Here is a 72,089-nt window from a genome sequence, read left to right as displayed (position 1 = left end):
AAGAAAATGAGTAACCAAGGAAAATTCCTTCGTCCGACCTTGATTCAAATTTTGAGAGGTGGTCTTTATTGTTCTTTATGAAGCATCGACAACCAAAAATATGGAAAAATTTGATGTTTGGTTTTCGGTTGTTAATGACTTCATATGGTGTTTTATGAAGATGTTTATGGATTAGGGAACGATTTTGAGTGTAGCAAGCTGTGGCTATTGCTTCTGCCCAGAAGTATTGTGGCAGATCAGCGAAGATAAGCATTGATCTTGCAGCTTCACATAGAGTTCTGTTCCTTCTTTCGACAACGTCGTTCTGTTGTGGAGTGTATGGGGCTGAGAAGTTATGTTCAATTCCTTTGTCTTTGAGAAATGAATCTAGAGTCTTGTTTTTGAACTCTAAACCATTATCACTTCGGATTCTTCGAACAGGTCGTTTGAGCTTCAGTTCGATTTGTTTGATGAAGTTGATCATCTCTTCAGGTGCTTCTGATTTTAGTCTTAAGAAAAAGACCCAAGTAAAGCGCGAGAAACCATCAACGACAACAAGAATATACTTCTTCCCTTGTATGGTTTGGGTTTTGGCAGGGCCACAAAGGTCTATGTGCAACAATTCTAGTGGTTCGGATACACTAGATTCTGAGATGCTTTTGTGAGTTGATTTGGAAAGTTTTCCTTTTTCACATGCGGCACACAGAGTTTCATTATCAAGCTTCAGAAGTGGCAGTCCTCTAACAAGATCATCGTCGATCAGTTTGTTGATGTACCCAAAGTTTAGATGGGAAAGGCGGCGGTGCCATAACCAACTGATATCTGCTGGGGCTTTTTATAGCAGACATATATCGGGTTTACCATAGATAATATCCATGTCAAGTGGATACATATTTCCGGCACGGTAAGAATCAACAATGATTTCTTTGGTTTTGGCGTCCATGATCAAGCTTCTTTGTTTGGTGAATATGACTTCAAGATTGTTATCACACAGTTGAGAAACACTGATAAGGTTGTGTTTCAGGTCATCGACATAGGCAACTTTCTTTATGGTGAAGTTACCATTTGTTATGTTTCCATAACCCTTGATTTTTGCCGTCATGTTGTTGCCGAAGGTAACGTCTTGATTGGTTTGGGTGGGTTTGAAGTCACGCAGGTAGTTTCGGTTTCCTGTCATATGCTTGGAGCAGCCACTATCAATATACCATGTATCATCATTGGGTTCTCCAGCATTAAATACCTGCAATTAGACAGAAGGTTTAGGTACCCAAATCTGAATGGGTCCTGGTTTGTTAGTTGTTGTTATTTTGGGTGTTTTGCTTAATGAATTTCTTATAGCATTTGACTTCATATTGCTATAAGAGTTTGGTTTATAAGGATGGAATGGTTGAGGTTTGATTTTATTTATCAAATTTTCCCAAAAAGTGATTTGTTTCTGAAAATTCGTTGGTTGATAAAATCTGTGATTTGGTGAATGATATCCTAGATGTGAATTTTTTTTTTGAAAAGTTCTCTTCATATCTGGGATGTGATTGGCGGTTATGAAAGTCTTTTTGAAGATGATGTTTTGAAACTTTCTGATTTGGTTGTTTTTGAAAGTTCCTTGAATTTTTAAAGGTGATCTCTTGAAAGCGGTTTTCAAAAGGTTTTTGAAAAGGTTTTGGTTTTTGTTTGGAAACCTGTTTTTGAGGTATGACGTATGGTTTAACAGGTTTCTTTGGTTTGTTTTCAAAAGCCTTTGGTTTGTTAAGTGGGGTTATGGTTGCTTCATTGGTATGTTTGATTTGGTTTGTTGAAGAACTAGCAGAGTTTGTTTCAGATTTTACAACTCTTTTGATAGACTTTTTGGAAACAGTGAAAGCAGTGTCATCTGGGCTACAGTTGATAACTGTTTCGTCATCTGAATCTTCCTCATTAGCAGATGTGAAAAGATCAGGAAGAGTGGATTCAGAGTTTTCACAAATTGTCATGTTTTCTTGTTTAGCTAGTTCATTTTCAAAGGATTCTCTTCCAATTCCTGGTCCGTAATTCGTATTAATTTTGCCAATTCCTAAGGTGTTTGCTTTGGTGAAAACATCATCACTTAGTTTTCTAGCAATTTTGATAGAATTCATATTCCATATCAATCTTTTGTTTTCAGATTCAAGAAAATTGGTTTGGTTTAAAGAATCAGTCAGTTTTTCATTTAAAGTTTTGTATTTTTCAGTTGATTCTTGAAAGTTTTGTTTCAACTGAAGGATTTCCTTTTCTAAAACATCTTTTGTTTCAGAGGAAATGACTGACTGATTTTTTTGTTCCAAATCCTTTTTCTGAATTAGGGTTTGATTTAATTGTTCCAAGACGTGATTATAATCTTCTGATTTTCTTTCAACGTCTCTTTCCAATTTGTTCTTTATCCTTGTTGATTCTCCAAATTTGAGTTGCAAGGTTTGTAACTCAGATTTGCAGATATCGGAATTGATCATTGTGTCATGATATTTTTTGAGATCAGCTTCTAGACTTTTCTCAATCTTGGTTATATGGGACTCAAAAATTGATTTCGAAAGACCAAGTTCAGAGATCATAGACCATACCTGTTCTATGACGTTTGTAGCTCTTGAAGGTCTATCAACACCAACTACGAAACAGAAGTTTGATTCTGTTGGTTCATTGTCAGCTTCGTCTTCAGAAGTTGGCCAGTATTCCACGTTTGGTTCATGGATTGCCATCAATGCTCTTTGCTTATCTTGATTTTCCTGTTTCTTTAATTCATCGGCTTTTTGAGCGTAGTATGCTGAGTCTTTGACTTTGGTTTTGTTTTTGGCTCGGCATTCTCTGGCATAGTGATTAGTTCCTTTGCAGTTGTGACAAATGATCACTTCTTCATCACTGTCATCCTTTTGACTTTTAATTGGAAGTCTTTCAGGAGCTTGAGTTTGGATTTGTTGGGAAGATTGGGAAGGGTTCTGTTGGAATCCAAAATTTTGGTTGTTTTGAAAGCCATTGTTTTGATTAGTGTAACCTTGATTTTGGAATCCTCTGTTTTGGTTTTGAAAACTGTTGTTTTGGTTATTGTTATGATGACTTGAGTTGGGATTGTTTTGAAATCCCTGGTTTTAAAAACCTTGGTTTGAATTGTTTTGGAAGGAAGGTCTTTGAAAATTTTGTCCAAAATAAGGTCTTGGTTGAAAACCTGAGTTGTTTTGAACAGGTTGAGGTCTTGGTTGAAATCCAGAATTATTTTGTCCAAATGATGGTCGGTTTTGAAAATTTGGTTTAAAATTCGATTGACCGTGATTTGGAATAAATCTCTGGAGGTTTGTGTTTGCTACCAAAGCACACAGTTGTTGGTAGTCTGCTTCATCATTTAAATCAGATTGATCAAAAGAATTGTTCAAAAAGGGTTGGTTTTGAAAAGATGTCTGATTAAAATGATTGAAGTTTTGTTCATTAAAAGGTGTTTGGTTTTGAGAAGATGTGGAAACGAGAGCAAGTGGTCCTCCAAAAGCTGTAGTGGTTGGTGGGTCAATCGAGGATTCATACGATTGAAGTTATCCATACAAATTGTATAAAGTTTTAGTATGAATGGCTGGATTTCCCTGAATGATGAGTTTAACCATCTTCCAGCTTTCGTAAAGATTGTTTAGAAACTTGAGATTTATCTCGTGTTGTGTCTTTTTGATGCCCAAATTGTTCATTTTTACCATGATAAAATTGAACCTATCATGAGCATCATGGATGGTTTCTGATGAAAGCATCTTGAAATTATCGAATTCATTTAAAACAGATGTTCTTTTGTTTCCAATAATTCTTTGATTTCCACAAAAACGATTTTTTAAATTTTCCCAGATTTGATTTGCAGTCAACAGTATTATGTCATCCATTTGACTTAGAATACTGTGGGGAATTCTAGACACAAGTTCCTTTTTGGCTTGGAGTTGTAGTCTTTTTTCGGTTTCAGCAAGAGTGGCTTGATTTGTAACAAGAGTAGTCATGTCTTCTGGAGTAATATATGTTCCTTCTACACAATTCCAGACATCTTCACTTATGGTGTTAAGATGAAGATTCATACGGCCAACCCACGAATTATACTCTTCAGGAATAAGTATGGGTGCCCGTGAACCAGATCCCAAGCTGTTAGCAATAGAAACAGAGTTCATGTTGGAGTAATTAGCAGAAGACATTTTTTTGTTTTGAAAGGATTTTGAACAAGTGATATTAAAATGAAATTTTTAAAGAAAAACTTATGGAAGGTTTATAAACGCTAACCAAAAGTTTTCGACAAAAATTTCAAAGTAAATCACACAAGCTCTGAATTTTTTTGTTTAAGATTTTTTTTTTTTTTAATTTTTAAATTTTTTTTTTTTAAGGATTTTGAACAAGTGATATTAAAATGAAATTTTTAAAGAAAAACTTATGGAAGGTTTATAAACGCTAACCAAAAGTTTTCGACAAAAATTTCAAGGTAAATCACACAAGCTCTGATACCAATTGTTGAAAATATACGATCTGATTACCACGAATAAAGGCTCGGATACCAGTTACTGGGTGACAGATATATATATATATATTTAAGGAGATAAGATGCGGAAAAAAATAAGAAGTGCGGAATAAATATAAACTGGAAAGCTATAAATGACTGAAAGCTATAAATGAAATAAATGACAGTATTTAAATGACGTAAAGCTGTAATAAAATATATAAATATATAAATATATATAAAGTCGGTTCGTCAATAAATTGACTGAACTGGTTTAGAATTGGACTGGATCTTAATAGACTGTGTCTCTATTTGTTCAAAGTTCAATCCGGTAAGTAACAATAAGTTCTTTTTATGTAACAATGAATTGTTTACAAAACGATACAAAATACAAGGGTAATGTTTTTTGTATGTGGGTATGGGGTTTTTTAAGGTGATTTGATGAGGTTGAAGTGGGTATTTGGAGGGTGGTAGAAGGTGTAATAAGGTTGTAGTTTTGGTGGTATAAGGTAACAAAGAGGGTGATGTTGAAAGAGCTTTGGGTGGTTATGAATATAGATTTTCGTAGTAAATCTCTCTGGATAGCCAATTCTCTCTCGCGTCTCTCTGGGGGTTTGTAGTGGTCAAAAAAATCGAGGAAAATTCCTGGATGTAGGTAAGGTCCTGAATAAATTGCGGTGCAAATCTCTCCCGTATTATCTTGTTGAGTTGTGCTCGGTGAATTTTTTCTTAACTTGCAAATTCTGATGTCGAAAATCAGCAAGGTGATGATGGTTGTGGTGATTTGAAAGGGTTTTTTGGAGGAGGTTTAAGGAGGGTATTTGGAGGGTGTTTGGAGAGTATTTTGAGGTTGGCTATGTGTTTATTCTTCTGGAGATGAGAGAGTAATAAGAGATATATTACAAGGAAACACAAAACACACACAAAAACTCATGTAAACATGCATCTATATATATGCAAAGGAATCAAGCAACTCTTGTTTGTTTAAGGAAAAGTAATGAAGTGATTGATTGTAAAGGTTGGAAGCACACATGATGTTTGGTACTTTTGCTTTTGTGAAGATTTCTTTCCAATATATATATATATATATATATATATATATATATATATATATATATATATATATACACACACACGAACACTTGTATATATATATATATATATATATATATATATATATATATATATATCCAATTGTGAATTGAATTTCCATTTTTGACCCTTGAGGTTTTTAAATTCTTGACAATTTTAGTCTTGATTTGTTTTGTCTTCAAACGACCAAATATTGCGTCTATTTTTCCGTCTTTGCGTATTTCGTCTTTTGCATATTTTTCTATTTCATAATTAAGCACGAATCCACGCAACCTGAAATAACTGATAATATTTGTTAGATAATATAAAACCAATTCGTCTTATTTCAGTGATGATCACATATAAAAACATTTTTCAACAGTATAAACACCAAAAACTTTGTGTAAAGGAATGATCTAACAAGAGAGTGAAGTTATGAAGCTTGGATGTGTAAAGACTTACCAAAGATTGACAACACTTAATGAAAACCCTTGAATCCAAGCCAAATTTTCAAGATTTCCTTGAAGGAAGAAAGGAGATGGCTTTAGAGAGAAATGGAGAGAATTTTTGTGTAATGTGTGTGTGTTGTGTGTCTTCGGCCGAAACAAGAAGAGGGGAGAGAGAGAGAGATGAGTTGACATGCATGGGAACATGAGAAGGATGCATGGATACCCTATGTACAATTATGAGGTGGCACCATTAAAAGTCAACTCTTCTCCCCTTTTTTTGTAGTTGGGCCGAGAGAGAGAGAGAAGGGAAGGAAAGGCTTGGGCCTTTTGTGCTAGAGTCCATAATATGGAGCCCAAATTAATGGTTTTTCGGCCCATTGGACCCTTAGGGTAGTTTACGGCCCAAATTGCATAAAAAAAATGAGTTTTACGGCCCATTGGGCTTATTGGATTTGTTATGGCTCAACAAGGCCCATTAAGGTAAACCAATCCATTTTAGGCCCATTATGGCCCAAAAAGTTAAGTTTCATGAAAGTGGGTTGAATTTCAAGCATAACATGAATTAGGGTTTACGAGTTTACAGAAGATAATGTTTACAAGAGTACAGAATTTCCTAGCTAGAATGCTAGTTGTGACATAAAACACGCCATTCGACTAATAAGACGATAATAAAAGAAGTTTAAAAAAAGATATTATTTAAGTTTTCATTTACATTAAAATACATATGTAAATAAAAAAAATCTTAGTCATATCTTTGTATTTTTGTAAGCATCTGGCAGCTATATCATTTTGGTGTATTTTAATCACATTATCTAATATGGATTTTCAAATTATATGATTATATAAATATGAACTAGATATGTTGCCCATGCTCCGCATAGGTCGTGTGCGTCTGATTTGAGTGTCGTTTTTGTTTATAGATTAATAGGCATCGTTGTTGATTCTTTTAGTTGACTTTAGATTATTTTCATACGGATAAACAGTCGGAGACGGATAGATAGAGGGCAGGAAAAAAAAACAAAAAAGTTAAATATGATGACCAATATCGAAAAAATATACAAAAAGAAGAAAATGACAGACACAGAAAGTGCAAGGATGAAAACAGTCAAAAAAACGTGAGTTTCACAAAATATGGCCCAATTTCCAATTGGGCCCAATCTCTTCACATGGGCCTTAGTCCAAGGCCCAATAATGCTCCCCCTAACCCAAAGGTTCGATTTCAGATGGCCCACTAAGGCCCAAAACAACAATGTCCATGGAAGTATCCCAAACGAGGCCCAAAAGACGCAAAGCCCAAATCATTGAGTCGCGGGGCGTACTCAACTGTACGCTAAGTGTATAGGCTGCATGGCTTGTACGCCCAACATACTCACTCATTAAGCCATATTTCCAAAAAGCTCTTAAATCCTTAAGACTAAGGGTCCCAATTACAGATTTGAGTCATATGAAGTATCTTAAACCATAAAGTCGTGAACTTGGTGGCTTTGCATGCCCCAAATGAACCCAATATCGAAATGTCACACATTACTTCCATAAAATGAACTCAACATCATGCATGGGTGGTTTAAAGCTCCAAAGATGGCAACTTTATGACTCTAGGACCAAAAGAACACATAGAGTAGCAACTCTAAGCTTCAAAAATGACAATAATCCACAAGATCTCATCCATGGGACCAAAATGGTCCAAAAACTCAAACAAGGGAGATATAAGCATTAACAAAGCATGTTCTGAGCTTTATACCTCAAATGAATGCCAAATGATGATGATAAACCTGATCTTCAAGCTCAAACTCCAACAACTATCCTTCACCAACTTCTTCTTCTTCCTTCCAATGCACCAAACTACCAAAAATGCACTCCACAAGGTCAAGAACAAACCAAGATGATAAAGGGTTCGATATTAGGGTTTCTGGAAAATAGAGGCTGATAAGGAGGCTAACACATGAGACTTAATGACATTATATAGGGCTTGAACCCTAGAAATTAGGGTTTTGAGTCTGGCCACGTACGTTGCGCGTACAATCAACCAATTAGAATTTTGATTTCTGTGCCCGCATTACTACGCTGAAACTTCGAAAAATCATAGCTTCATCTTACGAAGTCAAATTTGGACGTTCTCTATATGTGCGCTCTCAGTTTAACGACTACTACGAATTTCGTTTAGATCACTTAGGTTAAAAAGTAATTTATCAAAAATCCACTTTTTACGATACATTGCCAGTTTAATCGTGAAACATCGAAGAAGCATAACTTCTTTATACAAAGTCGGATTTCAACGTTCTTTATATGTACGAAATCCTTATCACATATACTATGACTTTGGTTAAGATTATTTATCCTAAACAATCTTCTATTAAAAAATAATTTTTAACGCTTATTATCTTTAAATTGACTAGCCTGAATTTGCAGGTGTTATAGATAGATAGAAGAAAATCTTGAGCATGTGGTGCATGTAAACACTGGAAAACTGCTTTCTGCCTAGCTATCATGTCGAAATATACTTCCATATCTTGGACAATTTTACTAAAAATGGCACTCGCCAGTGTGTTCTGGGATTTAAGGGGCAGTGTCCTTAGTAGTAAAGCTGCTAAGGTCAATCTACAGAAGTTTGTTACAAAGAGAAGCCAAGGCACAAGCAGGGAGGCTGTCACCTCGCCAATGGCCTTCAAGAATTTCTCTACGAATACATTTTTGCACCACCTGAAAGAATTTTTCCGACAATTGTTGCAATCCCGTGAAGATTTCACGACGTAATAGTCGACGGTGGTGTCTACAAGCACCAGAGCCGTCCCAAGTCGATTTGAGGCCCGAAGCGAAATCGGCGCTTTAAAATTAAGAAATTTATTTTCAAATAACTAATATATATATATATATATATATATATATATATATATATATATATATATACCTTGATAAACATTTAGCTTCAAATGCTGAATTTTAAGAGGTACAAGTCTTAATGTGATTTGTACAATACATTTATGCATAGAAAATTGATTCTATTGGTCAACCATTGAAAAAGTCTAAGGAAAATTTCAAAGTTCCTTAATTACGGATCGATATGAAGAATCATTCAACAGTTTACAAAATTGTGTTGCCTTCTTCTCTTATCCCCGATCTTTGGGCCTATATATATGCATAGTAATCTTATCTTATAAACTTATAAATAACAAGACACTGGTGTCGTACCAAAACAAATTTACCTCCCTTTCACACTTCTACTACCTCAAACGATTGCGAAATCTTCCAACAACTACCTTTGTCGTCGCTACCGCACCACCAACCAGTCGAAACCCTCCAGAAATACTACCTTTGTCGCCGCTACCGCACCACCAACCAGTCGAAACCCTCCAAAAATGTGACCATAAATTAATCTTGATCGATAATCACCAAATTTCATAGCAATTCTTTGCATTCATCCTTGCTCCGACATCACTGTCTCACGCTCTCCCTAGGGATCAAAAAGGTAAAAATGGATAAAAAAAATATAGTCGATTGTTTCTTCTTCTGTTGGTTAGTTTCATTTTTTTTCAAAAACATACTGCTTACGCCTTTAATCATATGCTACTCTGTATGTGTATGTGTATGCGCCTGTTCTTGAGGAGAAAAAGTAATGCTTAATAGTTGCCCACCAACTGTTCGATGAAATTCCTCTAATACATACACATAATTACATTGTCTTTTAACCGGGTAATGGAAGATCAATATTCGTTGAATCTACAGAACCTTTGTCAAGAAGTGGATGAAAAATACATCGAGATCTCCATTTATGCGGAAAAGGTAAGCCATCCAGATTCAAATCAAATTTAGTCACTAATACCGGATATAAAATCTCTTTTGATTACCAGGTATCATAATTATTTCTCAGATAATATTGGGTATAAAACCTCTTTTGATTGTTGGTTAATACTAAATGCTAACATATCTTTTATCTTTATACAGTGAATGGTGTCATTCTTATAAAAGTTAGTGATTATTTTTCTTCAAATCAGGAAATATCCTCCAGGTGTTTTGGTAAATGGTAATGATTTTTTTCTTGTAGTTAATTGGTATTGATGTTTTAACATATTTGGTTTCAAGATGGAAGTGGATATGTGATTTGGGTTCAGTAAGTTATTACAATTTTTACAATTTTTTTCTTTAGGAAGCTGATCTGGGATTTTCTTTTCCCGTGGTATCATTTCTCTCTTCACAAAGTTATTATATGCTACAATGTTTGTATCAGAACGTAATTTGTTCTTTTTCAGTTCTAGAAATGCAAAAATTTTCGTTATATGGGTTGGAATACAAGGTATCTTCCAAATCAAGAAACATCTAATGTTCTTGGAGTCTAACTTGAAAAAGTTGTAAAGTAGTTTATGTTTATAGGTTGCAGAATTGGATCAGAAGAATTTTGAGGCCACTCGGGCACATACAATGCAAAAAGTCATTCTGGAGAAAGAGCTTGCTGAAATTCAGAAGGTTCTATCGGTAATGCAGGTTGGTGTTTCCTTTATTAAGATTCTTTGTTACCTGATGAATCTATCAATATTTATTTGCAGATTTGTAAAATAGTTATATTGAAGATCCGTGTGATAACGAGCCTTCATCCAAGTTAAAGGTTTAATTTTTGGTTAATTGAGAAAGGTATTGAGCATTGGTTTTGTTGGGGTTTACCCAATACTCCATTTTTGTTGGATAGTCTTTGTTTTTTCAAAAGTACATAAAATAGAGGAGCAGATGTTGAGTGAAAAAACAGATTTAAAGAGATGGAAATTGCACTATGTTTTAGGATTTGGATTAAAGTTCTTCAAGTGGTTAAATGGTAACTGTCCAGATTTATCTTTCAACTTTATTTAAAGAAATTTCCTAATTTATCTCTCATTTTTGTACTAATTTAGATATTCAAGTGATAGAAATAAGGAGTAGTTGCAGTGATTGTTTTGTCATGGATGATTTTGGTTCATACTCAACCTATAAAATGGTTACCGTGAGTAAGTTTATCTTTGTTTTTCATTTATATTTAATTAGATGTTTGGCTTCAAACATTTGTATTTATTTTAATATTGGTTGCCCAATTGTGGAAGCATATGTGACTTCTTGTGTCCAGAAAATTCGGTTGATGTTAAAAGGAAATAAAACGAAACTTGGCACACTGGAGTCCCTCATTAGATTTGGCTGTTGTATTCTTGAAAAAACAAAATTCTTTTGACTATTGATAAAATGATAAAATGAGTGTAAATGTTGTTAATTTATTGTGCAATGGTTTTTTTTAGATTTGTATATAAAAAGAACACCAAGGTTGATTCAGATTTTGTAATCCTTTTGTTTAACTGAAAAATGGATGATGTTTTGGAGCAGCAGTTAGAAAAAGGAAAAGAACAATGTTTACATTGAATAAATTCTGGTGTTACAGAGAGTTATTTACTATGGTAAAATCACCGATGACTACTTTTTTGTATCTTGAGATATCACTATACCATATTACAATTTTTCTCTCTATATATTCAAAATTTAATTATGTTGATTTTCTTTTATTATATTATTTTGATATCTATCTACGCATTTATGATTAACAAAATTTATGATCTGATTTTAGTTAGATGTTTTGATTTGATTATTTGTTTTCCATAACTAATAGTAACGATTAAAACAATTATATAGGAAAACTTATTTTAAAATAAATGATAATATAAATGCATTTAAAATGGTTTGTTAGTTGATCTATGGGTTTAAAAATATTAATAGACAACATCAATAAATACCATGAAACAATTGATAAATAAGTGCATTCAAAATGGTCAATTAGTTTGTGTATGGGTTTAAAATACTAATGGACAAAGTTAATAAGCATCTAATATGTTTCAACTTATAAAAATATGCAATCACGGAGTATATTCGATCATTCCCTCAAACTACCCCTGGAATTCCTGAATTCCCTACCCTAACAAATTTCATGGCATCATCAATGCAAAAGTGCTTAAGAACTTATTGAATCAAACACTACACACGCTCAATCCGAAAAGAACAACATATTAGACCCAAAACAGTTCATCAAAAAAAATTAATCTCCATCTGAAAACAATTATATATATAATGAATTATACTCCTTCGCTGCATCGTGAGGTTCCAATCGGTTCTGATGTTGATTCCAAAGTTTAAACGATTGTTGTAACCGGTTTTGGTACTAAGCATTTTTAATTACATCTCCAAACACTTAGACAATGTGTATGTGTATGTGATGATGGTTCTCAGTAAAATAGGGGTGGAAGAGGTGGGTCATGGTGCAAACCACGAAAAGAAAGTTGGATGACAAAAAAGAAAACTAATATTCGGTTCTAACACTCCTCGGTACAACCCATAAACAGAATACTCGAACCTAAAGGGAACAAACCACAAAAAGAAAACTAATCTTTGGTTTTTGACACGTCTCATTACCTACGACTACGACTGAAACATGGATGTCCGATAAACTATTTGTACAAAAGGACTAATCTCCTCTAGAAACTAATTTATGAGAAAAGTATTTGCACCCGTCGCTTGGCGTAGGCAACGACTAGTATATATATATATATATATATATATATATATATATATATATATATATATATATATATATATATATATAGAGAGAGAGAGAGAGAGAGAGCTAGCTTCATTTGTTTAAACTAATTATTGTGTTATTGTATGCATGATTGTGGACCAATCAAAATTTAATAGAAAAAACAATAATTAAATAAATCAATAAGGGTAACTAGGTAATTTGATAAATAACTTCCGCAAATACTCCCTATAATTTTGCTAGTTACGTTGATTTTAACCTAATCCCCCCTTTTATATACGGCCTACGACTGAACCTATCAATCTTCAACACCGGCGTAGGATCAATCTTCATCACCGGTTGAAGATCAATCTTCGGGATTGAATCACTACTCGATGAAGATCTGGGAACAGAGCAAGAGAAGGTGGTTTACATGCACGGCGTCGAAGAGAAGCGCACAAATTTCCTTCGATGGAGAATCCAGTTCCTGGAAAAGAGCATCAGAAAGCTCGATTTCAGCCCCGATGGGATCTCCACCATTGTTCAAATTATCGATCTCAAAATTTCCCCCTCCCCCTTCAAGAAATAACTCCGTCAAGTTCTTCAGTTGCTCCAGGACAATTACCCAGAATTCGTCGCCAAACAGGTACCTACCTCTCCATTAATAATCTGTCAGTTCAATTTCTTAAATTGTCTGGGACATGATGACATGTTCTGATCGTTGTCTACTATTATGTTGAGTCTGCAGGGAGGACGTTCAAAGATGGGGCTTTTAGGGCTCCAAACGGTGGGGAGAGTTCATCCGCCAGAAGGCTCCTACTGTGGAGAATTTGTTGCCTTGTAGCTTGGAGGATCTTTATAAAGGCGCTAAGAAGAAGATGAAGATCTCTAGGACTATAGCCAATTCTGCAGGGTACGTCTTTTCTGGTATTTTGCAATTTCTTTATCTAAAATTCTATACATCAATTGTGCAAATGAGTATTAACATACTATTGATTCTAGTCTATCGAGTAATGAGTATTAACATACTATTGATTCTAGTTTGCCATTGGCAGCTTTTAGGTTGCTCTAGATTGTATTGTGGTCGACCCTTGTGCAGCTTTCTTGGTGTTTATTGTTACAGGGCTATTATGTGTTGGAATCAAAGAGGTATCCCTTCATTTTCTTCCAAAGATCTTTTTTTTCTTCATTAAGTTGTGTTGGAACTATTGTTAAACATGTTTGTTTTATGAAATTTGAATGTTACAGAGCACTTTCGTGCAATCAGTGGTCACGACTGCAAACATTTGTGCTATGATCTTTATTATTCTAGCGGGTGGATATCCAGGGTTCAAAAGTGGATGGATTGGGTATAGACTTCCTGTTGGGTTTGTTTCATATCTTTATCATCTTCATGGTGTCGATCAATTTTTCCTCATGATCTGTTGGAATCACAAATTCCAATTCTGTTGGAATCACAAATTCCAAATAGTGATAAGTTCTATTGGAATGGAATCACGAATTCTAATTCTGTTGGAATCACAAAAGTTGATGCTTGAAGAACGGACCACAAAATTGGAAGTGATTCTAAGCAACATTGTTCTTTTAGAATGTATTATTGTCGTTGTTAGATTTTGATGTTTTCTTTCCCGTTTTGAAAGTTTTTTTAGTTTTATTCTTTAAAAATAAATGTAATTCTTAACAATTGTTACCCGTATTCTATAAGAAATAATGTATTTTTTGTTTTTATTCTTCAATCGATTGTTCAAGAATTTGTTATTCTACAAGAAGTTTTTAAAGTCACGATCAAGAAATACGTTCAAGAATATTTTTATTATTTATGGTTCAATAATATTTTTATTTTTGAATATACCCATAAACATATTCTGTCAGAATGTCTGAATTAAAAGAATTATAATTTGTAAAATCGGATTTTTAAAATTAATAGAATCTATGATCCCTTAAAAAATGCAATTTTCCTTTATTAAATCTATATTAATTGACTAAAATACCCTTGCAATTAATTAAGATGATATTTTTCAATTATATTTAATTCAGTAATATATATTAATCACTTTCTTAAAATAAGTAAATTTGATTGGCCCACATTTATGCATATAATAACACAATAATTACTTTGAATAGAATAACCTAGGCCTATATATATATATATATATATATATATATATATATATATATATATATATATATATATATGTATAGTAGATGTGTACCCGTGCAAAGCGGCGGCGATAAATAACTCTTTTTGAGAATAGTTTTCTTACGTGGGAAATATTTATTAAAATTTATTATTAGTTATTATGTAAAAACAATTACCACTTTTAAATAAAATGATTATGTTTAAACCTTATATTTATATTGCAGGTTTATATATTTAATGTAGTTAATTAATACAAGTGTCTTTTTTGTAAACAACATAGAGAATAGTGTATGGTGTTGGTTGAGGGATGTTGTGTTGATATGGCTAACTCCTCTGTATATACGTGATAGCCTAAAAATGTAGGTGAAGTTTCATAGCTAATCAGTTTTCAGTTTAACAAATTTAAATTAATTTATATATATATATATGAATTTAATACTTTAAAATTATCATTTTGCTCCAAATTAATTTTCTTAATAACTTTCCTTAATTCAAGTCTGCAAATTTTTGGCAAGTATTAATGATATTTACGCAAAATTGATTTGTACAAAAAACTTTATAACTTATATCTCTTAAAATTCAAGATATGACTAATATGCTTTATAATATAGTATAAGATATATATATATATATATATATATATATATATATATATAGTTTAAAATGTATGAGTTAACAACTAACCAGTAAAACTATTAGGTTCTGCATTTAAAAATAACAATAACAGAATAATATCAAAAACCAAACATCTAAAACATTTTGGAAAACCGTAGGTTTGGTTTTGCATTTAAAAAGACTAACTTTTTAGGTTTGGTTTGATCTTTGATTATATAAAACCCAAAAAACATAACTGAACATGATTATCCAAACGACATCCTTATATATATACAAATTTAAATGATGAAATATATTATAAATTAAAATTAGTAATATATCTTAAAATGTTCCATGAGAATTGATAATTATGATGATGAAAATATTTTTAAATCTTGTATATAAACACTAATACATGGGAGCTGAAATTAATAGAATTATTAAATACTACTATAATAAAGTTTATCAAGTAAATAATAAAGAAAATATATGTATTTAAAGATTTTCGTAGAATTAACTAGAATCATAAAGACTTTGATTTTTTTGTTTTATTTTGTTTTTTTTTTTTTTTTTTTTTTTTTTTTTTGATATTTTGAAGCAAGTGCCTAATAAAAGATTGAAAGAAAGAAACAAAGCTTATATAGAAATTCCACATATTAAAACTTTTGTATATTAGTTTGAAAAGAAGATATAACGAGATTCGAACCTGCTAATGGTAAAGTAAAAAGACTTCCTAGCCGGCCATCCAACTCAACGTAAGACATTTTTTAAAAATTTTTAAACGCGTTTAAAATATATACAAGTGAAAATTAATTTTAGGGCCCCAATCCTTACTGAGGCCTGTGCCATCGTCCAACTTGTCCAGTCTATTGGGCCAGGCCTGGCAAGCACAGACAAAGGCTTGTGCATGATCGTTGTTGCAGCCTTATGAAGCGATGAGGAAATCCTAGGCGGAGGTCGTCGCCTCTTCTTCTATGATCCGATTGCCTCGTCTCTTCTTCTTTGACCTTGACCTGATTATGGAGAGACCAGCGATTTTCAATTGAATGAAAGATTTGCTTTTGAATGATTAATTATAAGGGCTATCGACACAGCTTGTTGTCCGTTTGCCTTCCGTCGATATGTATTGAATTTTTTATATAATTAATACAATGACATAATTGTCCTGTTACCTTAACAATCTATGGTTGTATCAAAAAATATATCACCTCTGTTTACGTAAACCTCAACTACTTTTCAGTGTTTGTTTACTTCCATATTACATATTGCAACCAAAACAATACCTAAACTAACTAAACTTATTTTAGAAAGATAAGAAACTAGAAAGTGCCATCCACAAATTAATAAATACTAAATTTATTTAAAAGCTAAACTTGAAAGAAAAAAATAATAATTAAAGAGCTGTAAGTTTAAGATTTACAAGTAGAGTTTACATTTTTTACGTTACAATCTTTATAACAAGTGATGGTAACTAAAATTAATCAATTCAATCTTACTTGTTGGTGCCATTAAAATTCGACCACATGTATTATCGAAGTAGCTTTTTAGCAAAAAAGGCCACATGGGGAATTTTTGACGTTGACGTTGACCATGACTTTCCTACAAAATCATGTGTAAAACCCATTACTCTCCTTTCATAAAAAGAAGAAGGTTGCTTCAACTTTGAGCATCAGACATTCACACTTCAAGAATCTCAGTTATTTTTATTCTTCAAATCCATCGATTGGTGACTTCATGTTTTTGTGATTCCATTGTAGGGAAGTAAGCAGCCGGAGAGATGAACATCGCAACTACAAACTCAGGGCCTGGAGTAAACAACCACCACCACCAACAGAACCAAATCGTCATTCCGATTGTTCCTCCACCAGTGCCACCACCAATGCCGCCACCACCGAATCTACCTCGATCAGATCTTCTTGAAGGTAGGACAAGTATAAGTAGAACACACGCCATTTAGCGAAAATTTACAAAACGCTACTCTATCTCTCCAATGTGAGAAATTCAAATAAAGTAAAGTAAAATCTGTCAGTTTCTCGGAATTTGGTATGGACTTTGGGTGGTCGTGGTCGTTTTCATTGATCGATTTGAATTTTGTGGTTTTGTTTTGTTTTCCCACGCATTTGATTATAATATTCAACTACTCTCGTGCTTCAATTCCGTTGCTTCATATCTTCTTCACTACCTTCAGTACCCTAATGATTGGGTAGATGTAATTCTAACCTGCTTTTTGAAAACGCTTAATTTGAAGGAAGTAGAGAAGACTACATCAAGATTGGTGTTCCACTTTATGAAGCATCAATCATAGGCAATTGGAAAGCTGCAAAACCCATCCTTGACAAACAACCAGAATTGATACGTTTTGCTATAACTGAAAATTACGAAACACCCCTTCACATTGCAGCATCAGCAGAAAGCACCAAAGCCGTGGAAGAGTTTGTGGAAAATTTAGTGAATTTGATGGAAAAGAATGATTTGGAACTACAAAATAAAAGTTACAATACTGCCCTTGGTTTAGCAGCTGCAGCAGGAAACGTGAAAATAGCAATGATAATGGTGAAAAAGAACAGAGCAGTGATGGAAATCCCTGGTAGTAATAGAACAATGCCACTCTATGTGGCTGCTTTATTTGCAAAACCTGATATGGTGAGATATCTCTATCATAATTCTAATGAAATGTCGGGTGATTATTGGAGTCATGAGATTCAGGGTTGGCTTCTACAAAAATGTGTTGAATCTGATATCTTTGGTAAGTAGTTTTTACAAAATTCTTGTTATTGTGTTATACATTCATACTATCATGGTTACTCATTTTGGCTAAATGCAAGAATTAGCAATGTACTTTCATCTACTTGTGTATTATAGCATCCTGCTTTTATTTCAATCTATTACAAATTTACAACTTTGGACTATAATATCTTTCTTATTTTGGCATTATACTTTTAAAAATCTACCAAATTATAGCGTTGTACTTTCAAATTATTTTTTCTCTTATGAGGACATTATACTTAAAGAAGCTATCCGATTTTTTTTTTGTGGGTGACACTGCTATCCGATTATAGAAATGAAATTGTTTCGTATTTGGGTGACACTGCTATAATTGGATAGATTTTTCAAAATACAATTTTGGAACAGGATAAAGTGAAAGTAGAATGCTATGGTAAAGAAATCATTGAAAGTACGTTGTTATTTCTTGCATTTACCATTCTCTTTGTTTCTTACAATTTTAGGGTCATAGGTATAATGTTCCACAACTAGAAAAAGATTTTTTGGTAACATTGTGATTTTCCTTCGAAAGCTTCATGTTTTATCTTTACGATTGATGATTGATTATTCCTTTATTATGCATATACCAATAAAATTTCTCTCATTAAATGAAAAAAAATCTTTTGTAGATGTTGCCACAAAAATAGTGAATGATCGCCCCGAACTCTATGCCAAAAAGGGACTACTCACAAATGTACTCTTTCTTTTGGCTCAAAAGACACGTGCATTTAAACAGAGAAAACCACATATTTTGGTGAGAATCATCAAGTCAAGTAAGTATGCTCGCTAGTCATATGCCATTTGTTTTAATGACACTAACAATACCAAAAACAAGAATAATAACCCTTTCTTTGTTATTATATCAAATAATAGAATGACATACTTTTAATATCCCTCTAATGCTTTAATATCATTGATTTAAGAAGTTCATGCATGTTCTTTAACTGACAGAAGGATATTAGAGCATGTTTTTTTTCAAGGATAATTACTTTTCTCGTTCCTTTTCGGATTTATTTTATATATAATTCATATACAAAATATGGTTTCGAAAATGATAACATTATTATAATGATAATCTATATCTTTTAAATAAATGGATTTAAGAAGTATGCATCTAAATATGCTTTTAGTGACTTTCTATCTCTTTGACCAATTTGCATTTTTGCTCATTTTTTTTTTAATTCTTTTTCCTTTTAACCCGTTACAAATAAATTATAACCGAAACCGACTAATTCCTACAAAGGATATTCTTGGTTGTTGCTTTCAGTTTTTGCAGTCTTTCATGTGAAGGTAAGGTTTACAGAAAAGGAAAGTGAAGCCCTGCAATTATTAAGAATACTTTGGAAAAAAATTGCAATAATGCCCAAGAGCGAGATTGATGACATAATCCGTGGGCCACCTATGGAAGTTAAAAAGCAGGGAGGTATAATGAGAAGCTACCCTTCCCGGGTACTTTTTACTGCTGCAAAAATGGGCAACATAAGATTTATAATTGAGCTCATTCAGTCATATCCCGACCTAATTTGGAAGGTTGATGACAAAGGGCAAACTATATTTCACATTGCTATCAAACGTCGTTTTTTTTCACATGTCATTTTATGTTTTTTCTATTTTATTAAATTCCATATAATATTTTAATATAATAATTATAATAAAAATAGCAATAAATAGATTTCAATTATATCAATGAATTTACCTTTTAATTTCAAATTTCACAAAATTAAAGCTCATAAGTTTCTTTTATTTATTTAAATTATTTGTTTAAATTTAAAAGATAAAAAACATTTACATTATAATAATTCATTATTTTTCTTATTTTCTTATAAATTCAAAGTTCTTAAATATTTTGACCTTTATATTTAACTTTTTTTTAATTAATTCATGTAATACATGGGTCTCACAACTAGTAGGTATATAACAAAACTATTTGAATTTAATTATTATAAGTTTGAGGTTTACGGCCAACAAAATATAGATAGAAAATATAGTTGTATGCCGGCCACGACTAGATAAAATTTGGTAAACATTTCTTAATCTCTTTAATCGGTAAACATTTGCCAAAAAATACCTTTGAAATCCTTAAAAACCAAGAATCTATACGTTGTGGATATTAACTTGCATGTAAAGCCCCTTTGGTGACACACCAAGACAAAGAATCTCTAACCTTTAAGCAACCTTTCACCCAAGCAATTCTAAAATGCCAAAACTTCAAACTCATATGCCTTTTTATCTGCCCTCATCTCATATTTCAACATTATACTACGCACATGACACACTATCACATTCCCTCAAAGGCTCAAACACACACAACACCTAAACACACAGACTAGCCTCGACCCTTTAATGGCGGTGACACATGCAGATCTTGCACCAAGTCGTCGAGGGACTGATATCGGGAGTAAAACTGGTGTAGTGTTGATGGTCGTCTCCATACTGCTTGGCTTGCTTTGCTTCGTTCTTTGTCTTATTGCTGAGGCGACACGCTCGCAGGTTTTCCATCTCTTCTTTTGATCGTGCTATTTGATTCTAGTTTGTTTGTTATAAGTAAAAAATATATATCATTCTATTCAGATAGATATTTTAGCTTGTCAATATGATGATTATCTTATAAAATAGATTAAAAATTGTGTTCATCGATTTTAATTGTGAAACAGGATATATTGTTTTTAAAATAAACTAACCATTTCCTCTAAGTTGACAAAATGACACATTGGTCCATTTAACTAAAATAAATTTATAATTTGCTACATATGAAATTCCGAACATAAAGTGACACATTTTCCCACTTCAAGATTACTAACTACATAATTGAGTTTATTAGATTTTCAATTTATAATATTTTAGAGTATGTTTTGTATATATGGTGATAATGAAGAAAATCCATAAAAAGACCAAAATATATTATAAACTCGTCTGTCAATTCATAAAAAGATCATTACAACACAAGGGTTTAACCACAAGGGTTCTGGCATATTGGCCTACTGGGAAGGCACGTGGAAGATGATGGATAACCTATTACTCCATGTTCAAATCCTGACACAATCATTTTTCTTATGGTTATGGAGGTTTGTTCACGATGACTCTACATCATGAGGCATACTCTCATGTTCGCACGGAGATTAGTTGAGGTACATGTAAGCTGAAAAGTCAGAACCAAAAAAATATCAAATATAAATGAAATTTAGGCATGTTTATTTTCTTTCTTCGTCTATTTCATTGACTTTCTCTGTTAACTTATTATTATACATCAAGTCAAAAAGAAACATCATATGTAACATACCCGATTAAGCAGTATTCCAATTTAGCTTATCAAATAAAAAAATAATCATGTTAGTTATTATGAATTTTTGATAAAAGTTATCATTTGCTCATTTTTACACAGGTAATACGAGAGGCAAGTGGAAGTGGTGGAGGGGAAGCGCATAAGAGCGATTGTAGATATAGTGGCAATGGCGAAACACCACTAATTTGTGCGGCGGGTGCATTTGTAGCCCTTGTGATCGCTATGGTGGTGCAACATACACATTTGTTGTTATCTGTTAGTAAATCGGACCCTGATCCTAGTTTACTTTTGACTTGGGATCCTCTCTCGAATGATCATCTCAACACTCTCACTTGGCAAGCTGCATTTTTCTTCGTTACCACTTGGTACATCTGAAAAAACCTTGTTAAAGTATATTCGTTTATTTGTTTCACATAAATTGTAATACTTGAACACATGTAGTTTATAGAAAACTATGGAACAATAACTACGTATGTTGTTTACTTCAATTTGCGCTATAGTTTAAACTTGTGTATTTTTATAGGGACATACAATGCTAACTATGAAAATGTTTATTCTCTTAAATTACAGGATTTGCTTTTCGGTGGGAGAAATTTTATTGTTGATTGGCTTAAGTGTCGAATCAGGGCACTTGAAAGGGTGGTCAACCCCAAGGTCTAGTTGCTTCACTGCACGAGAAGGCTTGTTCTCTTCGGCTGGGGTGTTTGGGATCACAACAGTCTTTCTTGCATCTGGGTTGTCTATGACGGCTTTACGAGCACAATGGTTATTACAAGATCAAGAAAATGTTCGTCAAGAGGTCATGCAATCGTCAATCCTTTATGCATCCCCGCCAAGACCATCAGAGGATCGAATCATGGTTATTGGTGGTGAAGCACCAATTGTTAGACATGATCTATACCGTGAGCCGGGGCTAATTGAATATTTAAGGGCTTTTGATAAAATTCTTTAACTTATTTTTCATGATTGGATAGACAATAAACTTGTTCATTAGTATATACTTTTTGTGCCGGTATGCCATTTCGGCTTTCATTATAAGTTATGACATTGTACATTTTGAGCTTACTCGGAATTTAAAGTGATAAAATGTCACACCCCCGAACCAGACGGCGGAAACGTCTGAGGGCTCGCGTGACTTAAATTGAAATATCATCACAATGAATATATATGAAACATAACACATGCATCACCAACCATTACATAGTACAACTGGCATTGTTTACATCAAGTACAAGGTTTACATTACATGATTTCATAATATAAAGTGTTTGGTGATTAGCAACTACAAAAGAAACTTTCACACACTGGATGCCTCCTTGTCTAACGATTACCTGAGAATACAAGTTATTTTGAAAATGATCAACATATATAATGTTGGTGAGTTCATAAGTGTGTTTGATGTGAAACAGTTTATGTCATTTAAAAAAAAAACCCAGAAAATCCGATGTTTTCTGTATTAAAACTTTTCTTGAAAATGTGGTGATGATCCTGTAAGTATGTGCGTGAGTGATTTCAATACGTGAATAAATGAGAAGTTTTGCATTATAGTTTTTGAAAGTACAAATGAGTAAGATTGGTTTCCCCGGAAAACCCGATGTTTTCCGATAAAAAGTTATGATTGTTTTGCTTTATTGAATCGTTACATCGAATGAATATGATTTCCCTTGATTAATGATGTCGGATTTCTACGTGAGTCGTTATAACCATGCATGATAATGACTAGTTCGTCTGTCTTGGTATTCTAATGAACACCGAAATTTGATCTTAAGACTTTGTCACCCTAGACTGGCCGAGTCTAACTGTAGCGAACAGCTTAGGTGTGGGGGAGTCACCCCCGTATAGATCTATACACAAACTCTCGCTCTCCCTCCAGGAGACTTTGATTACAACTACAGACTACGACCGACACTTATTGGTGTCACCCGTTATTACTCACTCAATCCACAGGAATTTGATTAACCTTGATTAATGATCTAATTTTATTTTACTTGAAGAGAAGGTAAGCCTAACAGACGAGGAGAAGAGGACTACTAGGCCCTACTAATTTCGTATGTTATTTAAGGCTGTCGAGTATACGAAAAGCGCGTTGGCCCATTTCGCATATGATTTATTTGGACCTTACTAGTAATGCTAATGGGCTACTGAGGCCCAATAGCATGTAAAAACCATTGAGGGTCCCTTAAGCATGTAATTGGGTCACAGGAGGCCCAATAACATGTATTATTTATGTTGGGCCCAAAAGCCATGTTAATGAGTCACGAAGGCCCATTAAGCATGATTAGAATCTCTCAAGCCCAACCATTTGAACGTTTACTTGTTTTTCATAGAATTAATGTTGTGAGTTGTTTAATCGATATGTCGTATAAATCACGAATTTGTTTTATAACGATTTATAGATTTATAAAATAGTTATTTTTCTATTTACAACCCATAAGTTATAAAGTTTTGTATATTTTGACCCAATTATTATTATTATCAACATAATTGACCAAAAACATTAGTTTGACCTATTCAGCCCCTTATTTTGTAAAGTTGGCAATTTTTGCCCTTTTTATAAAAATGACATTTTAGGTCTTTGAACCATTTTTCTTGACATCTTTGACCCAAACACTTATTTAAATAATGTTTTAAGCCCAAAAGTAAATTTTAGAAAGTTTCAACCCTTTAGTTAAAAGATTTGCGTTTTAGTCCACCTTTTTCGCAATTTTTACACTTTTTACCCAAAATCCAAAATCTTTGCATTTTCAATTCTTTTTAACAAATAAGATCATTTTAAACCCCAGAAATAGATTTATTTACTTTTCTACCCACTGTTTTGAGAAATTTATCATTTTAGCCCCTTAAATCCATATTTTCGCAACTTTGGGCCTATGGGCCGAAAAGCCCAAAATTTAGCCCAATAAGCCACAAATTTCATTTTTAGTCCTTTGAAAAACATAATGTTCATAGAAATTTCCATTTTAACTGTTTTGGCATTTTGAACCTTGTAAAAACCGTGAATGACAACTTTTTCCCAAACTTTTGTTTATTTGACAAAAATAGTCCAATAATGAGTTTTATGGTGTAGTGTGTTATTTTAAAGCTTGTATATTAGTTTATCTTGACATGTTAAGTGAAATATGACCTAGATCACATATTTTTCCTTCTTGAACTATAGATCTAGAAATATCTTTCATGTTTAGCACATATATATCACAAAAACACAAGAAATCACACATATCATACAAATACACATAGATCTTCACATTTTACTTGCATTCTCCCCCATAAAACATATGAAAACCGAAAATAGAGGGGTATGAACTCACCTTAGGTTTGTTGCTTCGGTTTTGAAGAAAGAAAATGGAAGAGTTTGGTCCTAGCAACTTCCTTGAGTAGATCTTGAACTCAAGGAGATTTCTAAGAGTATAAACACCAAAAACTTTGTGTAAAGGAATGATCTAACAAGAGAGTGAAGTTATGAAGCTTGGATGTGTAAAGACTTACCAAAGATTGACAACACTTAATGAAAACCCTTGAATCCAAGCCAAATTTTTGAGATTTCCTTGAAGGAAGAAAGGAGATGGCTTTAGAGAGAAATGGAGAGAATTTTTGTGTAATGTGTGTGTGTTGTGTGTCTTCGTCCGAAACAAGAAGAGGGGAGAGAGAGAGAGATGAGTTGACATGCATGGGAACATGAGAAGGATGCATGGATACCCTATGTACAATTATGAGGTGGCACCATTAAAAGTCAACTCTTCTCCCCTTTTTTTGTAGTTGGGCCGAGAGAGAGAGAAGGGAAGGAAAGGCTTGGGCCTTTTGTGCTAGAGTCCATAATATGGAGCCCAAATTAATGGTTTTTCGGCCCATTGGACCCTTAGGGTAGTTTACGGCCCAAATTGCATAAAAAAATGAGTTTTACGGCCCATTGGGCTTATTGGATTTGTTATGGCTCAACAAGGCCCATTAAGGTAAACCAATCCATTTTAGGCCCATTATGGCCCAAAAAGTTAAGTTTCATGAAAGTGGGTTGAATTTCAAGCATAACATGAATTAGGGTTTACGAGTTTACAGAAGATAATGTTTACAAGAGTACAGAATTTCCTAGCTAGAATTCTAGTTGTGATATCATCCCCCCGTTAGAGGGAATTTCGTCCCGAAATTCTTTTTGAAGCTAGATTTGAGAATGCGAGAATAAGTGAGGGTACTTTTGCTTCATCTGGTCTTCGCGTTCCCAAGTGAATTCCGGTCCATGCTTTGCGTTCCACCGAACCTTCACAATTGGAATGCGACTTTGCTTAGTACGCTTCATCACCCTGTCCATGATCTCGACGGGTTCCTCGATGAACAGGAGATTCTCGTTGATTTCGATTTCTTCTAACGGAATGACGAGAGTTTCGTTGGATAAGCACTTCTTCAAATTGGAAACATGAAACACGGGGTGTACACTGTTGAGTTCGGCAGGTAGTTGCAGTCTATAGGCCATCAGACCGATTCGGGCAAGAATCTCGAAGGGTCCAATGTATTGTGGGTTTAGTTTTCCCCGTTTCCCAAAACGGATCACTCCTTTCCAGGGGGAGACCTTTAACAACACTCGATCCCCGACTTGAAATTCCAAGGGCTTTCGCCGCTTATCGGCGTAGCTCTTCTGTCGGTCGCGTGATGCTTGAAGTCGAGCTTTGATTTGAACTATTTTCTCTGTCGCTTCGCGTATGATTTCTGGTCCTGTTAATGCATTGCTTGGTGTCTGCCCTCTTGCCAGCTGAGTGTCGCCTACCTCTATCCAACACAACGGTGATCTACATTTACGACCATATAATGCTTCGAAAGGAGCAACTTTGATGCTTGTATGATAATTGTTGTTGTATGAAAACTCAATTAAAGGTAAGTGTCACACCCCCAAACCAAGAATGGCGGAAACGTCCGGGGGTGGAGGACTTCATGTATAGTATCACAACAACGAGTATAATAGTGCTCAAAGTAAATACAACCATCATAAATATAATTGAAAAGGTTACACCATAGTATATGTTTACATGTTTCAAAATCAATTACATTATGATGACAAAATGAACTGTTTGACGATTTAACGTCCCATCCTCAAAATGTTGTTGGTTTTCTGTTTCACTGATTTCCTGAGAATACAAGTAGTTTTGAAAAGTGTCAACAATTAAGTTGGTGAGTTCATAAGAGTTTTGTTTGAGGAAAAAGTCGTTGTCCTTGTAAAAGTGATAGAGTATGATTCCAAAAAAATCCAATATTTTCTTTGTTAGGTGTAAAATGAATGCTCCTATGTTATGCGATAATGTACCCTAGAAGGACCCATAGATTCCTTCTATGATCACCCAGCGTATATAAGTTATATAACATTTAAGTTAAATAAACCGTCGAATATAATGGGTCTGCCCTAGGTCCACAACCAAACAAGGAACAGGAAGTAAGGCGGGCCCACCAATTCTAAGTCGATTGCGACTAGATTCTTATATAACTCTAGCATATACACTTAGCAATTATAGCTGAAGTCTAACAGTTCTAGATGAAATGTAGTTTTAATAGGAATATGTTTCCAAAGAAAATCCAATATTTTCCTTATAAAAGTCATGTAGTCCTAAATCCCAGGACCGAGAATATATGTGTGTTTTGTACTTATAATGTTCATAATAGTAATGTGGTTCCAAAGAAAATCCAATATTTTCCTTATAAAAGTCATGTAGTCCTAAATCCCAAGACCGAGAATATATATGTGTGTTTTTCCATACTTAAAGTAATTTATGCAAGTTTTAAATCGACATAAACTCGTTTAATTTAGAAGTAAAACCCCTTTTCAAAGTAGAATTTTCTCTGTAAACTTGAAAGATTGTTAACTCCCTATGTAAGTCGCTATAACCATACTATGACGAGAAATAACATGCACAACGTTTTTCAGACGTTAAGATACTATGACTCTTGTCACCCGCAGACCTGCTGGTCCGGCTGTAGCTAGCAGCGAGGTGTGGGGTGTCACTCCCAATATAGATCTATACACAATTATCACGCTCTCCCTACAACAGACTCTGGTTATAACTTACAGGAATTAGAATCTCGTACTCGAACGTACGGGGAGAGAATTGCCTCACAACCTAAGTTAACTAGTTTACACATAGTTTGATATTAAAACCTCTTCCATGGAAGAAGTAAAATCACCTTTTATGAATAAATTAGTGATATGAAATCCTTAAACTATTACTATTATAGTTATCATGTAGTATATGAAAAACCCATTTGTCTTGAGAGTAAAACATTTTTCATGTAGTAAAATCCATAAACTATGCTTGATGTAGTTTATTATATGTGTTCGAAATGAATGAGTAAACCTTATCATGAATGACTAAATTTCAGTTTATGATGATAAACTAACAAGAAAATACATTTGATATTTAGAACTTATTGTTATGCACTTTGCTCAACATACTACAAAGTGTTATGAAAGTTGTAAGTTGTGAACTAGTTTTTGACCTTTCTACACTGTTTTAGAAAATTCATAGAAAAATCATACGAAGTCGAAAACTAAATCCGTAAATTCTGAGAGTTCACAAAATTTGTCTAGTTTAATCAAAATTTTTATTATGAGTTTTAGAAGTCTTTAACTTGTGTTAAAATGTTCGTATTCACAGACTGGTCCGAATTCGTTTCTGAAATGATAGACAGTTTTGTAAAAATCACCATAAATCGTAGAAAAATCATATGGAGATGTGCAAGTAGTCATTTTAAAGGTATGAACCTGAACTATTTTCATATTCAACAGTTTTGAAAGATATTAAGTTTAAGATAGTCAAAACCGTCCGTGAATAAGACTCAACTTTTCTGATGAAGGCTGTTATTTGAGTTTAGTTGTGTTCTTGGTGTTTTAACTTGTATTCCCCCCCCCTAAAACTTGATGAAACATAAAAATGTAGGGGTATGAACTCAAATTGAGTGATTTCAGTAGATGGATGATGAAGAAAAGAAGTGTTCAACTCAAGAACACTTTAGAATATGCTTGAAGATTCGAAGATCTAACAACAAATATTACGATATTTGTGTAAGGAACTCATGAATTGAGTGAAGAAATGTAAGGAAATAAAGTGCAGGATGAAGGTACTTACCAAAAGTGAAGGAAGAACTCAAGAACAGCCCTTGAATCTCGAGTTTGAGAGAGAGAGGGAAAGTGAGAGAAGTATGTTTGTTCTTCTTTGAGAAAGAGTGAATAATGAGGGGAGTGAAGTGAAGATTTCCAGCCCTTTGATCTGATTATGGGCTGGTGAAATAGTGTGAAAGGACAACTAATAGACTAAGCATGGAGGAATAGTGACTGAGTATGGCCTTGGAGTGGGTGTGTGGGATTGCTTGTGTCATAATCTAAGGATAAAGTCAACACTCCACCCATAAATCTTACCTACTAGATTTTATTCTTAGGCAAGGAGTTTCCCCAAAATATAATTAAAATATGAATATTTAGGGTTTATTATGTTAAAATACGAGTTTGGGTGAAAATCCCGCGTTAAAATCATGAAAAACGGGCTCAAAACGCGAAAACCGGGTAGAAATTGCTAAAATCCGAAATTCAGGGTCGGAGGTTCGGTCCTAGCCATGGGAACCGAGAGTAGGGTTCGGCTGAGCAGCTTCGCATCTCGGACCGAAGGTAGTCTTCTCGGACCGAAGGTAGCCTCTCGGACCGAAGGTTAAGTTCGGTTCCTTAGCAGGTTCGGTTCAGGAGGTGGTTTCGGTTCTCAGGAGGTTTCGGTTCCTTAAGGGAGGTTCGGCTCCTTAAAGCTGTTTTTCGCGTAAACTTCCGTTTTCGAGCGGTTTTCGACTAAATTACAGGTCGGGATGCCCCGAGTGATTATAAGAAGTTGAGAGAGATTTGGGAAAGATTTGACATACTTGGAGAGATTTGGGAGAGATTTGACATACTTTGAGAGATTTCTCATACAGAGAGAGATTTGGGAGACATTTCACACACTTGGAGAGATTTCTCATATAGAGAGAGATTTGGGAGAGATTTCACATACTTGGAGAGATTTCACATACTTGGAGAGATTTCACATACTTGGAGAGATTTCTCATACAGAGAGAGATTTGGGAGAGATTCCACATACTTGGAGAGATTTCTCATACAGAGAGAGATTTGGGAGAGATTTCACATACTTGGAGAGATTTCTCATACAGAGAGAGATTTGGGAGAGATTTCACATACTTGGAGAGATTTCTCATACAGAGAGAGATTTGGGAGAGATTTCATATATTTGGAGAGATTTCTCATACAGAGAGAGATTTGGGAGAGATTTCACACACTTGGAGAGATTTGGGAGAGATTTTAAATAGAGAGAGATAGAGTGAAAGAGATTGAGAGAGACTTCATTTGCGACCTTTTTAAGTGTTTGGCTTCGTAACGCAAGGTTCTTACACTCTGTTAACCCTTGTTATGAATGTTATACGCTCCCGTGGGGTATGGAATAATGTTTTATCGAGTAGATTCATCACTTACCCTGATTAGGGTTTAGAATTTCCGAACACGCGAAAACTCTAAGTGATACTTTGTATTAAGATTGCGAGTAGTAAAATAAGAATCATAATGGAAACCCTAATATACAAGGGTTAGATGAGTTGACCGGTTTGACTTGTTGACTTTGGTTGACTTTGACTTGGCCAAAAATTGACGGTTGTCATAGTAAGTGGGTATCCCACCTTAAAATGTCCCCAGACAGCCAGCCCTCGACCTTCCAAAGTCTATCACACATGCTCGAAGCATATCCTCAAGCGTTTGAATGGTTCGCTCACTTTGACCATCCGTCTGTGGGTGGTAAGCAGTGCTCATGTCGAGTTGTGTCCCCATAGCCTTCTGTAGCGATTGCCAAAAGCGTGAAGTGAACCTACTATCTCGATCTGAGATGATAGATATTGGTACTCCATGGAGTCTCACAATTTCCTTGATGTAGATTCTTGTTAGTCGCTCCATCTTGTATGTCTCCTTTATTGGCAGGAAATGAGCGGATTTTGTCAACCTGTCGACTATCACCCATATGGTATCCAATCCATCTGTTGTCTTGGGTAATTTGGTCACAAAGTCCATAGTAATCCTTTCCCATTTCCACTCGGGTATTACCGGCTGTTGTAATAATCCCGAGGGCTTTTGATACTCTACCTTCACTTTAGCACAAGTGAGTCATTTGCTAACGTAAGTGGCAATCTCTGCCTTCATGTTAGGCCACCAATAACATTGCTTGACATCCAGGTACATTTTATCTGACCCTGGATGGATGGAGTATCGTGTCTTATGAGCTTCATTCATGACTACTTCTCTGAATCCTCCAAGTTTAGGGACCCAAATTCGGTTCATGAAATAATATGTTCCATCCTCCTTGACTTCGAAGTTCTTTTCCATTCCACGTAACGCTTCGCTCGTTCTGTTTTCTGTCTTCATGGCGTCGAACTGGGCTGCTTTGATTTGTGAGGACAGATGGGATTGGATGGTTATTGAAAGAGTCTTCACACGACGATTAGAGTATTCTTTCCGACTCAAGGCATCAGCTACCACATTAGCCTTGCATGGGTGGTACTTGATTTCGCACTCATAATCGTTTAGCAGCTCAACCCATCTTCCCTGCCTCATGTTTAACTCTTTTTGATTTAAAATTTGTTGGAGACTCTTGTGGTCGGTGAAAATGGTGCACTTGGTACCATAAAGGTAGTGCCTCCAAATTTTCAAGGCGAAGACCATAGCTCCCAATTCGAGATCATGGGTGGTATAATTCACCTCATGTGTCTTTAGTTGTCGGGATGCATAAGCTATCACCTTACCACGCTGCATGAGTACACAGCCTAAACCCTGATTCGAAGCATCGCAGTAAACTACGAAGTCCTCTGTTCCCTCTGGTAGTGATAGTACTGGGGCACTACAGAGAGCTCGCTTCAGATTTCGGAAGGCAACCTCCTGCTTTTCTGTCCATTCAAATGGCACGCCCTTTTGTGTAAGCATGGTAAGTGGCTTGGCTGTTTTGGAGAAGTTCTTAATGAATCTCCTGTAATAGCCTGCGAGACCTAAAAATTGACGAATTTATGTGGGTGTCGCTGGGACTGCCCATCCTTCAATGGCTTTGATCTTAGAAGGGTCCACATGTATCCCTTCTTGGCTGACAACATGACCTAAAAAGTTTACGCTTCGGAGCCAGAATTCACATTTAGAGAGTTTTGCATATAACTTTTTAGTTCGTAGGGTTTCCAAGATTTGTCGGAGGTGTTGGCCATGCTCCTCTTCGCTTCGAGAATAGATTAGAATATCGTCGATGAAAACGATGACAAAGTTGTCAAGGAATGGTCGGCAGACTCGATTCATCAGGTCCATGAATGCGGCAGGGTCATTCGTTAGGCCGAAGGGCATTACAACGAATTCATAATGTCCATAGCGGGTTCAGAAAGCGGTTTTGGGAATATCCTCTTCCCGTACCTTGAGCTGGTGGTAGTCGGACCTTAGATCTATCTTAGAGAAGTAATTTGCTCCCTGGAGTTGGTCGAACAGGTCGTCGATTCGTGGAAGTGGGTAGCGATTCTTGATAGTGAGCTTATTCAGCTCTCTATAATCGATACACATCCTAAAGGATCCGTCCTTCATCTTAACAAAAAGGACCGGAGCTCCCCAGGGTGAGAAGCTAGGTCGGATGAATCCTTTACTCAAGAGCTCGCTGAGTTGGCTTGACAGTTCTTGCATCTCCGCAGGAGCCAACCTATAGGGTGATTTGGCCATTGGCGTAGCTCCCGGTACCAGGTCAATTCGGAACTCCACTTGTCTTTCTGGGGGTATCCCCGGAAGATCTTCGGGAAAGACGTCCGGGAAGTCGCAAGCCACTGGGATGTCTCGAATATTGACCTCTTCCTTGGACTTATCCACTATGTGTGCCAGAAACGCCAAGTCCTTCTTTTGTAGACACTTTTGTGCCTTAATGCACGAGATAAGACGAAGGTTCGTACTGGGTTTGTCTCCGTATATTATTAGGGTTTCGTGATTAGGGGGATGAAGGCGAACAGCCTTCTCGCGACACAAAATTTCGGTATGATGGGGGCTCAACCAGTCCATGCTGATAATCACATCAAAACTCCTAATAGTTGCAGGCATCAAGTTTATTTGAAAGGTATGCTGATTTAAAGTTAGGGTACATTCTACATAGATTTCCCCGACTGATTCTGTTTTCCCATTAGCCATTTCCACCGTAAAGGTTTCATTAAGCTTTTGGGGTTGTTGTTTTAGCAAGTGTTTGAATTTGTTACTCATAAAGCTTCGCTCTGCTCCGGTATCAAACAGGATGCATGCATATGAGTGGTTAAGGAGAAACGTACCAGTGACGACAGCGGGATCCTGAACTGCTTCTCCTTGCCCCATAGTCAGCACTCTTCCTGCTGCTCCCGTCGCCTGGGTGTTCGCATTGGGACAATTTTGTCTGAAATGTCCAGTTTTCCCGCACCCATAACAGGTATAACTGGCTCCATCCTTGTTGTTGTTGTTGTTGTTGTTGTGCATCTGGTTTTGTGGAAACTGGGTCCTACAATATTTTGTTGTATGGCCCTTCCGGTTGCATCTTGTGTACATCATCTCTCTGCATTCCCCGTGGTGATGGTAGTTACATTTGTTACACTTGGGAAGATTCCCTGTGTACTGCTTCGGAGTATTCGACGTGGATGAGGTTGGAGCATGTGGTGCTGGGGTAGCTTGGGTTGCTGCGTGGACAGTCACTGTCTGTTGCTTCTTGGATGATTCTGAGTTCTGTTTACCTCTTCTCTTGTTACTCTTTCCTTTCTTATTCTCTTCTTCCTTCTTAACATCCGCTTCCACGATCTTAACACTCTTCTTGTTGCCATGATCATACAGTTTCTTGGCCAATCTTTTGGCGCTATCAAACGCCTCAGGGTTTGCCGCAATGACATTCCCTTGGATAGGTGCAGTCAATCCCCAGATGAACCTCTCAATCTTTTTCCCTTCTGAGGTGATCATACCCGGACACAGAAGGGATAGCTTGCTAAACCTGGATATGTATGCTTCGATGTTGGAGTTCTGAACTGTCAAGTTCCACAATTCTTGTTCCATCTTTGTATCTCGCCCCTAGGGTAGTACTCTGCCAACATCATTTCCTTCAGTTCTTCCCAGGGCATCGCGTTTGCCACTGGAAGGGTCATGGCTTCAATGTGACCATTCCACCATGAAAGATCTTGATCAACAAAGGTACATGCTGCGAACTTGACCTTGCACCCATCTGGTCACCCGCAAATTTCAAAGACGGATTCGATTTTCTCAATCCACCTCTTTAGGGCTATGACGCCTCCCGTTCCATTAAAGGTTCGTGGCTTGGCGTTGGTGAAGTCTTTGTAAGAGCATGTTTTGGTAGGTCCTTGATTTATTCCGTTGTTTGAACTTCCAGCTCCCTGCCCGTTTCCTCCGCCATTGTTCCCCTGGTGGATTTGCGCCATGGCTGTTGTGACCGCAGCAGATACAACGGCTTGAAACGCAGCTGAGTTGACTTCCGGTGGCGTCGGTGGTTGGTTATTTCCGCAGTTTGGTCTCTGAGGCATCTTGCCGTTACGGAACAGAAAGATGTTGAGTATGTATTGTTTTTAAGTTGGGAATTTCGTGGATTGATTTGCGTATCTAAGTGTTTCCATAAATTTACACTAAGCAATAAGGATATAAAACACATAATATTTTCCATTAATATTATCCGTACTTTGATACATGAAAATTTGCTCGAAAGAGCATACATAAAGTTCGGCAGCATAATGACTCTATGAGTAGTGTAATCACTTAAACATGGAGCCGGTAGTACATAACATGGATCATATAACATAATACTGACGAAAGATACGGCTTGTTCCTCTTAAGGTGAGGCCTATATAGCAAGTAGTAGAGCAAGTCCTAACAGTAGAGATGACGATGACACTCAATCGTCGAGTTGACGTATAAGGAGTTCAGCCAGTTCATCCGCCTCTTGAGTGATTACCTCTACCCTTTTCTCGGCTCGTACATCCCTTGCTTCGGCCGTGAAAAGTTGAAGCTTGATGCTGATAATTGCTTCCTCGAGAGAGCGTAGGTAGTCTGTATCACCCTTCTGAACCATGCGGGGATCTGACGGGGCTTTCGATAGGTGGGGTTCACTACGTGCCTCCTCTACGTCCTTCTCTTCATCTAATTCCTGGGCAGATTCGTCATATTCGTAATCCGTTACCACATATTCTTCCTGTTCCACTTCGGGTCCTACGTCGTGTGCTGCCCCTTGTCCTTCCTCGGGGTCGTCCTCAATCATTCCGTGGGCCACTAAGACCTGGTGAAACTGAATGCCCTGATGCTCCTCTTCCATGGTGACTGTTAGGGGGTATATAAATAAACTATTATTACTCCTAAGATTTGTTATTTATATATAAAAAGTTAGGTTGATGCGCTCTTCTTGTTTAACAATAGGGTATGCCTTACGTTTACTGACCATCGCGATCGTCCCAGGGCATGTGTTAGTTGTATTACGAAGAAATGTAGTTGATCAGGCTACATTCATTCCTAATACAACTGTGAACAGCCCTGGTTTAACCAGGATATCAGGTTCTCCCTAATCATCTTATTTGATTTGTTATTATGTTCATTTTTCTAAGTCGCACAAATAAGAGTGTTTATTAGCACATTTTATTTGTTTTGTTCAGAGTTATTTAGTCCCTTGCTGGGTTTATAGTTGCATATCAATGTGTGGTTAGATATGCCAGTTCACTATAAAATAGAGCTCTGATACCAACCTGTCACACCCCCGAACCAGACGGCGGAAACGTCTGAGGGCTCGCGTGACTTAAATTGAAATATCATCACAATGAATATATATGAAACATAACACATGCATCACAAACCATTACATAGTACAACTGGCATTGTTTACATCAAGTACAAGGTTTACATTACATGATTTCATAATATGAAGTGTTTGGTGATTAGCAACTACAAAAGAAACTTTCACACACTGGATGCCTCCTTGTCTAACGATTACCTGAGAATACAAGTTATTTTGAAAACGGTCAACATATATAATGTTGGTGAGTTCATAAGTGTGTTTGATGTGAAACAGTTTATGTCATTTAAAAAAAAAAACCCAGAAAATCCGATGTTTTCTGTATTAAAACTTTTCTTGAAAATGTGGTGATGATCCTGTAAGTATGTGCGTGAGTGATTTCAATACGTGAATAAATGAGAAGTTTTGCATTATAGTTTTTGAAAGTACAAATGAGTAAGATTGGTTTCCCCGGAAAACCCGATGTTTTCCGATAAAAAGTTATGATTGTTTTGCTTTATTGAATCGTTACATCGAATGAATATGATTTCCCTTGATTAATGATGTCGGATTTCTACGTGAGTCGTTATAACCATGCATGATAATGACTAGTTCGTCTGTCTTGGTATTCTAATGAACACCGAAATTTGATCTTAAGACTTTGTCACCCTAGACTGGCCGAGTCTAACTGTAGCGAACAGCTTAGGTGTGGGGGAGTCACCCCCGTATAGATCTATACACAAACTCTCGCTCTCCCTCCAGGAGACTTTGATTACAACTACAGACTACGACCGACACTTATTGGTGTCACCCGTTATTACTCACTCAATCCACATGAATTTGATTAACCTTGATTAATGATCTAATTTTATTTTACTTGAAGAGAAGGTAAGCCTAACAGACGAGGAGAAGAGGACTACTAGGCCCTACTAATTTCGTATGTTATTTAAGGCTGTCGAGTATACGAAAAGCGCGTTGGCCCATTTCGCATATGATTTATTTGGACCTTACTAGTAATGCTAATGGGCCACTGAGGCCCAATAGCATGTAAAAACCATTGAGGGTCCCTTAAGCATGTAATTGGGTCACAGGAGGCCCAATAACATGTATTATTTATGTTGGGCCCAAAAGCCATGTTAATGAGTCACGAAGGCCCATTAAGCATGATTAGAATCTCTCAAGCCCAACCATTTGAACGTTTACTTGTTTTTCATAGAATTAATGTTGTGAGTTGTTTAATCGATATGTCGTATAAATCACGAATTTGTTTTATAACGATTTATAGATTTATAAAATAGTTATTTTTCTATTTACAACCCATAAGTTATAAAGTTTTGTATATTTTGACCCAATTATTATTATTATCAACATAATTGACCAAAAACATTAGTTTGACCTATTCAGCCCCTTATTTTGTAAAGTTGGCAATTTTTGCCCTTTTTATAAAAATGACATTTTAGGTCCTTGAACCATTTTTCTTGACATCTTTGACCCAAACACTTATTTAAATAATGTTTTAAGCCCAAAAGTAAATTTTAGAAAGTTTCAACCTTTTAGTTAAAAGATTTGCGTTTTAGTCCACCTTTTTCGCAATTTTTACACTTTTTACCCAAAATCCAAAATCTTTGCATTTTCAATTCTTTTTAACAAATAAGATCATTTTAAACCCCAGAAATAGATTTATTTACTTTTCTACCCACTGTTTTGAGAAATTTACCATTTCAGCCCCTTAAATCCATATTTTCGCAACTTTGGGCCTATGGGCCGAAAAGCCCAAAATTTAGCCCAATAAGCCACAAATTTCATTTTTAGTCCTTTGAAAAACATAATGTTCATAGAAATTTCCATTTTAACTGTTTTGGCATTTTGAACCTTGTAAAAACCGTGAATGACAACTTTTTCCCAAACTTTTGTTTATTTGACAAAAATAGTCCAATAATGAGTTTTATGGTGTAGTGTGTTATTTTAAAGCTTGTATATTAGTTTATCTTGACATGTTAAGTGAAATATGACCTAGATCACATATTTTTCCTTCTTGAACTATAGATCTAGAAATATCTTTCATGTTTAGCACATATATATCACAAAAACACAAGAAATCACACATATCATACAAATACACATAGATCTTCACATTTTACTTGCATTCTCCCCCATAAAACATATGAAAACCGAAAATAGAGGGGTATGAACTCACCTTAGGTTTGTTGCTTTGGTTTTGAAGAAAGAAAATGGAAGAGTTTGGTCCTAGCAACTTCCTTGAGTAGATCTCGAACTCAAGGAGATTTCTAAGAGTATAAACACCAAAAACTTTGTGTAAAGGAATGATCTAACAAGAGAGTGAAGTTATGAAGCTTGGATGTGTAAAGACTTACCAAAGATTGACAACACTTAATGAAAACCCTTGAATCCAAGCCAAATTTTTGAGATTTCCTTGAAGGAAGAAAGGAGATGGCTTTAGAGAGAAATGGAGAGAATTTTTGTGTAATGTGTGTGTGTTGTGTGTCTTCGTCCGAAACAAGAAGAGGGGAGAGAGAGAGATGAGTTGACATGCATGGGAACATGAGAAGGATGCATGGATACCCTATGTACAATTATGAGGTGGCACCATTAAAAGTCAACTCTTCTCCCCTTTTTTTGTAGTTGGGCCGAGAGAGAGAGAAGGGAAGGAAAGGCTTGGGCCTTTTGTGCTAGAGTCCATAATATGGAGCCCAAATTAATGGTTTTTCGGCCCATTGGACCCTTAGGGTAGTTTACGGCCCAAATTGCATAAAAAAATGAGTTTTACGGCCCATTGGGCTTATTGGATTTGTTATGGCTCAACAAGGCCCATTAAGGTAAACCAATCCATTTTAGGCCCATTATGGCCCAAAAAGTTAAGTTTCATGAAAGTGGGTTGAATTTCAAGCATAACATGAATTAGGGTTTACGAGTTTACAGAAGATAATGTTTACAAGAGTACAGAATTTCCTAGCTAGAATGCTAGTTGTGACATAAAACACGCCATTCGACTAATAAGACGATAATAAAAGAAGTTTAAAAAAAGATATTATTTAAGTTTTCATTTACATTAAAATACATATGTAAATAAAAAAAATCTTAGTCATATCTTTGTATTTTTGTAAGCATCTGGCAGCTATATCATTTTGGTGTATTTTAATCACATTATCTAATATGGATTTTCAAATTATATGATTATATAAATATGAACTAGATATGTTGCCCATGCTCCGCATAGGTCGTGTGCGTCTGATTTGAGTGTCGTTTTTGTTTATAGATTAATAGGCATCGTTGTTGATTCTTTTAGTTGACTTTAGATTATTTTCATACGGATAAACAGTCGGAGACGGATAGATAGAGGGCAGGAAAAAAAAACAAAAAAGTTAAATATGATGACCAATATCGAAAAAATATACAAAAAGAAGAAAATGACAGACACAGAAAGTGCAAGGATGAAAACAGTCAAAAAAACGTGAGTTTCACAAAATATGGCCCAATTGGCTCTTCACATGGGCCTTAGTCCAAGGCCCAATAATGCTCCCCCTAACCCAAAGGTTCGATTTCAGATGGCCCACTAAGGCCCAAAACAACAATGTCCATGGAAGTATCCCAAACGAGGCCCAAAAGACGCAAAGCCCAAATCATTGAGTCGCGGGGCGTACTCAACTGTACGCTAAGTGTATAGGCTGCATGGCTTGTACGCCCAACATACTCACTCATTAAGCCATATTTCCAAAAAGCTCTTAAATCCTTAAGACTAAGGGTCCCAATTACAGATTTGAGTCATATGAAGTATCTTAAACCATAAAGTCGTGAACTTGGTGGCTTTGCATGCCCCAAATGAACCCAATATCGAAATGTCACACATTACTTCCATAAAATGAACTCAACATCATGCATGGGTGGTTTAAAGCTCCAAAGATGGCAACTTTATGACTCTAGGACCAAAAGAACACATAGAGTAGCAACTCTAAGCTTCAAAAATGACAATAATCCACAAGATCTCATCCATGGGACCAAAATGGTCCAAAAACTCAAACAAGGGAGATATAAGCATTAACAAAGCATGTTCTGAGCTTTATACCTCAAATGAATGCCAAATGATGATGATAAACCTGATCTTCAAGCTCAAACTCCAACAACTATCCTTCACCAACTTCTTCTTCTTCCTTCCAATGCACCAAACTACCAAAAATGCACTCCACAAGGTCAAGAACAAACCAAGATGATAAAGGGTTCGATATTAGGGTTTCTGGAAAATAGAGGCTGATAAGGAGGCTAACACATGAGACTTAATGACATTATATAGGGCTTGAACCCTAGAAATTAGGGTTTTGAGTCTGGCCACGTACGTTGCGCGTACAATCAACAAATTAGAATTTTGATTTCTGTGCCCGCACTACTACGCTGAAACTTCGAAAAATCATAGCTTCATCTTACGAAGTCAAATTTGGACGTTCTCTATATGTGCGCTCTCAGTTTAACGACTACTACGAATTTCGTTTAGATCACTTAGGTTAAAAAGTAATTTATCAAAAATCCACTTTTTACGATACATAGAGTTGTGCCAGTTTAATCGTGAAACATCGAAGAAGCATAACTTCTTTATACAAAGTCGGATTTCAACGTTCTTTATATGTACGAAATCCTTATCACATATACTATGACTTTGGTTAAGATTATTTATCCTAAACAATCTTCTATTAAAAAATAATTTTTAACGCTTATTATCTTTAAATTGACTAGCCTGAATTTGCAGGTGTTATAGATAGATAGAAGAAAATCTTGAGCATGTGGTGCATGTAAACACTGGAAAACTGCTTTCTGCCTAGCTATCATGTCGAAATATACTTCCATATCTTGGACAATTTTACTACAAATGGCACTCGCCAGTGTGTTCTGGGATTTAAGGGGCAGTGTCCTTAGTAGTAAAGCTGCTAAGGTCAATGTACAGAAGTTTGTTACAAAGAGAAGCCAAGGCACAAGCAGGGAGGCTGTCACCTCGCCAATGGCCTTCAAGAATTGCTCTACGAATACATTTTTGCACCACCTGAAAGAATTTTTCCGACAATTGTTACAATCCCGTGAAGATTTCACGATGTAATAGTCGACGGTGGTGTCTACAAGCACTAGAGCCGTCCCAAGTCGATTTGAGGCCCGAAGCGAAATCGGCGCTTTAAAATTAAGAAATTTATTATCAAATAACTAATATATATATATATATATATATATATATATATATATATATATATATATATATATATATATATATATATATACCTTGATAAGCATTTAGCTTCAAATGCTGAATTTTAAGAGGTACAAGTCTTAATGTGATTTGTACAATACATTTATGCATAGAAAATTGATTCTATTGGTCAACCATTGAAAAAGTCTAAGGAAAATTTCAAAGTTCCTTAATTACGGATCGATATGAAGAATCATTCAACAGTTTACAAAATTGTGTTGCCTTCTTCTCTTATCCCCGATCTTTGGGCCTATATATATGCATAGTAATCTTATCTTATAAACTTATAAACAACAAGACACTGGTGGCGTACCAAAACAAATTTACCTCCCTTTCACACTTCTACTACCTCAAACGATTGCGAAATCTTCCAACAACTACCTTTGTCGTCGCTACCGCACCACCAACCAGTCGAAACCCTCCAGAAATACTACCTTTGTCGTCGCTACCGCACCACCAACCAGTCGAAACCCTCCAAAAATGTGACCAGAAATTAATCTTGATCGATAATCACCAAATTTCATAACAATTCTTTGCATTCATCCTTGCTCCGACATCACTGTCTCACGCTCTCCCTAAGGATCAAAAAGGTAAAAATGGATAAAAAAATACAGTCGATTGTTTCTTCTTCTGTTGGTTAGTTTCATTTTTTTCAAAAACATACTGCTTACGCCTTTAATCATATGCTACTCTGTATGTGTATGTGTCCGCGCCTGTTCTTGAGGAGAAAAAGTAATGCTTAATAGTTGCCCACAAACTGTTCGATGAAATTCCTCTAATATATACACATAATTACATTGTCTTTTAACCGGGTAATGGAAGATCAATATTCGTTGAATCTACAGAACCTTTGTCAAGAAGTGGATGAAAAATACATCGAGATCTCCATTTATGCGGAAAAGGTAAGCCATCCAGATTCAAATCAAATTTAGTCACTAATACCGGATATAAAATCTCTTTTGATTACCAGGTATCATAATTATTTCTCAGATAATATTGGGTATAAAACCTCTTTTGATTGTTGGTTAATACTAAATGCTAACATATCTTTTATCTTTATACAGTGAATGGTGTCATTCTTATAAAAGTTAGTGATTATTTTTCTTCAAATCAGGAAATATCCTCCAGGTGTTTTGGTAAATGGTAATGATTTTTTTCTTGTAGTTAATTGGTATTGATGTTTTAACATATTTGGTTTCAAGATGGAAGTGGATATGTGATTTGGGTTCAGTAAGTTATTACAATTTTTACAATTTTTTTCTTTAGGAAGCTGATCTGGGATTTTCTTTTCCCGTGGTATCATTTCTCTCTTCACAAAGTTATTATATGCTACAATGTTTGTATCAGAACGTAATTTGTTCTTTTTCAGTTCTAGAAATGCAAAAATTTTCGTTATATGGGTTGGAATACAAGGTATCTTCCAAATCAAGAAACATCTAATGTTCTTGGAGTCTAACTTGAAAAAGTTGTAAAGTAGTTTATGTTTATAGGTTGCAGAATTGGATCAGAAGAATTTTGAGGCCACTCGGGCACATACAATGCAAAAAGACATTCTGGAGAAAGAGCTTGCTGAAATTCAGAAGGTTCTATCGGTAATGCAGGTTGGTGCTTCCTTTATTAAGATTCTTTGTTACCTGATGAATCTATCAATATTTATTTGCAGATTTGTAAAATAGTTATATTGAAGATCCGTGTGATAACGAGCCTTCATCCAAGTTAAAGGTTTATTTTTTGGTTAATTGAGAAAGGTATTGAGCATTGGTTTTGTTGGGGTTTACCCAATACTCCATTTTTGTTGGATAGTCTTTGTTTTTTCAAAAGTACATAAAATGGAGGAGCAGATGTTGAGTGAAAAAACAGATTTAAAGAGATGGAAATTGCACTATGTTTTAGGATTTGGATTAAAGTTCTTCAAGTGGTTAAATGGTAACTGTCCAGATTTATCTTTCAACTTTATTTAAAGAAATTTCCTAATTTATCTCTCATTTTTGTACTAATTTAGATATTCAAGTGATAGAAATAAGGAGTAGTTGCAGTGATTGTTTTGTCATGGATGATTTTGGTTCATACTCAACCTATAAAATGGTTACCGTGAGTAAGTTTATCTTTGTTTTTCATTTATATTTAATTAGATGTTTGGCTTCAAACATTTGTATTTATTTTAATATTGGTTGCCCAATTGTGGAAGCATATGTGACTTCTTGTGTCCAGAAAATTCGGTTGATGTTAAAAGGAAATAAAACAAAACTTGGCATACTGGAGTCCCTCATTAGATTTGGCTGTTGTATTCTTGAAAAAACAAAATTCTTTTGACTATTGATAAAATGATAAAATGAGTGTAAATGTTGTTAATTTATTGTGCAATGGTTTTTTTTTTATTTGTATATAAAAATAACACCAAGGTTGATTCAGATTTGTTTAACTGAAAAATGGATGATGTTTTGGAGCAGCAGTTAGAAAAAGGAAAAGAACAATGTTTACATTGAATAAATTCTGGTGTTACAGAGAGTTATTTACTATGGTAAAATCACCAATAACTACTTTTTTGTATCTTGAAATATCACTATACCATATTACAATTTTTCTCTCTATATATTCAAAATTTAATTATGTTGATTTTCTTTTATTATATTATTTTGATATCTATCTACGCATTTATGATTAACAAAATTTATGATATGATTTTACTTAGATGTTTTGATTTGATTATTTGTTTTCCATAACTAATAGTAACGATTAAAACAATTATATAGGAAAACTTATTTTAAAATAAATGATAAATAAATGAATTTAAAATGGTTTGTTAGTTGATCTATGGGTTTAAAAATATTAATAGACAACATCAATAAACACCATGAAACAATTGATAAATAAGTGCATTCAAAATGGTCAATTAGTTTGTGTATGGGTTTAAAATACTAATGGACAAAGTTAATAAGCATCTAATATGTTTCAACTTATAAAAATATGCAATCACGGAGTATATTCGATCATTCCCTCAAACTACCCCTGGAATTCCTGAATTCCCTACCCTAACAAATTTCATGGCATCATCAATGCAAAAGTGCTTAAGAACTTATTGAATCAAACACTACACACGCTCAATCCGAAAAGAACAACATATTAGACCCAAAACAGTTCATCAAAAAAATTAATCGCCATCTGAAAACAATTATATATATAATGAATTATACTCCTTCGCTGCATCGTGAGGTTCCAATCGGTTCTGATGTTGATTCCAAAGTTTAAACGATTGTTGTAACCGGTTTTGGTACTAAGCATTTTTAATTACATCTCCAAACACTTAGACAATGTGTATGTGTATGTGATGATGGTTCTCAGTAAAATAGGGGTGGAAGAGGTGGGTCATGGTGCAAACCACGAAAAGAAAGTTGGATGACAAAAAAGAAAACTAATATTCGGTTCTAACACTCCTCGGTACAACCCATAAACAGAATACTCGAACCTAAAGGGAACAAACCACAAAAAGAAAACTAATCTTTGGTTTTTGACACGTCTCATTACCTACGACTACGACTGAAACATGGATGTCCGATAAACTATTTGTACAAAAGGACTAATCTCCTCTAGAAACTAATTTATGAGAAAAGTATTTGCACCCGTCGCTTGGCGCGGGCAAACGACTAGTATATATATATATATATATATATATATATATATATATATATATATATATATATATATATATATATATATAGAGAGAGAGAGAGAGAGAGAGAGAGCTAGGTTCATTTGTTTAAACTAATTATTGTGTTATTGTATGCATGATTGTGAACCAATCAAAATTTAATAGAAAAAACAATAATTAAATAAATCAATAAGGGTAACTAGGTAATTTGATAAATAACTTCCGCAAATACTCCCTATAATTTTGCTAGTTACGTTGATTTTAACCTAATCCCCCCTTTTATATACGGCCTACGACTGAACCTATCAATCTTCAACACCGGCGTAGGATCAATCTTCATCACCGGTTGAAGATCAATCTTCGGGATCGAACACTACTCGATGAAGATCTGGGAACAGAGCAAGAGAAGGTGGTTTACATGCACGGCGTCGAAGAGAAGCGCACGAATTTCCTTCGATGGAGAATCCAGTTCCTGGAAAAGAGCATCAGAAAGCTCGATTTCAGCCCCGATGGGATCTCCACCATCGTTCAAATCATCGATCTCAAAATTTCCCCCTCCCCCTTCAAGAAATAACTCCGTCAAGTTCTTCAGTTGCTCCAGGACAATTACCCAAAATTCGTCGCCAAACAGGTACCTACCTCTCCATTAATAATCTGTCAGTTCAATTTCTTAAATTGTCTGGGACATGATGACATGTTCTGATCGTTGTCTACTATTATGTTGAGTCTGTGGGGAGGACGTTCAAAGATGGGGCTTTTAGGGCTCCAAACGGTGGGGAGAGTTCATCCGCCAGAAGGCTCCTACTGTGGAGAATTTGTTGCCTTGTAGCTTGGAGGATCTTTATAAAGGCGCTAAGAAGAAGATGAAGATCTCTAGGACTGTAGCCAATTCTGCAGGGTACGTCTTTTCTGGTATTTTGCAATTTCTTTATCTAAAATTCTATACATCAATTGTGCAAATGAGTATTAACATACTATTGATTCTAGTCTATCGAGTAATGAGTATTAACATACTATTGATTCTAGTTTGCCATTGGCAGCTTTTAGGTTGCTCTAGATTGTATTGTGGTCGACCCTTGTGCAGCTTTCTTGGTGTTTATTGTTACAGGGCTATTATGTGTTGGAATCAAAGAGGTATTCCTTCATTTTCTTCCAAAGATCTTTTTTTTCTTCATTAAGTTGTGTTGGAACTATCGTTAAACATGTTTGTTTTATGAAATTTGAATGTTACAGAGCACTTTCGTGCAATCAGTGGTCACGACTGCAAACATTTGTGCTATGATCTTTATTATTCTAGCGGGTGGATATCCAGGGTTCAAAAGTGGATGGATTGGGTATAGACTTCCTGTTGGGTTTGTTTCATATCTTTATCATCTTCATGGTGTCGATCAATTTTTCCTCATGATCTGTTGGAATCACAAATTCCAATTCTGTTGGAATCACAAATTCCAAATAGTGATAAGTTCTATTGGAATGGAATCACGAATTCTAATTCTGTTGGAATCACAAAAGTTGATGCTTGAAGAACGGACCACAAAATTGGAAGTGATTCTAAGCAACATTGTTCTTTTAGAATGTATTATTGTCGTTGTTAGATTTTGATGTTTTCTTTCCCGTTTTGAAAGTTTTTTTAGTTTTATTCTTTAAAAATAAATGTAATTCTTAACAATTGTTACCCGTATTCTATAAGAAATAATGTATTTTTTGTTTTTATTCTTCAATCGATTGTTCAAGAATTTGTTATTCTACAAGAAGTTTTTAAAGTCACGATCAAGAAATACGTTCAAGAATATTTTTATTATTTATGGTTCAATAATATTTTTATTTTTGAATATACCCATAAACATATTCTGTCAGAATGTCTGAATTAAAAGAATTATAATTTGTAAAATCGGATTTTTAAAATTAATAGAATCTATGATCCCTTAAAAAATGCAATTTTCCTTTATTAAATCTATATTAATTGACTAAAATACCCTTGCAATTAATTAAGATGATATTTTTCAATTATATTTAATTCAGTAATATATATTAATCACTTTCTTAAAATAAGTAAATTTGATTGGCCCACATTTATGCATATAATAACACAATAATTACTTTGAATAGAATAACCTAGGCCTATATATATATATATATATATATATATATATATATATATATATATATATATATATATATATATATATATATATGTATAGTAGATGTGTACCCGTGCAAAGCGGCGGCGATAAATAACTCTTTTTGAGAATAGTTTTCTTACGTGGGAAATATTTATTAAAATTTATTATTAGTTATTATGTAAAAACAATTACCACTTTTAAATAAAATGATTATGTTTAAACCTTATATTTATATTGCAGGTTTATATATTTAATGTAGTTAATTAATACAAGTGTCTTTTTTGTAAACAACATAGAGAATAGTGTATGGTGTTGGTTGAGGGATGTTGTGTTGATATGGCTAACTCCTCTGTATATACGTGATAGCCTAAAAATGTAGGTGAAGTTTCATAGCTAATCAGTTTTCAGTTTAACAAATTTAAATTAATTTATATATATATATATATATGAATTTAATACTTTAAAATTATCATTTTGCTCCAAATTAATTTTCTTAATAACTTTCCTTAATTCAAGTCTGCAAATTTTTGGCAAGTATTAATGATATTTACGCAAAATTGATTTGTACAAAAAACTTTATAACTTATATCTCTTAAAATTCAAGATATGACTAATATGCTTTATAATATAGTATAAGATATATATATATATATATATATATATATATATATATATATATATATATATATATATATATATATAGTTTAAAATGTATGAGTTAACAACTAACCAGTAAAACTATTAGGTTCTGCATTTAAAAATAACAATAACAGAATAATATCAAAAACCAAACATCTAAAACATTTTGGAAAACCGTAGGTTTGGTTTTGCATTTAAAAAGACTAACTTTTTAGGTTTGGTTTGATCTTTGATTATATAAAACCCAAAAAACATAACTGAACATGATTATCCAAACGACATCCTTATATATATACAAATTTAAATGATGAAATATATTATAAATTAAAATTAGTAATATATCTTAAAATGTTCCATGAGAATTGATAATTATGATGATGAAAATATTTTTAAATCTTGTATATAAACACTAATACATGGGAGCTGAAATTAATAGAATTATTAAATACTACTATAATAAAGTTTATCAAGTAAATAATAAAGAAAATATATGTATTTAAAGATTTTCGTAGAATTAACTAGAATCATAAAGACTTTGATTTTTTTGTTTTATTTTGTTTTTGTTTTTGTTTTTTTTTTTTTTTTTTTTTGATATTTTGAAGCAAGTGCCTAATAAAAGATTGAAAGAAAGAAACAAAGCTTATATAGAAATTCCACATATTAAAACTTTTGTATATTAGTTTGAAAAGAAGATATAACGAGATTCGAACCTGCTAATGGTAAAGTAAAAAGACTTCCTAGCCGGCCAACCAACTCAACGTAAGACATTTTTTAAAAATTTTTAAACGCGTTTAAAATATATACAAGTGAAAATTAATTTTAGGGCCCCAATCCTTACTGAGGCCTGTGCCATCGTCCAACTTGTCCAGTCTATTGGGCCAGGCCTGGCAAGCACAGACAAAGGCTTGTGCATGATCGTTGTTGCAGCCTTATGAAGCGATGAGGAAATCCTAGGCGGAGGTCGTCGCCTCTTCTTCTATGATCCGATTGCCTCGTCTCTTCTTCTTTGACCTTGACCTGATTATGGAGAGACCAGCGATTTTCAATTGAATGAAAGATTTGCTTTTGAATGATTAATTATAAGGGCTATCGACACAGCTTGTTGTCCGTTTGCCTTCCGTCGATATGTATTGAATTTTTTATATAATTAATACAATGACATAATTGTCCTGTTACCTTAACAATCTATGGTTGTATCAAAAAATATATCACCTCTGTTTACGTAAACCTCAACTACTTTTCAGTGTTTGTTTACTTCCATATTACATATTGCAACCAAAACAATACCTAAACTAACTAAACTTATTTTAGAAAGATAAGAAACTAGAAAGTGCCATCCACAAATTAATAAATACTAAATTTATTTAAAAGCTAAACTTGAAAGAAAAAAATAATAATTAAAGAGCTGTAAGTTTAAGATTTACAAGTAGAGTTTACATTTTTTACGTTACAATCTTTATAACAAGTGATGGTAACTAAAATTAATCAATTCAATCTTACTTGTTGGTGCCATTAAAATTCGACCACATGTATTATCGAAGTAGCTTTTTAGCAAAAAAGGCCACATGGGGAATTTTTGACGTTGACGTTGACCATGACTTTCCTACAAAATCATGTGTAAAACCCATTACTCTCCTTTCATAAAAAGAAGAAGGTTGCTTCAACTTTGAGCATCAGACATTCACACTTCAAGAATCTCAGTTATTTTTATTCTTCAAATCCATCGATTGGTGACTTCATGTTTTTGTGATTCCATTGTAGGGAAGTAAGCAGCCGGAGAGATGAACATCGCAACTACAAACTCAGGGCCTGGAGTAAACAACCACCACCACCAACAGAACCAAATCGTCATTCCGATTGTTCCTCCACCAGTGCCACCACCAATGCCGCCACCACCGAATCTACCTCGATCAGATCTTCTTGAAGGTAGGACAAGTATAAGTAGAACACACGCCATTTAGCGAAAATTTACAAAACGCTACTCTATCTCTCCAATGTGAGAAATTCAAATAAAGTAAAGTAAAATCTGTCAGTTTCTCGGAATTTGGTATGGACTTTGGGTGGTCGTGGTCGTTTTCATTGATCGATTTGAATTTTGTGGTTTTGTTTTGTTTTCCCACGCATTTGATTATAATATTCAACTACTCTCGTGCTTCAATTCCGTTGCTTCATATCTTCTTCACTACCTTCAGTACCCTAATGATTGGGTAGATGTAATTCTAACCTGCTTTTTGAAAACGCTTAATTTGAAGGAAGTAGAGAAGACTACATCAAGATTGGTGTTCCACTTTATGAAGCATCAATCATAGGCAATTGGAAAGCTGCAAAACCCATCCTTGACAAACAACCAGAATTGATACGTTTTGCTATAACTGAAAATTACGAAACACCCCTTCACATTGCAGCATCAGCAGAAAGCACCAAAGCCGTGGAAGAGTTTGTGGAAAATTTAGTGAATTTGATGGAAAAGAATGATTTGGAACTACAAAATAAAAGTTACAATACTGCCCTTGGTTTAGCAGCTGCAGCAGGAAACGTGAAAATAGCAATGATAATGGTGAAAAAGAACAGAGCAGTGATGGAAATCCCTGGTAGTAATAGAACAATGCCACTCTATGTGGCTGCTTTATTTGCAAAACCTGATATGGTGAGATATCTCTATCATAATTCTAATGAAATGTCGGGTGATTATTGGAGTCATGAGATTCAGGGTTGGCTTCTACAAAAATGTGTTGAATCTGATATCTTTGGTAAGTAGTTTTTACAAAATTCTTGTTATTGTGTTATACATTCATACTATCATGGTTACTCATTTTGGCTAAATGCAAGAATTAGCAATGTACTTTCATCTACTTGTGTATTATAGCATCCTGCTTTTATTTCAATCTATTACAAATTTACAACTTTGGACTATAATATCTTTCTTATTTTGGCATTATACTTTTAAAAATCTACCAAATTATAGCGTTGTACTTTCAAATTATTTTTTCTCTTATGAGGACATTATACTTAAAGAAGCTATCCGATTTTTTTTTTGTGGGTGACACTGCTATCCGATTATAGAAATGAAATTGTTTCGTATTTGGGTGACACTGCTATAATTGGATAGATTTTTCAAAATACAATTTTGGAACAGGATAAAGTGAAAGTAGAATGCTATGGTAAAGAAATCATTGAAAGTACGTTGTTATTTCTTGCATTTACCATTCTCTTTGTTTCTTACAATTTTAGGGTCATAGGTATAATGTTCCACAACTAGAAAAAGATTTTTTGGTAACATTGTGATTTTCCTTCGAAAGCTTCATGTTTTATCTTTACGATTGATGATTGATTATTCCTTTATTATGCATATACCAATAAAATTTCTCTCATTAAATGAAAAAAAATCTTTTGTAGATGTTGCCACAAAAATAGTGAATGATCGCCCCGAACTCTATGCCAAAAAGGGACTACTCACAAATGTACTCTTTCTTTTGGCTCAAAAGACACGTGCATTTAAACAGAGAAAACCACATATTTTGGTGAGAATCATCAAGTCAAGTAAGTATGCTCGCTAGTCATATGCCATTTGTTTTAATGACACTAACAATACCAAAAACAAGAATAATAACCCTTTCTTTGTTATTATATCAAATAATAGAATGACATACTTTTAATATCCCTCTAATGCTTTAATATCATTGATTTAAGAAGTTCATGCATGTTCTTTAACTGACAGAAGGATATTAGAGCATGTTTTTTTTCAAGGATAATTACTTTTCTCGTTCCTTTTCGGATTTATTTTATATATAATTCATATACAAAATATGGTTTCGAAAATGATAACATTATTATAATGATAATCTATATCTTTTAAATAAATGGATTTAAGAAGTATGCATCTAAATATGCTTTTAGTGACTTTCTATCTCTTTGACCAATTTGCATTTTTGCTCATTTTTTTTTTAATTCTTTTTCCTTTTAACCCGTTACAAATAAATTATAACCGAAACCGACTAATTCCTACAAAGGATATTCTTGGTTGTTGCTTTCAGTTTTTGCAGTCTTTCATGTGAAGGTAAGGTTTACAGAAAAGGAAAGTGAAGCCCTGCAATTATTAAGAATACTTTGGAAAAAAATTGCAATAATGCCCAAGAGCGAGATTGATGACATAATCCGTGGGCCACCTATGGAAGTTAAAAAGCAGGGAGGTATAATGAGAAGCTACCCTTCCCGGGTACTTTTTACTGCTGCAAAAATGGGCAACATAAGATTTATAATTGAGCTCATTCAGTCATATCCCGACCTAATTTGGAAGGTTGATGACAAAGGGCAAACTATATTTCACATTGCTATCAAACGTCGTCAAGCAAAGATCTATAATTTGCTATATGAGATTGGCTCAATGAAAGATTTAATTGCTCCTATTAAGGACAAAAATGGGAATAACATGTTGCATTTAGTTGCCAAGAGTGCTAAGCCGAAACGATTTCAGAACGTGTCAGGAGTCGCTCTACAAATGCAACGTGAGTTATTATGGTTCAAGGTATGAGTTTCTTTTTGACTTAATACGACATACTTGCACTTCTTTTTACCAATAATAGCAATATATATATATATATATATATATATATATATATATATATAACTCATGATGACACCATATTTACATTTTCTTACACATAATTGCAATTCATTATCCATAATAGCAACACACTTACATTTCTTTACTAATAATAACAATATGTAACAAATTAAGTACATTGGTCATGTCGTTGATAAAATGCAAGTATGTTGCTATTGTGAGTAAAAAACTAGTATGTTGTTATTACGTGTAAAAAATAAAATACATTGCTATTATTGAAAAAAAAGTGTAAGTACACTGTTGTTAAGGGTAAACAATAGCAACATGCTTATATTTCTTTACCAATAAAACTATGTATTATATGTTTTCACTAATAGTAGCAACATACATATATTTTTTACCCATAATAGCAATTTACTCACATTTCACCGTACTGGATATTGGCAACGTACATTTTCTTTAAATGTTACTATCATGGGTAAAAAAAGAGAGGATGTACTTTGCTATTATGTTAAGTAATTGCAACTACATTGCTGTTATGCGTACATATTGTTAGTGTTTCCATCGGTAAATACATATTGCTATTATGGTTAAACAAAGTTAGATACATTGCTTATATTGGTTAAAAGAGTAAAGTAGGTAGGTATTTGATATTATTTCCTCTAATTTTTTCTAATAAAAGTGACTTGATATCATGATATATGTATGTGTTGTAGGAGGTCGAGCGGATGATCCCACCTAATTACAGACAAAGAAAGAACGTTCAGGGCGAGACACCACACGACTTATTCACCAAAAAGCACGAAACACTCGTTACCAAAGGCGAAGATTGGATGAAGAACACCGCTGCTCAGTGTATGGTGGTGGCAACCCTCATCGCCACCATCGTGTTTGCCGCTGCTTTTACCCTCCCCGGTGGTTACAACCAAAACAGCGGCATTCCCTTTTTCCGCCACAAACCAACACTCATTGTCTTTGTGATCGCAGATGCAGTTTCTTTAATATTCTCTTCCACCTCGGTGCTTATATTTTTATCCATCCTCACGTCTCGTTATGCTGAACGTGATTTCTTGGAATCGTTACCCAAAAAGCTGATGTTGGGTCTTGCGGCGCTTTTTCTTTCGATCGTGACTATGATGATTGCTTTTGGTGCGAGTTTTTTTCTGCTTTATAATAAGCATTTGAAATGGGTGCCCGTCGTTGTGGCGGGTTTGGCTTCTATTCCGGTGATTTTATTTGCGATATTGCAGTTTAGGCTTCTAGGGGATGTGTATCATTCCACGTATCAGTCTACGTATCTATTTAAGCCCAAGAAACGTATGCTTTACTATTGAAAACATTGTAATACTGTATTTGTTTGCTAAGAAATTAGTTATTTATTTAATCCCATTGTAGATGGGATAGAACCGATGAGACAGGTTAAAGACCAACTGGATTTATATTTATAATTTTAGTACTCTAAGTTATAATTCATGTAAATTTTATGATTTTTGTATTTTGGATGCTGTCATTTTTTTAGTGTTTGAAATTTCGTTTATTTCTACAAACATCAAATAATAATCTTGTAATACTTAATATCACAAGAAATCAATAACATTTATAAACTTTATAATGTATCCAATTAGTAATGTTTGTTTTACAAGAAAGGACCAAAAGGGACCGAAACATGACAATAATTATTTTGGTGCTAGGCCAATTTGGACATTCGACCCTTTTGATCTAATAATAACTTATAGTAGTATCGAATTTGAACAGACCAATTTTTTTGCTAGTGATTCATGTGCCTCTCTTGATTGTTTTGTTGGTAAGTGTAGTTTGTGACAAAACCTTTAATTGAAGCTTAATGTATCGAAAGCGGTTGACATGCTTATTTGTATAGTAAGTTTATATAAGCATTATATGGCAATAATTATTGAGATCAATAAGAAAAAATCAAATCATGATAACTTATGTATGAAATTATTATATTACATAAATTGATAAAAAAAAATGTAATTAGTTGATTATATATTAATGATCATTTAAAGTATAAACAATTCAAATAGAGTTTTGCCATAATAGTTAAAAAACCTAAAGGTAAATAAAAGGTCAAATAGCGGTACGTAAAATGTTTCAAAGTTGAAGGACCAATATATGAAATTAGAACACTCTAGAGTCCAGAGTGTAGTCATCCAAATTCATCATAATCAGTTCGATCGCTCCTACTTTTTCATTATAACATAATAACATATTCATCAATTATTTTGCTTATGTATTTGTAACCATAGGGTTTCGATTTTGATTTGAATTCGATCACCGGTTAATCATGTCTCTGAGGCCAAACGCCAGGACTGAGGTTCGCCGGAACCGGTACAAGGTGGCCGTAGATGCGGAGGAAGGAAGGCGGAGGAGGGAGGACAATATGGTTGAGATCCGTAAAAACAAGAGAGAGGAGAACTTGCTTAAGAAGCGTCAAGTTCAGCCGTCGTCACAGCCGCTGTCTACTGGTGCTCCTATACAAACCGCCACAATCGAGAAAAAGGTCTCATTTCCCTTCCGTACAATTGAACTTCCAACTAACATGGTTTGATCTAGTTCGATGATGATTGGATTGATGTGTCTTGTTTAGTCAGAAGGATCAGTCGAAACTGTTAATTTTCTAGGTTTACATTGAGTACATAAAATTATTCAACACCTGCATCTCAAAATACGAATATGATTATACTGTAAATGAGTTGACAATATGAATTATTGTTTATTAAGTAGGCTTGAAGTATTGAACTTTTATCACGTATACACAGATGCATATGATCATCTTATTATACCATCAATGCTTGTGATTCTTCCTTGCTTATCTAATTTCATGGAATTCATGTTCACAAAAGCGTGGAATGACCTTCTTGGTTTTATGCCCTAGGGTTTTACCTTTTTATTTTTGCTTCTTGGGTGTTAGGGTTTGTAACTATTTGCTTATCTTTTGGATGAAAGGCTTGTTTTTGTTCAACTGTTAAAATGATGTTGATCAACTTGCAGTTAGAAAGTCTTCCTTCAATGGTTGCTGGAGTCTATTCAAATGATGGCAATATGCAGCTAGAGGCAACTACCCAGTTTCGTAAATTGCTCTCTATAGGTATAAACAATGTTTTACATATCATTTTTCAATGTATTAATTATTATTCCTTTATGCATTCAAATCATCATATCTTTTTATCACAGAAAGGAGTCCACCAATTGAAGAAGTTATACAATCTGGAGTTGTGCCTAGGTTTGTAGAGTTCCTAATGAGGGAGGATTTTCCACAGCTTCAGGTATGAGTCCTATACAATTTGCATCTTTTCTGGTTGTTTAGTTGACTTTTATCTTGACTTTGACATTGAACAGTTTGAAGCTGCTTGGGCACTCACAAATATAGCTTCTGGCACTTCTGAGAATACCAAGGTGGTAATTGATCATGGAGCAGTTCCAATTTTTGTAAAGCTTCTTGCTTCTCCAAGTGATGATGTTCGTGAACAGGTAACATGTGGACTTGAAAATTGAAATCATCATTTAGTATATGTTTGATTGGATGGAATGGAATGGAATGAACCATTCCATTCCTTAGATATGGTGGAATCAATTTCTCACTTATAAGTTATAACCACCTTTTTTTTTGTTGTTGTTGTTGTAGGCTGTTTGGGCATTGGGGAATATTGCTGGAGATTCACCAAAATGTCGTGATCTTGTCTTAGGTCAAGGTGCTTTAATGCCTTTATTGGCTCAATTGAATGAACATGCTAAACTTTCAATGCTGAGAAATGCCACCTGGACATTATCAAACTTTTGTCGTGGAAAACCACAACCGCCATTTGAGCTGGTTATTTCTTACTCTCTGATCTTTATATTATTAAGGATGAAGGGTAAAATAGTAATTTAACTTTCATATTTGCAGACGAAACCAGCACTTCCTGCATTGGAAAGACTTGTTCATTCAAATGATGAAGAGGTGTTGACAGATGCATGTTGGGCTCTCTCTTATTTGTCTGATGGCACAAATGACAAAATTCAAGCTGTAATTGAGGCTGGTGTCTGTCAACGTCTTGTTGAGCTCCTCCTGTGAGTCCAACTAACTTTAATCTTCTTCTTAGACTTTATCAAAATTACATTTTTACCCCTACCCCTCTTCCAGTTACCTTTCATTTTATGCATTTTTTATATTTTGGTCAAATAAGTTGGTGGAATGCTGACGTGGCAATATCAACGAGTCATTATAAAATGTTTTGCATTGAAGAAGATCCTTTTGGTGTTTTTTGCTTGAAATTTCTTGACTGAAATGCTTGAAAGTTTAACTAATTTTATTTCCATCTTCTTCTTCAGACATCCTTCTCCTTCAGTAATCATTCCTGCACTTCGAACTGTTGGGAATATTGTTACAGGCGATGATCACCAAACTCAGGTACAGATTTTACATACTTTCCCCATTAAGTCCTAACTTTTTACAAATTTACCCTCAATTTTTTTGTCCTTCCACTTCCCCCCAAATCTGCTGTCATTTTCACAAATATCTTTTAAACATCGTTTGTTGAATATGTATAACATCTTTTTAGCATTAGACAGTAGTGAGAAAAACCTCAGCTACTTGAAACGATTTTTATTTATTTGTTTAAGAAACAATTAGAAGATAACAAATTTTTTTTTTTTTTTGTGTGTGTGTGTGTGTAGTGTATTATTGAACATGGTGCACTTCCGTATCTGTTGAGCTTGTTGACACATAACCATAAAAAGAGCATCAAGAAAGAAGCCTGTTGGACTATCTCAAACATCACTGCTGGAAACAAAGAACAAATACAGGTAAACTTCTAAGCATAATTTGTGTTAGTTGCATAAATTGGTTAAAAAGTAAAAAACAATGTTGCATAATCTGGTAAAAAGGTGAAACATTGTTGTATAAATAAGAGACATATAATCAATTCCCTATTCCAATGTTGCATATTTTGGTTCTAGAATGAAATGTATATTTTGTTTAAAAAACCGTAAATTGGGAAAAGGTGAAAGTTTTTTTCATTAAATTTATATATTGATTCCATATTTTTATAAATTACAGGCTGTTATTGAAGCAGGGTTAATTGGTCCTTTGGTGAATCTGCTTCAGACAGGTGAATTTGACATAAAGAAAGAAGCTGCTTGGGCAATATCAAACGCCACTTCTGGTGGAAACAATGAACAGATCAAGTACACTCTCAATTCACATTATTATTATTATTATTATTTATTATCCTAAAGTTTTAAATAATAATTTAATAAATATTATATAGGTATTTGGTGAGTCAGGGATGTATCAAACCCTTATGCGATCTCCTTGCATGTCCGGATCCACGGATCGTGACTGTTTGTTTAGAAGGACTTGAAAACATTCTGAAAGTAGGTGAAGTGGAGAAGAATTTGGGTCAAAGTGGTGATGTTAATTTCTATGCCCAATTGATAGATGAAGCAGAAGGTCTAGAAAAGATTGAAAATTTACAAAGTCACGACAACAATGAAATTTATGAAAAAGCAGTTAAGATTCTCGAGACGTATTGGTTGGAAGAAGAAGATGAACATGAAGGAGGAGATGTTGCTCTTGCTCATGCTCAACCCGGGTTTAATTTTGGTGGAAATAATATTCAACTTCCTTCTGGTGGATTCAATTTCAACAATTGAAGGTAATTATTCATATTCTTGCATTTTTTTTTATCTATTATTGTTACAACTTGCGATCTTAAAAAAAGTAACAGTTGTAGGTTTTTGGAGGAAGTATAGTATGTTGGTGTGGTCAAAGGTCAACGGTCAATGGTCAAGAGTCAAGTCCAAGTCCGGTCAGGTCGGGTTTTGTCGGTTGAGTGCATCTTGGGCAGTCTGGTTACCCGTTACAATATAAGCCCAGTCAGATGTGAAGTTGCTGGTGAGTTGAGAATTGGTTGTGATGTTTTTTTGTATATGAGCTTTATATCTCTTTGATATCGTGTGAGGAAAGAGATGAGCTATTTACCTTTATTTCTATATTGTCGTTGATGTAACAATATTTTTGATACTTTATATTATAAGATTAAGGTATACTGGAATGAACAGGACAAGACTGAACTGAACTGATATGTTCTGGATATGGGATTCTCTGTTCTACCTTGTTTTACCTTTAATGGTAGAGATGGCAATGAGTAGAGATTGAGATTTCTTCTAACTTATTAAAGTTATAAAATTATTAATTATTTATATTTAATAAATATAAATATGAATTTTAAAATGGTTGGTGGAATGGTTAGTTATCGGAAGTCTGAAATTCTAACCCAATTTATTTAATAAAATGGGTTAAATAGGTTGGACAAATTAACTAAGGTAGTTGTTGGGTTGGAATGGATTGTTTTAGCAAAACACGAGTTATAATGGGCTGGATTGACATGAAAATGATATTGAGAAAAAAAAAAGAAAAACAAAAAAAAAAAAAAAAAAACAAATCCAACGTAATTGGCCGAAAAATATATTAAGAAATGGCCAAATGGCCACATGGGCTGGCTTTGGGCCCATTGACTATCCATCAAGAATTTTGTACCCAAAAGGAAATCAAGGAAGGAGCTTGATGTTTTTAATCAAATTCATACATGTAAAAATTAAAAGTAAATTTCACCATTTGCAAACTTCACTCACCTTCATTAAAATTTGATTAATCCTTTTTTCTGTCGTTAAGGTTCTTTTTTCATCATCAATCGAATCGTTGTTTGCAAGCCATGATTCTATTTTATCATCAATTCAGTCCCCGTTCACGTTTTATCTTGAACATCAACCGGTCCTACCAAAACCACCACCAACCTTCTTACATACATTTCCCTGTTGCAGATTTTTGTTGTGTTGCTATATTTCATCTAGCAATCTCCTCTTCATCTGCAACAATAGCCATCATAAGTACCTACAAAACACAATAATAAATTGGTGCCTAATAAGAAGACTAGAGTATGACTAAGTTAGCAGAAAGAAAACAGGACAACCATAATTACAAAAAGTGAAAAACATAAAGAGTGAAAATATGTTCAATGCCATTATAAAATAGTGAAAAACATAAATAGTGTAAGTGTTAGTTAAATAGTGTAAGTGTTAGTAGATTGATCTATAGAGTACAAAACACACATGTGTTTATAAGAAATTAACATGAGCATCATGCATAGATTGTTTATAAGAAATTAACATAATCCACGTTAATAATTACTAAAATACAATCCAAAACAATTATACCAATCTAGTAATATACAACTATAGTCTTTTTAAAAGTTTATTAAGCTTCTCAAATTTATGCTTGATGCCTTGACCTTTCTAAAGAGTTCATCCAAGTTTAACTCTCCAGATTGCATTCTAGTTTCAATATCTCCACCACCATAGATGCATCTTTGTGGGCTATTTGATTTCTACAAACCAACATAACATAAAGGGTAAAAAAGTGATACAAATCGAACTCAAACAACCTCTATAAAAAAAAACCCGTTACGAAGAAAAAACTTACAAAGATCGTTCATGTCGGATTGGAGATAAATTCGGATAAATTGGTCGTGTTTAGCAGTTTCGTTATCATGGAACTGAAATTGAGATTGGGTTTATTGTGTAATAAAAGAATAAAAGGGAAAAACATGCATCAAAGAAGACATACAAATCAATAAGGAGAGAGTGTTGTGTGTGTGTGTGTGTGTGTCGGGGGGGGGGGGGGGGGTTGAAACTACAAGAGCAAGAATTGTGATTGCATGGTTTTGCTTAATTTTTAGTTGTACCATTTATAAGAAATTAACATGATTTGTAGTGTACAAAATACACAACAATGTAAGTGTTAGTTGACTAATATGGTATACAACCCTAATTTAGAATGAACGATTGGTGAGGGAAGATCGAATTGAGATAGTCTCGCATGAGTTCCACATCTGATGGATGTAACCTAAACTCAGGAGCGAGTGCAGAAGCTGGTGGGGTGGAATCAATCAAATCTAATAAATAGTAATATAATCAAAAGAAATTTGGAGGGACGAACTTACATATCCTACAATCGAGTGGATCCCAACCTAATTTGAGAGAAAATTATGGAAGGGGGCTACATTGGTAGGGTGGAGGTGTTGGGGATCATGTATAAGAAAAAAAGAAAGGGAGGGGGAAGGGTCCGAGGTTGGGTGGGAGACGACATATATAGAAAGATGGGATTAGGTCTAATTTTAAAATATTTATTTTTTTGATTGAGGGAAAAAGTGTTGTAATTCTAGTAAAGAGAGAAGATTTAATTTTTTTAGAAGACTGGAAAAAAATTGAACTACCTCGAAATTTTGTTTTCATTTTTCAACATTAACTGTCACCATAAAACACTTATAGTCATATGTTTTACTTATCTTTTATTGGTGCGATTTTATACATTTAGATAAACATATTAGTGAAATGATTTGTTTTATTAAATGTCATAGTAAAATACTTACATTCACATGTTGTTATTCTTTTGTATTCAAAATCATTAATTTTAGATATACATATGAAATCAAATTGTTATAATAAAACACTTATAGTCACATGTTTTTTTAAATGTCATAATAAAATACTTATCATAATGATATACCGCGACTATTGGCTAGTATTTGTTAGATTTTTTTAATGTAAGATAGTGACAAAATGTATGAAAATAGTTTGCAACGGTGACGGTTTTTAGCTAATACATGACTAAAACATTCATGAAATTTGATTAATGATCTTAAGTGATGCAATTAACCAAATTAGTGACAACCTTGTTTTAAAAAATAGTGACCGTAGGTTATTTTTATACTAGTGATAAACAATAAGTAGAGTTACATAAAAATGGATTAATAATAGTTTTGCATACTGAAAAAGGTTGTGAGTATTATGATCTAGTTTATTTTGAATCTACTAGATAGTATACTAAACCACATATCCTTACACACCATAGCAAAATGGTGTGGCTGAAAGAATGAATAAGACTTTGAAAGAAATAGTTAATTTCATGTTATTCTGGTCTGAGTGAAGGATTTTTTTGGTGAGGCTATGTTGACCATTTTCTATATATTGAATAAAACTCCAAACAAATGGACTAAGAATATCCCTTATGAGCTTTGGTATAAAAAGGTACCAAGATTGAGTTATCTCAAAGTTTGGGTTGTAGAGCAATTGTAAGGCTCACAAAACCCAAAAGGAAAACCTTGGATGAGAAAGGTATAGACTGTATCTTCATTGGGTATGCTGAGCATTCCAAAGCATATAGATTCTATGTTACAGATCTAATGACTCTGTGTCTGTGAACACTGTTATAGAGTCAAGAGATGCTACTTTTGATGAAGAGGGATTTACATCTATACCTATACCAAGGTACATGATTCAACAATCTTGTAGCAAGACTAAAATTCAACCTGAAGATGTTTCTGGTGGTATAAGTTATGTACATGAACCTATGAAGAGCACTAGAGCTAAAAAAGCTAAGTCTTTTGGATCTAATTTTCAACTTTATATAGTTGAAGGAACAAGGAATGAGACTGTGTCTCGACATCAATATTGCTTATAGAGATGTATATTTTTGGAAAGAGGTAATTCATGATGAAATTGATTCTATCATACATAACAATACTTGGGTATTATCTGATTTACATACTGGTTACAAAGCATTAGGATGTAAATGGATCCTAAAATAAAGTTGAAAGTGGATGGCAACATAGATAAGTACAAAGCCAGATTGGTTATCCAAGGCTTTAGGCAAATAGAAGGTATTGACTTCTTTGATACTTATGCTCTTGTTTCTAGGATTTCCATTATTAGATTATACTTAGCTCTTGCAGCTATACATAATCGTGTGATTCACCAAATGGATGTGAAAACTGCATTCTTGAATGGTGAATTGGATGAGGAGATTTACATAAAACAACCTGAAGAGTTTGTGATGCCTGGAAATGAAAACAAAGTGTGCAAGTTGAATAAATCATCATATGGTTTGAAACAAGCACCAAAACAATAGAATCAAAAGTTTGATGATGTGGTCTTGTCTAATGGGTTTGCATTAAACCATGCTGACAAGTGTGTATATAGCAAATTTGATCATTCTAGTTAAGGGTTATAGTTTGTGTATATGTAGATGATATGTTATTTTTTGGTACCGAGTAAGATGAAGTTGATTAAACCAAGAAAGTCTTATCATCTAGTTTTTACATGAAAGACATGGGGAAGGCTAAGGTAATTCTTAGTATAAGAATTAAACAAGGAAACAATGGATTTCAATTTCTTAATCTCATTACATTGAGAAGATATTGAAGAAGTTTAACCTTGAAAATTGTACTACTGTTAGCACTGCTATAGATCATAATCTTAATCTTCTACCTAATAATGGATCTCCAATGTCTCAACTTGAATACTCAAGAGCTATTGGTCGTCTTATGTATATAGTGATTAGCATTAGGCCGTATACAACATATGTTGTAGGAAAGCTTAGTAAGTATACTAGCAATCCTAGTTCACATCATTGGCAAGCTATAAATAGAGTATTCAATTGGATTATCTTCTATTTTAGAAGTTTATTTAGATGACAACTGGATTACCAACTTATAGGATCATTCCTCTATAAGTGGTTGGGTATTCCTTCTTGGAGGTGGTTCCATTTCTTGGGCATCCAAGAAACAGACTTGTATTACAAACTCAACCATGAAGTCTGAATTTATTGTAATGGCTGCTTCCGGTAGAAAAGCTGAGTGGCTAAGGGATTTGATTTATGAAATTCCATTATGCCCCAAACTGATATCTACCATTTCTATTAGGTGTGATAGTGTTGTAACTTTGGCTAAGGATTATAGTTAAGTGTATAATGGGAAGTATAGAAAATTAGGCGTTAGACATAACACGATTTGTGATCTCATCATGAATGATGTGATATCTATGGAGTTTGTGAGAACTCAGTTGAATTTATCCGGTCATCTAACCAAAGGGTTAGCTAGAGATCTTGTACACAAGACAGCTGTAAGGATTGGTTTAAAGTCCACCTGAAATATTTCATATTAAAATACCCAATTCTTATCTAATGTAATATCAAATGTTGAATTTAATGTGGAAATCTTGATATTGGAATATTAGAACACATTATTGACATCATCCCAAGGTATGTGTGTTTAGTACTACAAGTAAATGAGGTTGAAATTTTATTTCTTAATAATTCTTTTAAAAAATTACCTTTGTGGGTGCAAGAATAAAAAGACTACCTATATAAGCATGAAGTTTTGCTGCTTCAAGTTTGGGACTTAGCTTTGATATGCTTATAGAAGGATAAGACACATGCTAGCAAAATATAGTGTCAAGTTAGAAATTATGAGTACGTAAATTGTTGTGTATTATCTTCATGTATTCACTATGAATAGAAAGGGTTTATTCCTTAGTGACACCCTAATATTCAAATATTTTGAATGAGTAATATACTAATATGAAAGTAAATTGTCACAACATTTCATTTATGCATCTGTTTGTTATTGTTATGTTTTATTTTTAAGTTAATCTAGATTACCCTTAAATGGGGGAGGTTTGTTGGTGATTTCTATTACAAATATTATTTAAGTGTAATGAGATTAATTTGTTGATCGATGTTGCCTTGATAAATATAAAACAAGTTAGGGTGGTGTGGAGTGCATATTTGTTTACGTTTATCTTGTTTAAAAGTACACTATTATTTAGAGACGATGCCCCTGAACCAATAGGGGTCCTAGGGTAGCGCCCTTAGAAGCGGGGTCCATGGGAGTGGCAACCCCTAGCTGGGGTCGAGCTTGTAAATGTTTTATTTGGGTTTATATTTCTTTGATTAAAATGCATAAAATCCAAATTTGAGAAAATCAACCTGGTTTTTATGATCCTAACTCTAGACCCGATTTTATGGTACTTAATGATAGTTTTGTGACAGTTTTTAGATAGTAAGTTATTTTCATGTAACTATCAATTTAGCAATTTTTGGACATGAACTTATTTCTGTTTGATTAAGGTACTTCAATTCATAACTAAATTGGTATAATGTTAGTGAATAAAAGTAACGTCCTTTGCACTTATAACCAGAAAATAGCTAAAATTATATACATATATATATATATATATATATATATATATATATATATATATATATATATAGAGAGAGAGAGAGAGAGATAAAATGATTTGTTAATATATTATATTCTTAATATATTCATGATAAGTAGTTAATAATTAATTAAGAATTAATTGGAAATTAATTTTGGATTAACTAGAATTAATTGAGGGTATACGGGTTGAATTGCAATTGTTCAATAGTTGAACAAGGGTGGAATTGTATAGCCTCCCTTAGTATAGATAGTTTTGAGAGGTTCCATATTTATTTTGGAAGCCTCTAATAGCAGATAAGGAAACATATTTGAATCAGCTTAAAATATTATTATTTTAATATACAAATCAGGGTTTTAGCTATAAATAGGGACATACCCTAGCAAAAATCGACCTACACATATCTCATAAGAGAATTCGGTTTTCTTTTCCTCCTCTCTCCTAAATTTCAATCCTAGGGTTTTTCTAGGGTTTGGGTGTGAACCATTAGAGACAATCACATTATTGGTGCTTGCTTTCCAAGGTATATTTGAAGAGGATTATTTGCATTATTCGAATTTTGCAAAAAGTATGTATTATAACTATGTAATTCTCGATTTTCATAGGTTAGAAGTCTGTTTCATAAGTATGTTGCCATAACTTGAGAAAAAGCCGTAGTGTTCTGGTTGCATGTACCCATAATTTGATTATGTTTTTGATGTGCAATTATTCTTGTTTGTAACCTAGAAAACTCATCAGTGGTATCTGAGCTTATAATAATATGTTATTTGTGCATATATGAAACTGGAAATTGATACCGGAAGAAACCAAAAAAAAAAACAGACAGTTGCAGAGCGCAGCGCGCTTGGTCCTGACGCGACAAGCTTTTGGTTGCAGTAGGGTTTCAGGATTTACTTGCCTTTTTTGAAATATAGGATAATTCTTAGATCTTAAATGTTATTTTATATGATTAAAATCTGAAACTTTAGACTAGATAATTATTAAACTCTAATTCGAAAATTAAGGAACTATAAAAGAAAATAATATTATCTAATTATAAGATTAATTAAGATAATCCTATAATCCTTAAAAAGAATTAATACAATAAATTAATTGGTTAATTAAAGGATAAATATTAAATCTGAAATTAATTTAAATATTAATTAACTAAAAGTTAATTATGTTAAATGAATTTAAACCTTGTATTATTAAAATGTTTTAAAATACACGCTTATATATATATATATATATATATATATATATATATATATATATATATATATATATATATATATATATATATATAAGAGTTATAATAGTATATGTATGAAATTAATAAATATGTCAGTTAAATCAAGACTAAGTCTTATTTTTAAAGTCATGCTATAAGAGAGGTATAAGGAAAGAACTTATAAAATGATCGTTGAATGGATGTCATTTTCACCTACCGCTTCTATGCGTGATGAATTTCCGTTAGCGAAAAAGGTTATGATAAGAAATTAATCATATTAAAAGTATAATATAAATTACTAGAGCATTCTAGAAAATTTCACTCTAGTTACTTTATAAAAAATGTGAAATTGTGTGCTAATTCATGAAAACAAACATTCTTTCTTTATGAGTCGTTAGTGGAGGGTGTTTGTTAACCGGAACACTAATTTGGGAGTACAAAGTAGAAATGATTGTACAACTCGAAGTTTATGGTTGTTAATGGAGTGTGTGTGGTTAATCGGTACGTCAATGTGAGATCATAAATGACATCGAGGGTGTCAAGCGGGTTTGCCTGATTATTCACATCTTGTTTGTGATTCTCAGTATCACAGTCACAATTGAAGAACATAATCTGAGATTAAACATGTCATTAAAAAGTTCAATAAATCTCAAAAGATCTAGGAATTTCATTGGGATAGAAATTGGTAAAGTGTATTACTTACGTAAAATAAGTTCGCAATATGATTACGACATCCCTCTTCTTGTTATGAGTTGTATTTATGGATCCTAGTCGTATATATTTATTTGGGTTAAAATATTATAGATTGGATCACCTAGAATTTTATCTCTTCTTATAGATGTCTGGAACGGGTGATCTTCCTCCTCCTTCTCCACCCACTCAAAACTCGAATTTCAATCTATTGTTAGTTCTGTTAAAATACAAGCTTACTGGTCCAAACTACATGAACTGGATGCAAAATTTGAAGATGACACTTCGCTTTGAGAACAAAGATTGTGTTCTTGAAGGCCCTGTTCCTGAAATTGACATTTCAACTGCTACTCTTGAGTAAATTATTGAATATAAACATCATATTGAGGACGCCACCAAGATCGCTTACATTATGATTGCAACCATGCCACCTAATTTGTAAAGGTTCTATGAGGACTATTGGCCCTATGAAATGAGTTAGGCTCTTGATCAAATGTTCCACAAGAAAGCGAGACAAGAGTGTTATGAGGTCATTAAAGCCCTAATGGCTTGCAAACTAAAAAAAGGGGAATTTTTCTGTGCTCATGTGAAAAAGATGCAGAGACACGTGGAAAGATGAAAAAAACTCAATGTGAATTTTGACAATGAGCTTGCTATTGATATGGTCCTCAAATCCTTGCCAAGTACTTATGATCATTTCATCCTAACTTATCATTTGAACAACACAGAAACGAAGGTGATTGAGCTACATATTCTGTTACAAATTATTGAAACTAGGATGAAAAAGTCTCATTCCAACAATTCTGCAAATGCCCCTATACCGGCCGTTTAACAAGGAAAATGGAAGAAAAGGAAGGTCTACTCCCAATCCAAATAGAAAGGGAAAGCTCACATTGGAGAGTCTAGTGGTGGGTCAAAGGGAAAGGTCAATTTTGATGCTCCTCCTGTCGGTGATCTGAAAGAGGCTGTGTGCTTTCATTGTGGCCAGAAGGGACATTGGAAGAGAAGCTGCCCAAAGTACTTACTGGAAGTGAGAGAAGCAAAGGGAAAGGTGTCTGGCTCTATATCTATTATGTACTCTATAGAAATCAATAACACTCAAATTCCAAATTCTTGGATCCTTGATACAGGATGTGGTATCCACATTTGTCCTGATATGGAGGGACTAAGGGAAAGTTAAAGAGTCGAGCATGTGAAACTGAAACTGGTCATGGGAAATAGGCATACATCGATTGTTACCAGGATTGGGACTTATGAGCTTGTGTTCACATATTGTGAAGTAAACGTGTCTCGGGCCTTTTAATGAAGTAGGATGCTATTTTGGAACTTTTTTTCAAAGTTGCGATCACATAGGGAAAATTTGTGATCGCATAAGGAAAAGTTGCGATCACATGTACATAGGTTGCGATCACATATATTCTTTTTTTTCTCCCAGATGAATTTTTGGCACTATAAAACCTCGGAGACAAGTTGTGTGCATAAATGCAATCGCATAAAGGCTCCATGCGATTGCATGGACAAGATCTGCGATCGCATGTTTTACCTAAGTCGTCTGAAATTTCGTCTAGTTTTCAGAACATTTTGAATCTCGTCAATCGGAGTTATGGTTCAGGAGATGTGGTCAAAATAATGCAGGGGGTCAAACCTGCCAGCAACATCCTTTAACCTTACGAAGGTAAGGGCTTATATTCTTTCAGATTAGGTTGGATTGGTGTTGGAGTTTCTTTTTCTTCTAGCTTTTAATATTCTTCTTCAACCAACACCTCTTCATACTCTTCAGCTTCAGCTCCTTTTTCTGTCTCTTCCACATCTCTTTCTTCTACCAGAACTTCTTCAAATTCATCTTCAGCTTTGTCTTCTGGTTCAGATAAGCTTGGGCCTCCATATATATTCCCACTTCTCAAGGAAATAGCACTAACATTGTGCTTTAGATTATTTTATGTGTGACCCAATAACTTTCCTTGAGATTCCAGACGACTCACAGAAGTGGCAAGCTGAGACACTTGTTGTTCCATATTCTTGATACTAGCTCTGGTTCCTCTCTGGAATGCTTGGGTGCTCGTGGAAAGACTCTTCACTATATCTTCTAAGGTCATGCTGGAACTACTGGGTTGTTGTTTTGAAGATTGATGCTGAAAATTCGGATTCTGAAAATTGGTCTGAAAATGAGAATTCTGCTGAAAGTTTGTCTGTTGAAAACCCGGTGGCGGCTGAAATTGTTGTCTTTGTTGATAGTTATTCTGATAAAAATTTGGAGGCTGATTATAAGTCTTCTGTTGCTGGTATCCTCCGACATCTTTGACTGGAGCAACATCCTCTTGCAAAATCGGCCACATATCAGTTCGATGTTCTGTCTTCAAGCATATACCACATGGTTTCTTCGAAGTTGCTTTTTCTTTTGTCAGAAGTAGAACAGCCTTTGTTAGTTCAGATATTTGGGACTCCAGATGAGCATTTATGACTTCCTTGACTCCCCTTGGCTGATCTGGACACCACTCGTCTTTATTTCCGAAATGTTTAGACTCGATCGCCAGCTTTTCGATCAACTCTCTGATTTCAGTTGGTGTCATATCACCCAAGGAACTACCACTGGAAGCATTTATCAGGCGCCTCTCCATGGGTGTCAGGCCTTCACAAAAGCAATTATAGAGTTGATAATTGCTGATCCCATGTTATGGGCACCGAACTAGTAACTTCTTGAACCTTTCCCAGTAAGTGTGTAAAACTTCTCTTTTTCCTTGTTTGATCCCAAGGATTTCTCTTCTTAGACTGGAAACTCACGTTTCTGGAAAATATTTCTCTAAAAACAGCTTTGCGAGCTCGGTCCAAGTGGTGATGGAACCAGATGGGAGTTCATATAACCATTCCCTTACTGAATCTTGAAGCGAAAAAGGGAATGCCCTTAGTTTGATCTGGTCTTCAGTAACTACATGCAACTTCATTCCTGAACAAACCACATGAAATTCCTTGAGTAATTTATGTGGGTCTTCGTTTTCCAGTCCGCAGAATATGGGAAGAAGATGAATCAGCCCAAATTTAAGTTTGAAGTTCTAGGCTTCTGGAAACGTAATTCAAAGGGACTGCTGGTTGACGTCTTGAGTCACCCACTCTCTAAGGGTTTTTTCTACTTCGTCTCCACTCATGTCTGATTCTTCATATTCGGATTCTGAAGAATCCGTGGGTTCAGATTTGACTGAGGGTGGTGGGGAGTAAATTTTATAAGGGATGTTTTGAGGAGAAAATAGGGGTACTTTCGGAAAAACCGGATCTGGTTCGTTCCACAATGGAGTGCCTTGTGGTGTGGAGGTTTCTGGAGGTACGGAAGATGATGAACGAAAGAGACCAGCTGATCGTTTCTTTCTTGTTGTTTCTTTCTTCAGTTTCCTTGAAGTTCTTTCGATTTCTTGATCAAAAGCTAGAGATGTACTTGAATGAAAAATTATTGGCATAAAACTATTTGAAAGTGTCATGTCCCCAGTAACAGCGCCAATTTGTTAACACGCTGTCGCGCGCGTATTAAACGAATAAATTTATCACTGCTGGTTGCACTAAAAATATAGCACAGGGAAGCAGGGTCGAATCCTCAGGGACACAGCCTAATGGTCAATGTCTTTTTGCATCAGGCACGTTCTAGTCAAGAAACAGAAATATAAAAGGGATTTTAAGTTAAACTAAATAAACTAAAATTTGTTGTAATATGAAATTAAACGAAAATCAATACTAAAAATGGTTTCAATTCTGCTGCGACTTTCCTAATCATGCAACTAACCCACATCAGATTATTTGAGATGCGTTCTATCTAAGCTGGTACTGAGAAAAACGAACAAGCTCTAGTATAATCTTTTTTACCTAAACTAGTTAATCAAAACAAGCTCTTTAAATTAACCCTATCTTTTTACTGTTCAATTAAACAAGCTCTTAATTAAATCAGAAAAATTGCATTAAGATGTTTGTAAAATTCCCAACAATATCCAATACTTCTCACAAACTCGGAAGCGTAAAGATATGATTTTTTAGTTTATAATAAAGTCAAATCCCAAACACAGAACCAATTTTTACTTGTTACATATACCAATTGACAAGACCAATTAAGGATTCTATTAACTGCTTAACTGGAATGATAAAACCCTAGCTAGGTGATTAAACTAACAAGAATTAAAATCAAACGTTCATTACGCTCAAAACTGAAAAATCTAGATAGAAACACAAAACGAAAATCAGATCTGAAAGCTAATCACACGAAAGTACTAGTCTATGCAGAACCGAAAACTAAAGTTTAGCCAGACATGGCCAAAAACAAAATCAAACTAGATAAAAGAAACATTTGCTGATAAATCTTGTTAAATTAAAAGTGTGAGATGATTCGCGGTCTTAAGATCTTCAGAAAGCATTGAAATCGGATAAGAAACACCTCCAAAATCATCTTTTTCGTCGTCTGGAGCCTCAGGAGTCGACTAGGGTATCAAATCCTCTTACTGGAAGGTTATGTGGGTCTATTTATACGTCCATCAGCAAAAAACAGCATGCATGCGATCACATGTATTGAAGTAAACACGTATCGAGCCTTTTTAATGGAGTAGGATGCTATTTCGAAACTTTTTGGCAAAGTTGCGATCGCATAGGGCATAGTTGCGATCGCATGTACATAGGTTGCGATCACATATATTCATTTTCTTCTCCCATATGAATTTTTGGCACTAAAAAAACCTCGAAGACAAGTTGCGAGCATAAATGCGACCGCATGGACAAGATTTGTGATCGCATGTTTTACCTAAGTCGTCTAAAATTTCGTCTAGTTTTTAGAACATTTTGAATCTTGTCAATCGGAGTTACGGTTCATGAGATATGGTCAAAATAATGATAGGGGGTCAAAGTGCCAGCAACATTCTTTAGCTTCAGATTGTAGAATCTATCTTCGCGTGATCAATCTGATTGAATGTTTCTTGACCAAAACATCTCCTAAGCATTCCTCAGAATCCTTCATAAGTTCCAAGCTCCATTTTAATCTCCAAACACGCATCCAACTGCTCCCAAAGCACTGCTTCACTCGAACTATCTGAAATTGACATAAAAACATGAGCAGTACGAGAATTCTAACGAAAGACATGAGCTTAACATTATTTAAATAAATGACATGTAAATATACAAAATATGATGCTAAATTATAACAAAACTACCCTATAAGATGCATAAAATGGCATCTAACAGGGTTGAATTAGACAATTATTGTTACTCTTTAGGAATGACAAGAAACATTTCTTTTCATGCTTTATTTAGACAAGGTTATCGTTATGTGTATGACAATAATGATGGTGCAATTTTGGTTTATAAAAATGGTGTTTTTATTTTGAAAGCTTATCCGTGTAATGGAGTATATGAAACTGTTGTGTGTGAATGAACTTGGCAATAATGTATTTAATATTGACTCTTCTAATAGTTTAGACAAGTCATGCTTATGAAATTGTCCTCTTGGTCATATAAACAAGAAACACATCCTCCAACTCCAAAAGGATGGAGTGTTGGAATTATTTGATCTAAATTCGGATGATGAATGAAAATGTTGTCTATTAGGCAAGATGACTAAGTTATATTTCATAGAAACTTGTGAAATGGGTGAAGGATTGTTAGACCTCATCCATACTGATATATACGATCCTTTCATGTTTGCCACAAGGGATGCTAATCGCTACTACATGACTTTTACTGATGATTATAGTAGATATGACTATATCTATTTAATCAAGCATAAATCGGAAAATTTTGAAAAGTTCAAAGACTTTAAGCACGAAGTATAGAATAAATTGGGTAAAAATATAAAGATGCTCTGATATGATAGAAGTGGAGAATATCTTAGTATCAAGTTCAACGACTATCTTAAGGAATGTGAAATAGTTTCACAATTGACCCCCCCTAGGACACCACAACTTAATGGTGTAGCTAGGAGCCAATTCCAATGAGTGAAATTCCATGTTTCTGCAATCTTATCAATGCACTTACTTCTTGAAGTTTGGATTCTCTATGCTTTGCCATGTTAATTCCAAAATTCTATAACATGCAATGCAGTTCTATAGTGGATCTTTCCAAAAAAAAGTTCATATCAGAATGATCTAATAATATGCACAAGTTTGCTAGTTGGTTATGTCACTATAGTCAACTCTCAACACGATGGAATTGCATATTGCTTCAATTTGTACACTTAACATTTGATAAAATGGATTCTTCCAAGTTGCTCATATCAAATCAGAATCACCTGATTATATGTATAGGCTAGCCAGTCGATTATGTTTCCATAGGCAACTCCAAATCTTAATGGAATTCCATATAACATAAATGTTATCGATGTACTATGTGTATTTGATACTTACTCCTTCCTATAGCTAATGGTAGGATCTTTCTTTTCGTTTAGGAGAACTATTCTCAAAACACGAACAAGATTGATCAATCCTTCTAGCTTGTCCTTTTAGAGGATTTTATAGCAGTTAAGTTTTAGTGGAAGACATCATTCAATAATAGATCTAGTTGTTTTATTGATCATTAATGAATAATTACCGAATTACCAAATTATTTCAAACAAGGATAGGATCCATATTTCACTCCATGATGTGAAGTGGATTAGCCGAAAATCACACAAAGAAGCTATTTAGGTAGACACATAATTTTCAGTCTCAATCTTTATGAGATTTCGAGATGTATTGACACTATGTCAAAGGCATGTTAATCTATTCTTATGCTCATTTAGCATTCATGACTGGATTAGCCAAGGATCATGAATCCAAATAGTGAATTGACCATGTGAAACTACATGATATACAGCTCAAGTAACGCTTAAGAATCGTGATTACCATATACCTTTCTTCG

The 72,089-nt window shown here is 34.3% G+C and overlaps 3 protein-coding genes across 4 annotated transcripts; all 3 read left to right on the top strand.

Moving 5' to 3' along the window:
* The first annotated feature begins 16,854 nt into the window (after positions 1-16,854).
* On the top strand, positions 16,855-22,323 carry LOC145119857 (transmembrane protein, putative (DUF1218)). Its single transcript, XM_079055622.1, has 7 exons — positions 16,855-17,134; positions 17,461-17,958; positions 18,605-18,748; positions 19,243-19,398; positions 20,338-20,465; positions 21,358-21,623; positions 21,829-22,323. Exons 1-7 carry the CDS (start codon positions 16,990-16,992, stop codon positions 22,208-22,210), a joined length of 1,719 nt encoding a protein of 572 aa, XP_078911748.1. The 5' UTR covers positions 16,855-16,989; the 3' UTR covers positions 22,211-22,323.
* A 26,030-nt stretch (positions 22,324-48,353) lies between these two features.
* Positions 48,354-52,742, top strand: LOC145120195 (uncharacterized). Its single transcript, XM_079056007.1, has 5 exons — positions 48,354-48,633; positions 48,960-49,457; positions 50,104-50,247; positions 50,742-51,232; positions 51,988-52,742. Exons 1-5 carry the CDS (start codon positions 48,489-48,491, stop codon positions 52,603-52,605), a joined length of 1,896 nt encoding a protein of 631 aa, XP_078912133.1. The 5' UTR covers positions 48,354-48,488; the 3' UTR covers positions 52,606-52,742.
* A 699-nt stretch (positions 52,743-53,441) lies between these two features.
* Positions 53,442-57,331, top strand: LOC145119219 (importin subunit alpha-1a-like). Of its 2 annotated transcripts, none has more exons than XM_079054839.1 (11): positions 53,442-53,792; positions 54,284-54,380; positions 54,467-54,558; positions 54,632-54,763; positions 54,918-55,103; positions 55,179-55,342; positions 55,604-55,682; positions 55,949-56,077; positions 56,331-56,458; positions 56,542-56,928; positions 57,007-57,331. In XM_079054839.1, exons 1-10 carry the CDS (start codon positions 53,577-53,579, stop codon positions 56,924-56,926), a joined length of 1,608 nt encoding a protein of 535 aa, XP_078910965.1. In that variant the 5' UTR covers positions 53,442-53,576; the 3' UTR covers positions 56,927-56,928; positions 57,007-57,331. The 2 variants fall into 2 exon arrangements, with proteins under 2 accessions (XP_078910965.1, XP_078910964.1); XM_079054838.1 differs by having other exon boundaries at positions 53,443-53,792; positions 57,001-57,331.
* The last annotated feature ends 14,758 nt before the right edge of the window (positions 57,332-72,089 follow it).

This window comes from Lactuca virosa, chromosome 6 (assembly GCF_052849685.1).
Source record: "Lactuca virosa cultivar CGN04683 chromosome 6, Lactuca_virosa_CGN04683_v6, whole genome shotgun sequence".
NCBI lineage: Eukaryota > Viridiplantae > Streptophyta > Magnoliopsida > Asterales > Asteraceae > Lactuca > Lactuca virosa.
The sequence above is the reverse complement of the archived record's forward strand: the minus strand, read 5'-3'. Positions and strand labels throughout refer to the sequence as shown.

Excerpts from the sequence above, each read along its gene's own strand:
- LOC145119857 (XM_079055622.1), top strand. The coding sequence starts at position 16,990 with ATGAACATCGCAACTACAAACTCAGGGCCTGGAGTAAACAACCACCAC. Across the intron at positions 17,135-17,460 it reads TCGATCAGATCTTCTTGAAG|GAAGTAGAGAAGACTACATC; the intron begins GTAGGACAAGTA and ends CTTAATTTGAAG. Across the intron at positions 19,399-20,337 it reads GGAAGTTAAAAAGCAGGGAG|ATCTTGCACCAAGTCGTCGA; the intron begins GTATAATGAGAA and ends TGACACATGCAG.
- LOC145120195 (XM_079056007.1), top strand. The coding sequence starts at position 48,489 with ATGAACATCGCAACTACAAACTCAGGGCCTGGAGTAAACAACCACCAC. Across the intron at positions 50,248-50,741 it reads GGTGAGAATCATCAAGTCAA|TTTTTGCAGTCTTTCATGTG; the intron begins GTAAGTATGCTC and ends TGTTGCTTTCAG. Across the intron at positions 51,233-51,987 it reads GTGAGTTATTATGGTTCAAG|GAGGTCGAGCGGATGATCCC; the intron begins GTATGAGTTTCT and ends TATGTGTTGTAG.
- LOC145119219 (XM_079054839.1), top strand. The coding sequence starts at position 53,577 with ATGTCTCTGAGGCCAAACGCCAGGACTGAGGTTCGCCGGAACCGGTAC. Across the intron at positions 54,381-54,466 it reads TCGTAAATTGCTCTCTATAG|AAAGGAGTCCACCAATTGAA; the intron begins GTATAAACAATG and ends TTTTTATCACAG. Across the intron at positions 55,343-55,603 it reads CGTCTTGTTGAGCTCCTCCT|ACATCCTTCTCCTTCAGTAA; the intron begins GTGAGTCCAACT and ends CTTCTTCTTCAG.